The 72,089-nt window shown below is 39.2% G+C and overlaps 2 protein-coding genes and 1 long non-coding RNA gene across 3 annotated transcripts; 1 reads left to right on the forward strand and 2 right to left on the reverse strand.

The window, feature by feature from the left end:
• Positions 1-5,447: 5,447 nt before the first annotated feature.
• On the forward strand, positions 5,448-7,519 carry LOC122406211 (uncharacterized). The gene is made up of 4 exons (XR_006259934.1): positions 5,448-5,516; positions 5,659-5,954; positions 6,050-6,295; positions 6,421-7,519. It is a non-coding gene; the product is annotated as an uncharacterized lncRNA (long non-coding RNA).
• A 28,572-nt stretch (positions 7,520-36,091) lies between these two features.
• Positions 36,092-38,482, reverse strand: LOC122406585 (uncharacterized). The gene is made up of 2 exons (XM_043412117.1): positions 38,197-38,482; positions 36,092-37,972 (listed from the first exon to the last, which is right to left on the reverse strand). The coding sequence occupies exon 2, from the start codon at positions 37,969-37,971 to the stop codon at positions 36,148-36,150; it is 1,824 nt and encodes a 607-aa protein (XP_043268052.1). The 5' UTR covers position 37,972; positions 38,197-38,482; the 3' UTR covers positions 36,092-36,147.
• An 8,640-nt stretch (positions 38,483-47,122) lies between these two features.
• Positions 47,123-57,554, reverse strand: LOC122406671 (uncharacterized). The gene is made up of 13 exons (XM_043412259.1): positions 57,287-57,554; positions 56,850-56,958; positions 56,507-56,722; positions 55,630-55,965; positions 55,414-55,541; positions 55,101-55,302; positions 54,633-55,011; positions 50,489-50,873; positions 50,167-50,319; positions 49,901-50,077; positions 49,486-49,699; positions 48,800-48,997; positions 47,123-48,169 (listed from the first exon to the last, which is right to left on the reverse strand). Exons 2-9 carry the CDS (start codon positions 56,955-56,957, stop codon positions 50,301-50,303), a joined length of 1,773 nt encoding a protein of 590 aa, XP_043268194.1. The 5' UTR covers position 56,958; positions 57,287-57,554; the 3' UTR covers positions 47,123-48,169; positions 48,800-48,997; positions 49,486-49,699; positions 49,901-50,077; positions 50,167-50,300.
• Between the last annotated feature and the right edge of the window lie 14,535 nt (positions 57,555-72,089).

Raw genomic sequence — 72,089 nt, forward strand, 5'->3', positions numbered from 1 at the left:
TTGAATAAATATGGAAGTTTATTCGCTATCATGTGGCAGATCAACATTCACATAACTTTTGTTCATCAACAACTAAAAACATGTTTCAAATCACCTTTCGCTGAGTTATTTCAGTTACCTCGTTTGTTTATTTCAACTGAACGTAGCCGCAATAGAGTAGTATAGATTTCGTTAGATTTGAAATGATTGGTTTGATACAAAAAAATGATTGTTAAACCGAGCAATTTTATATAGCTCAAGAGATAAGACAGCGCATCATTTTATTTGCAAATCATGATATACGTACGTCGTAATCAACAAAACTAAGTTCTAATTTCAACTAAAATGAAACCGCGGTTCATCGTTTGAATTCATCGAATTTATCTTATGGTAAAAGATGTATTTGATGTCGAAGAGTCTGGTAAGATTTTTGTAAATGAGCATTTACCGCCTCATCTCTATAAGTTAAAGAAAGTGGCAAAATCTTATGCAAAAAGACATGGCTATAAATTTGTCTGGACTAGAGCCGGTAAAGTTTGGATAAAAAAAGTCGAATGATAGTGAACCGATTGCAATTTATTCAGAGTCTGACTTAGATAAGCTGGGTTGACTAGCAGTATTACCTTCATCGGATTTTTCAACTGTACACTTGCCTACAAAATTGATAAGTAACTGTGCAAACTCTTTGTCGATTTTTCTGTTCAATGCGAACTCGCTACTGAGTCATTTTGATCTTTTAACTGAACGGCTTGTGTCCCAATCGTATCATATCATTGCGGTTACCGAAACATGGCTTCAGGATATGTCTCCCGACGACCTTGTACGTCTTCAAAATTATTCTCTTATTAGAAATGATCGTAAAGTGAGTCGTGGAGGCGGAGTAGCTTGTTATGTTCACAATTCATTTAAATTCAAAATACTCGAGCTTTCTAGTGGTATTACTCTTAATTGTCCAGAGTTTATTATCCTGGAGCTTTCCGCTGGAAATGAGTCACTCTTATTTACCACCATGTATCGTCGCCCTAAGGGCCACTTATTTAACGAATTTGCTGATATTTTTAATCGTCACGCCTTTGCGTATAAAAACATTGTAATATGTGGCGATTTAAATTGTAATTTGTTGCGTGATAGTTTTGAATCTACTTTTCTGCGCGAATTTGTTGCCTCGCAATCTTTACATTGCATTGAAACGCAGGCTACTCATCATTCTTCTACAATTGACTCTATTCTTGATATTTTTATTGTGGATAGTCTTGATAATGTTCTGTCAATCAGTAAATCCGATGTGCCGTTCATAGCCGGGCATGATTTTTTGGAGCTCAGATACAATTTTGCTTCTCCTCCAATTACCGAGAGGAAATTATCACGCAGATCTCTAAAACGTTTCAATTGTGAGGCTTTTCAACGCACTCTGATAAGTGAACTGCATTCTCTATCGTATGAATTTGCTAGTGTCGTCAATCCTGAGGAATTGACAATTTTAATTCAGCTCTCGGTTACCAACGCTTTCGATTCTCATGCTCCGATGTGTACTTTTTTACAGTGCGTCGCCCGACAATGCCTTGGCTTTCGAATTCACTGAAAACTAAGTTAAGGATTAAGAATACTTTATACAAGCGTGCCAGACGTTCTGGTTCTTTAGATGACATGAATGAATATAGGAGGTTCAGAAACTGTGTGACCGCCGAGATGAGGGCAGCTAAAAATGTATATTTACTAAATAGATTTTCAAATAGCACTGATTCTTCAACCTTGTGGAGAGAACTTGCACTCTATGGATTAACTAAGCCCAAGTCTCAGTCACCATTTACTTATTTTAGTCCAAATCAACTGAACTCTTATTTTGCTTCTATTTCTAATGTTAGTCCTAGATGCGATTGGGCTCGTTTCCTCAGAGAGATGGAAAACATTCCGGTGGGTCGATGCGAATTTTACTTCTCCGCGGTAACATCAGAGATGGTGAAGTCGCTCATTTTAGCTTCAAAACCCTCTTTGGGCGAAGGCCCTGATGGTTTATCATCGTTTATGTTGCATAATTCCGCACCGGTGTTGTTGAATCAGATAACAGATCTTTTTAATATGAGTTTCAGTGAGTCCTGCTTTCCCTTGTCATGGAAGAGAGCTTTTATTAGACCTCTGTTAAAAACAAATCCTCCTCTATCTGAGTCCGATTGCCGGCCTGTTGCCAATCTGTGCGAACTTTCGAAAATTTTAGAGAGACTTACTTTGAAACAGATGTGGAGTTACATTGCATCTCATGATTTATTGAGCGTTTATCAGTCAGCTTATCGCGAAGGTTACAGCACTCAAACTGCTTTGCTGAAAATTTGTCATGATGTTCGCCTTGCAGTTGACAATCGTGAACTTACCATAATGGTTTTATTTCACTTCAGTAAGGCATTTGATGTTGTTCCGCACGCAAAATTGTTGATTAAACTTCGCAGATTGGGTCTCTCTTTGCAGACCCTGACATGGATATTCTCGTATTTGACTGATCGCAAGCAAGCTGTAATAGATCTTAACAATGTGTGCTCTGACTGGTTGCATACTACGGCGGGAGTACCGCAGGGTTCGGTGCTTGGACCATTGCTTTTTTCATTATTTATTAATGATATTGGAAATGATCTTATCTACTCCAAGCACATGATCTTTGCGGATGATACTCAAATATATCTCCACTGCTCGCCGAGTGATGTTCTGTCAGGGTTGGAAAAGATTGCCTATGATGCTCAAGTTATAGCTAAATACGCGAGAGACAACGATCTTAAACTCAATCTGAATAAAACTAAAATCATGATACTAGGCAGTAGTGCGTACATTAATCGGTTGCATTTAAATTCTCTCCCTCAAATTATTGTGGATGGTACTATACTACCTTATGTCTCCCAAGCGAGGAATCTTGGAGTCGTTATGTCGTCAAACTTATCTTGGCATAATCACATTATTCAGTTATCTAGGAAATGTAATTTTACGCTGTTTAAACTAAAATTCCATAGCAACTCTCTTTCGCAGGAATTAAAAATTTCCCTAATTACCTCTCTTATTTTTCCTATTCTAGACTACTGCTGCCTGGTCTATAATGATCTGACAAAAGAACAGAATCTGCTGCTTGAAAGGTTGATCAACTCGTGCATTAGGTTTATTTTTAGACTAAGAAGAGATGTGCATGTAACACCATATCGTAGGCGTCTGGGTTGGTTAACGGTAGCTGCAAGACGACGTTATTTTATGGGAGTTTTGGTTTTTAAGATTTTGAAGGGTATCGCACCCAGGTACCTGCTTGACCTCTTTCCACGTGTGCGGCCCACACTCCGCCCTCTTCGAACTGATATGGCTCAGCAGGTTTTCACTGTTCCATTGCATCGCACGGCGACCTATCGTAATTCTTTTCACCTCGAGGCAGTGTATTTTTGGCACTCTCTTCCGCGCTCTATTTCTTCTATAACGTCCTTGCCTGTTTTCAAGGCTAGACTATTTGAGTTCTTGTTCATGTCTGAAGATCCGCAATTCGATCGAACCTCTTCTATCAATAATCAACTGTAATGGCATCTATACTTTAAGAATAGTGCGTATAATATTTAATTATCTTTGCTCCGATCTCATTATTTTATTTTTGTGGGCGCTGTTGCTATAATATTTAGTATAAGTGCGTATGTTAGGATAACATTGTGTATAACATGATTATTATTTTTGATTCTTATTGTTATCTCATCACTCTATTTTAGTTGGCGCTGCTGTTATTATATTAGTATTACTACTATTCTAATTCTCACATTGTTACTTTGCTTCATGCGTTTCTTATTCTTGCTAGTATGATTGTAGAAGGATTATCTTAAGTTGCATGAAATTGTTATTCGCTTTTCTATTGCCTCATAGACAATGTCTAAGGCATAATAAACTAATCAATCAATCAATCAATCAATCAATCAATTTTTTACGCTCACCGATTGGTCCGAAGGCGTATCCGTGCGCATGTGCAAACCTAATCTCAAATGGTAGCATACACGTTCATGCAGGTTACCGAAAAAGTAACAAATTCTCAGTTGAAGTGTTTCGTTCGAAAGAAAGGGTCGTGCGTGAACTTGAAATAATTTTGCGTTTCGTCTTCAACAAAAGATAAAATGGCAGAATGTGTGCGGACTTGGGCGATGCCGGAAGCAGAAGAACGGTTAATCGTTAAAATACTGGAAGGTACGTTTGATATTTTTTTGTATTTTATCGTCTCTCAAATGTTCAAATCCGGAACGCTTCGTTATGTATATCAGTCGTAGAGCAAAATCAGATTCATTACAAAATTTTCTTCTCTTTTAAACTCTGTTTTTCTTAATCCTATCGAATATAATCAAAAATGTTTTACATTTTCCGTAAACCTAATGATTTTTCAATCCGCTGAGAGTTTTCCGTAAATTGAGGGAATACATTGATCTATCGTTTTTGTGGACTGCTTCGTTGTATAGAATTTCTTTCGGCTTAACATAAAAAATAAATAAAAAAAATTACATTAGGCAAAACAGGTTGGAAACCTGTGTACCTGCACCAGCAAAGAAAGCTGTTATATAGTCTTAGATCGAAAAAATATCCACATAACGTTTCGCATCGTTTTCGAATAGTTATTCTTGGTGCTGTCTAAAATGCTTAAAAAAGTTTTGCAATTTTTGTTTCATCAATATTTTCTCTAATACTCGGATAGTTTTTCAATGCAAGATTAAAAACTTTGGATATCCACTAAAAAAAAATAAGAACGAACCAGAACAAAGTGATGTAGTAGCTTGTATGAATGTGTGTGGGAGAAAGAGAGAGAAATAATCTTCGTTTGAAAACATCTAACCTTTGTTGCGTGAGCCTCACGATTCTGCAGCAAGGTTCGGCAGCATGGATAACAATCCATGTTGTCGAACGCGTCGCTACATCTCTCTCTCTCTCTCTCTTTCTTCCTTTCTTTCTCTCAGTGGTCAACAAAGACATATCGCAGCCTTTGTTTTTTTTTTTTTGACAACGTAGTCGGGTCGGCAGTTTTATTTAAGATTTATGAAGATGAACTAACGATTTTATCAGTAATAACAAATATAATTTTGGTTAAAGAAACTGCATTTTAATGATGAAAATCAATGAATGCGAGGTAAAAGAAATAAATTTCGATGAAAAGATTGAATATTTTGTTGGAAATATCGAATATTTGTTGAATATGGCGAACAAAATATTATCGGATTATTGTAAATTTTTTTCTATTTGAGCAACTTCAACAGACTACTAACAAAACATACTGTTAAAATGCGAAAAATTTTGATTCAATACGAATAGTTTTTTGTTCGCCGTACTCGACAAGATAATCAGCTTTTTCGACGCAAATATCATCCTCAGTACATCAAAACATAGTTAATTTTCCCACATTATCGTAATTTGCAGACAATCTTATAACAGCTGAAATTTTAGCCGAGCTAACACCTGCATTAATTCAAGAAATGATTCCGCAAATTGGGTTGCGCGCGGTTTTTTTAAAAAAATGGAAAGTCGCTTTTGGCAAAGAATCAGTTACAGTTAGTATTCAAGTTTATTATAGTTCTTATACATCGGTTTGAACCGATTTCGAAGAAAATTATTTAGAAGAAATTATTTTATTTAGAAGAAAAAACCATTATTTGAAAATAAAATACTTGTGTTACTATCTCAACTATACAGCCAACTGATACAATCTCGCCTCCATCGACCTCTGACCTTTTTGAGGCATCAACATCCACATCGTCCGTACCTCCTGAGTTCGAGAGCACTCTTCAATTGAAACGACAGAATACGTTTTTGGGGCAATTGTCATATGCTTTAAAAACGCGCACGATAAAACTGCAAGACGTTCTTGAAAAAGACTGTAATGGAAGAGGAATAATCAAGACGTATAAAAAAGCAAAATCACTTACAAGACAATTTCGAATGACAATAGTTGATATTGTTTTAACATAATTATTGAATGAAGTGAACCGGTAAATTTATTTAATATTTTATTCATACACACAAGATTTTAAGTCTTTTATAAATCATGATGGATATTATTATGTATATTAATATTTATTTTTAGATTGACAAATGAGGATCTGGAGTACCTCGCGCAAGAGATCGTGAAAGTTTTCCCTACCGAGCGGACAGCAACGTATTTCGTTCCCGCAGTGAAAAAAAAACCAATCGCTACATGATAAATGCTCTATAGCACGAGGAAAATTGGTGGATAAATACCAGAATAAAATTCGCATACTAAAAGTCATCAACGAGTTCTCAAGTTCCAAAGAATCCCGAAAGAATCAAACAAGTATCGCTGTCGATGAAGGTATAAATATAGTAATTTATTTTTATTGTATGCACTTCTACATAGGTATTCTAACAATAAGCTTATTAGATTATAACTTCAATATTGATTTGATTGCTTTCTAATTTTTTTATCCTTTCCAAAAGCTGTTCTTGAGGCTGTGAAGTGGCTGAAAAATCATGTAGTGCCTTGGGAAATCGTAGTCTCTAACTGGAAACTGACGTCTAAGTATCGCCGCGAGTCCATCAAATAAAGCGATGACAATAAACTATGCTCGATTTTCGAAAACTGGCCAATATTGAAGCTTCCTCAGGCGTATTCGTTGATCGAACAAGACTACATCGACCTTCAACTTACAGAAAAACAAGTGTCAATCGGAATTTGGCGAGGATTCTTTGAGAGACTATTAGCTTGCAGACCACCGAAAAAAGACGACGACAACGCTAAAGCTTTAAGAGAATGTCTTGAACATGGACAGGTTAACGAAGATGCAAAAGTCGTCCTACAATTAAAACATATCGCTCATCTTGTGCCTCCGAGAGGCTTATTACGTTTACGAAAAAAAAAAACAGTGGAAACCATCGATTGTCGAATGCAAGGACAGCATTGTAACGTTCGTCACTTCGGTGGCTGACATTACGAAAATTCAAGAAGACCGGAGAAAAGTGGCTAGCGATCTCGGCATCACAATCCAACCTTTCATTATTGCTGTCGGTGCTTCATATTCAGAAGTAACCGACTGCTTCGTAAGTGTTGACCACATATTATACAAAGTTCCTTCTGCGCTCAAAGCGATAGACCTGTGCTTTCAAGTATTTCACGTTTTTGACCTTGTAATGAGGAGAAATTGTAGGAGAAACCCCCCACCCCCTACTCCATGCCAAATTTCGCTAGACCGTGTGGAAGGGAGTGGGTGAATTGAGCCAGAGTTCTAAAGTCAGTTAGGAAGCGGCCGCCCATGCGCTAGTAGATCACGGAGTTACAATCCAGAAGTAGTACAATAAAATATCCAGTGGATCGTCGAACGAATGGCGGAACACGCACAGGACACCTCCATCATCTATACCGTGGTTACTCTACCTCAAGTCAGCATTCTGGTGAAAAGGGAGGATCGCCGTGCTTCTTCCGTTGATTCGTATACTATACTATATATACAGGGTGTCCCATTTTAATCTTACACCTGACTTTTCTCGGAAAATATTGCTCGGATCAAATATTGTGTGGAACAAAACTTTTAGGGGTTGAAGGGGGACGTATGATAAAAATTAGTTTGTGGATCCAAAATTCAAAATGGCGGCGTTAGAATGGCCGACATGTTTTTTTCGAATGGAAACATAACTTTTTTTCATCACCAAAAAATTTTTCAGCGCAAAACCAAAAACTTTTGTTGAAAAATTTTTTTGATTAAGTTTATATTTTTCAAGTAAGAAGATCATTTTCAACTATTTTAGAGGTATCCAGGATGTACCGCGAAGAGATCTTTAACGTACCAAGTGCAAGTGCGTTTGCGTGTAAGGAGCATATCAACGATTTCGTTGGGACTGAAATCAGCCATTGTTGCCAATTTTCAGAATTTTCCTCTAATTTAAGAACTTTTAAAAATTTCGAGAATCAAGAATTTTTCTCTGATTTCAGAACCTTTACAAATTTTCGATTTCGTCTCTTGATAATGGCTGCGGAGTCAGAAGATAAACGTTTCAATTAATTTTTCATCCGTGGGCGATCACAATGACTTCTAAAATAAAAAATTCTTCTCTGATTTAAAACTTTAAAGTAAGAGAACTACGCAAAGTCAGACTACGTCAGTACTACCAATGATGTTTTCTTTAATCTCTTACAAAGTGAACTTACCTGTAATCGTAAGCGAGACTTACGCTTAAAGATAAGTACACGCAAGCGAGGCTTACGCCTACTTTTGAGTTGCAAATCAGAGAAGAATTTTTTATTTTAGCATAACAGCATTAAAAGACTAGGAGAACGAATACATGTCTCAAACGCTAAAGTTGATGTCTACTCAGGCAGATGAATCTGATTCTTCAAGAATGTAACAACCAGGTGACCAGGTGTCACGAATTTAATAAACAATATTGAAGAATTACTGATTGAACTTACTGATTGAACTGTTTTGGTGAAAAATAGTAAAATAGGTAAAGTTTTATTCAGTAATGTTTTGGGCTATGCAATTTTTATAGGATGTGCAGCCATTGCTGTTAATGGATTATTTACTCCAGTATCGCCATTCATCATAACAGCAGCAGCATTATCGGCAACTGGAGTAGATAACTAACTTACTTATTACTGCATCATGTAAAGCTGTTAAGTTTTTGAAGAGAGATTTTTTAGAGCTGGAAATGCTTACATTAAAACACAAGATTTATTACGTAATGAGTTGCGACACGCGTTGAACCTGTAAATGATAAGAAAAGTCAAAAATTGGTATATATTGTAACGGTACGTTCGTGCTTGTGCACACCGTCACGCCAAGATTCGAGCAATTCGATAATAAAGAAGAGCGGGCATGAAGGAAAAACAAAAGTAAAATGAAATTAGATTGAAATGACAAATGTTTTATTCAATTTTTAATTGTTTTAAACCAAATTACAAAAATAAAGGCTTTTTATTTGAAATCGAGTTTTTCCGCTTTATTTTAATTGCATGTAAAATTTTATTTCCGGTATTTTTCTCCACACAAAAAGAAAATAATTTTCGCAGAATTAATTATGATGAATTTCGCAATGAATTTAAGCTCGCTTTTATTTGAATAATGATAGTTTCGCTTGCAATAATAATTTTTCAATAATCCTCGCCAACGCTGGTCTTGATAAATTTTTAATTAATTTTGTTTGATAATTCGATCATTTGATAATTTGATAATTGAGCCATAATTCTTAGAAACTCACTTTTTGACTCTATACAATACAAATTGATTGTTCGAGTGGATTTTTGTGGTTGATCTCACTCTTTTGACTCGATATAATTCAAATTATGATTTTTTTAGTGAGATATTTCGCTTTTTGAAATAATTTAATTGGCTCTAAATGACTCGCAATTGTCTCGTTATGAGAATAAAGAAACTTGGTCGGTTTTAATAATTTTTAATGAATTTAATTAATTGAATTGCCACTCAGAAAACAATGATTCGTTGGAAAAGAATCCACCCAGAGATCTTGAGACAGAACGAAGCCGAACTGTCCCGGCCCCTCTAGCGTGGAAAGGTAGGAGTCCTACCCAAGAATCTTGTGACCGAACGAAATCGAACGGCCACGGCCCTCTTGGATAGAAAAAGGATTGGAAATCTACCAGGAATCTTGAGACAGAACGGAATCGAACTGTCCCGGCCCTCCTGGATAGATCGGAAACTCTCACCTAAGAATCTTGAGTTCAAACGAAATCGAATGAACCCGGCCCTCTTAGCATGAGAGAGGAAAGGTGTTATTCTATTTGAATTCTGAGTGGGATAATAGCGATGTTATTTTGCTCTTTGTTTTTATGAGCGATTTTGAAAATAAGCGAGAATTTGATGTTTCTTTATTCTTTAAATTTGGGCGAGTTCACGCGGCGAGATCCGGAGGCAAGACTGGCTTTTGGTTATGGCATGCGAGTCGAGCTCTCAGGGATTCGAGACGTGACTGGCTCCTAGCGTGGCGAGATTCGAGACGAGACTAGCTCCTAGCGTGGCGAGATTCGATATGAGACTAGCTACCGGAGCCTCTGCGCGGTGGTTTTTATACCCTCTCAAACAAAGGAAATAATAATAATAATAATGCGCTTGGACTTTGTCCCTCACTCTAATTCGCTGCGCGACTTAATCTCGAACCAGGGACTCCCACTCTAAATTCTCTGATTGGTGCGCTAACTCCCCCGCGTGGGTCCCAATTGGCCGAGTCGAGCTGCAGTCACACTGCGCATGTGCGAGAATTTAATGAAATTTAATAAACTCAATTTTTATTGTTTTTATGCACAATTCGTATCTTTTTCAATTATTTTGCTATGATTTCTAACAAATTTCTAAACAATAACATTTTTATTTCATTTTAATTAATTATTTGCTCGTGACTGCCTCTATTGCACGTGCCTGTGAAAGTAGGTCATCGCGCATGCGCATTGTGCACGCTCGATCTTTCAAAGAAAAGTTTTCTTAAAAAATTAAATAATTTTAATCTGAAATTTTCACCAAATTGCCCACAATACGTTTCTTTAACGATCCGCATCATTATTTTCAATAAGAAAGAGTTTGTTTAATTGAAATTGAATAAAATAAAGAATTTCACGAATCTAGGGAATTTTGTGGAATCGAAATTGAGTTGGCAGCGCTGAGCGCCTCGCTTCCCGAGCGCCGCTTCGCGAAGTGACAGTTTTTCAACATGGCCGCCGGTGTAAACACTCGTGCGTACCATGTCGTTGAAATAAAGTTCTCGAGTCGGTGTTTCGCTTCAATATATGATTAAAATACTTACCGATGCCGTTGTTTTATTGATTCCTCTCTAGAGAAATGTATTAAACCTGGAAATTATTAAAAAAATTTGATATTGGTAAGAAAAAAATAAATAAATAAATAAATAAATAAATAAATAAATAAATAAATAAATGCCGATATAAAGGCTAGTGACATAAAATGTAAGGACGAGCCATTCTTGGTAATGAATTTAAGCGACATTTGTTAAGATTATTGTATTTAGATTTATGGTAGGACGAGACCCTTCGAGGGGTGGAGTCATCAGTATGTATGGACGGATGATGCGATTGTGTGTGATTAGTGAGCAAGGTATTTTGGTCCACAACGATTCTTGATGCCCAAAATAAGGGGGATAGTGTAATGAGGAGAAATTGTAGGAGAAACCCCCCCCCCCCTACTCCATGCCAAATTTCGCTAGACCGTGTGGAAGGGAGTGGGTGAATTGAGCCAGAGTTCTAAAGTCAGTTAGGAAGCGGCCGCCCATGCGCTAGTAGATCACGGAGTTACAATCCAGAAGTAGTACAATAAAATATCCAGTGGATCGTCGAACGAATGGCGGAACACGCACAGGACACCTCCATCATCTATACCGTGGTTACTCTACCTCTAGTCAGCATTCTGGTGAAAAGGGAGGATCGCCGTGCTTCTTCCGTTGATTCGTATACTATACTATATATATATATTTATCTATAAAAAATTATGACGACGTGTATCAGGGGATGTTGAGGTTGTATTTTACCCTTGTTACTTATTGTGTATTTCGTTTCGGGCTCGTGTATGACACGAGATATAAGTAAAGACGGGCGGGCTGCTCTGTGTGTGTGTATGAGTACGTGATGATCGTTCGATTCTGTATTTTTGGAACGCATTGTTTTTTATTCACGAATACTAAAAGTTATGTACGGCAAAATGAATATAAACGTATCTCTCGCCATTTAAGCGGACTAAATGAATTCGTTGCGCATTATTATACTTCATTATTTCAGTCATAAAATGCCGTACCACGTGTGCATTCGCGTTCCTATTATTGCGGTCGTCACCCTTTTAGTGGCGATTGTTATCTACGTCAAATTAGCCATGAGTTTTATTCTTCAAGTATTTTTCGAAATACGTCATTGTTAATACATACGCTGCTCACAATATCATCATTCTTCTCATTCTTTTCTCTGCTATATTTCGGGCGAGGCAATCTCGAATATTTCCGACGTAAAATTGTCAGAGTAGCGAACAAATAACAAACAAAATCATTACAACCTGGAATACCCAGTTGCAAGCAAGTATATTTGGCTTTTTTTTCAAATATTTTTATATAAGTATGAAAGTAGTCACGACAAAATGACTGCCCTTGTCTCGGAAACTTTAACCGACATGGGAAAGAATGATAAGATCTAACATGATATCAAAAAGGTATTCTTTTTTTACTGAAGAAGTTTTTCCGTTTATTTTCAAGTTACAAACAACGTTACTTTGAAAAACTTGATGTGAGGCTATTTATGGCTAAATTATGTGAGGCAGATCAGAAAAATGCTTTCGTTACTTTTTGTTTTTCATGAATTTTCATTTTCATGACCGATTGATTTTGTTGTGACGTTTGAAGTTTCACTCACAAAAAACATTTTATTTATTTGATTTTGTTATTTTATTTTAATTTGATTTCCAAACTGCGCCTTGAATAGTTATGTCTATTTTCCTTCCATTCGCCCACTCATTGAAGAAAAAGTTGCATACGGAATTTTGAATACCGACAAAAAATCCAATATTATTAATCATTTTACAACTTTCGTTTATTTTTAAAATTATGCTGCAACTTAGATTTTAAGTTTTCTTCTTATGCAAGTGTTCATTTTCGTACCTCGATTTAAAAAAATCGCACCAAACATGATTCCCTGTCCATTTTGCCAATCGAAACTGGGTTGCCGATTTGATTTACAAAGACATGTCAGAATACGTCATAAGACCTTAATGTCAGGAACGTGTCGATGTCGGGTTGATGGATGTTCAAGGAGTTATAATAATTTTTATTCCTACAAACAACATTACTTTCGCAAACATTATATTTGCCCTGCATTATCGGATAATTCCAATGATTCTAATATAATTTTCCCAGATAATAGTCAAATCGAGATTATTGATAATCGTGAACCTGTTTCTTCAGCAAATTTGAATGATGGTATTCCGCATTCTCCGGATGTTGTAATGTCCTCCTCAGACGAACAAAGTTGTTCCGAAGAGGGTACAGATTTTACAGCTGCAGCATTTCAATCTTTGATCGAACAAGAGATGTCGCACTTTGTTTCTGACCTTTTAGCAGAGTCTAATATTCCGAGATCGTTCGTGCAAAAGTTGATAAAATATTGCAGTATTTATACGGCTTGAAATTGATACCAAGTTTGAAGAAAAAATGTACCACGACGTCAAATCCCAAACGAGCCCTTTCAGAATTGAACAAAATGTTAACAATCTTGCAACAGAGTTTCGATAACTTCAATTCAAATTATCAAAGTTTTCAATACTTCAAAGCAGAAGACACGCTTATAAAGCCGCAATCCGTGATAATTAATTCGACAATAAATTCAAAATTAGTCGGAAGGAAGCGCAAGGCTGTAATTTCAAACGCAGAAATTCAAGTTATTCCGCTGAAACGAGTTCTCCAAAGATTTTTAGAAATACCGAGAGTTCTCTCAACTATGTTAGACCACATCATGAAATGCAAATCGAGCGAAACAATAATCTCAAGTATTCAATGCGAATTATGGAAAAGAATCGACTTAATATATCCACAGATAAACTTTTCTTCACATTGATATTATACTTTGATGACTTTAAAGTAAATAATCCCCTCGGATCGCACGCTGTCATACGAAAACTCGGTGCCGTGTATTTTTCGTTAGCGTGTATCCCATATGAGTTCAGCAGTATATTAGAAAATATTTTTCTAGCGCAACTTCATCAGACCAAAGACCATAAGACCGCCGGAAATACAAGAACATTCGCTAACATTATCGATCAAATAAAAGAACTTCAGAAGAACGGGTTAACGATAACACTAGAGGGTCAACAAAAAACCATTTACTTTCCTTTACTAACAATAATTGGCGATAACTTGGGAATGAACGAAATGGGCGGCTTCACAACAAGCTTTAATTCCGAACACTATTGTCGGATATATACAGTTGAAAAATCGGAAGCTCGTCAACAAGTCCGTGAAAATATCGAGTCTTTGAGGTCAAAAAGAAATTACGAAGAAGCTTGCAAAAACAATTCGTTCGGCGTAAAATCGGAGTGCGTTTTCAATGAAATTCCAACATTTCATGTGATAGAAAATGCGAGTCTCGATCCAATGCATGATTTCTTCGAAGGAATATGCCGATACGAACTTCCAAAAATTTTGAACATTTTAATAAACGAAGCACATTTTTTCACTCTTGAAACTTTCAATGCCCGCTTACATCATTTTGACACGAAGCAAGAATTTAGTAAAAATAAACCTCTTTCAATATCTGAAAACGCACTCAAAAAACAATATTTGGTAACTACAGCATCAGAAATGGATTTTCTGATTGAAAATTTAGGCATCCTGATTGGTGATCCAGTGAAAGAAAATCATGAGGCTTGGGAATTATATTTGTTGTTGCAAAACATTATCAGTATAGTAATGAACCCGTCATTTACAAATGCGACAATAGACCTCCTTGAAACCTTAATTGAAGAACATCACTTGTTATACATGAAAATTTTTGCAGAGCCACTCAAGCCGAAACATCACTTTCTTATTCATTACCCCCGATTATTGAGAAGACTAGGACCATTGAAACATTTATCTTGCTTCCGTTTCGAAGCTAAGCATAAACAGTTGAAGGATTATGCCCGGGCTATGAGATCTTGCCAAAATTGTCCTTACACTTTGGCATTGAAGCATCAGCTTGTATTGTCGAATAGATTTTTCAGTGGGAGAGGATTCCCCAAAAGATTAAGTTTAGGGCCCACACGTCGCCAAGAATTAACTGGCCGACCGAACTATCTAAATTTCAAAGACACACTTCCTGCGGACATCCATCCTGAGTACATGCTTGACACCTGGGTTAAGTTGAACGGTATTACATATAACAGAAATATGGCTGTAGCAATGTATGTGGATGATAATTGTATCATTTTTGGTGCTATTCGGTATATGTTAGTCGAAAGTCAGAGTCAAATATCATTTGTTTGTAATAAGTATCATACAAAAAAATTTAACAGACACTATTGCGCATATGAAGTAATCGAGTTGCCCGATTGGACATGTCTTAGATTAAGAGATTTGTTAAGCAACATTCCTCAAAATATCAACATAATGAGCGATGGTCATTTATATATTACATCGACAAATTGTTGACCATATTATTTTATGAGCGATAAAAACTGTTCGGTAAATTATATAATTATTAAAATAAATATTTCAAAATTATACATGTATTCTATGCTTCTTATTGAACCACAGAGTCCTCTCAACCTATTGTACATTTTACTTTAACCATCTACTTATTATTGGTAAGGAAATTCTCATCGCAAATCTTCAAATAAAATTTTAGGTGTTCATACTAAATATTACGTGATGCCAGCAGATTTCACGTTGTTTTTAAATGCAGTCTTTGCAGATCCAAGGATAACGTTATTTGAGTTATAATCAATAATTTGATTTATATGTATAAATTCTCAGCTCTGCTCATTGAACATTTTTTTTATTCGATGAACTGATTGTTTGTTCAGAATAATTTTATAGTTTATGCTCCTAAATCTATTGCTGTAGGCATCCATGCATTGTAATCGCCTGAGAAAATTTTAGTTGCTCCAACAGAAATCTAAACGTCCCTCAACAAAACGTATTGTTCAACGAAGTACATCATGTATTGTCGGAATAAAATGTTTTCCATAGACAACAATGTGTTTGAACGTCTCAATCACGGAAAATATTCAACGGACGACATCAATGAGTATACAATATTAGAAATCGGTTTGTTTAACGAAATTTTCATTGGAATCAAAGGATTTTTTTGTTATTTTTACTTCCACTTTTGATACCGGGTCTCATGTAACTTTGGCCAGAAATGAATTTTGGATTTATTTACTAAATGAGTCTACAATCAAAGAAATACTTTGCCATAAAAATTAAATATTTTGTTTGATGAACAATAATTCCTTTGACTCCACTGTAGTTTTGTTGAGATGAATAACGATTTGTTTGACCCATTTACAAATTATTTTGTTTAAAATATTGAATATTTAGTTGAACGTATTCAACTAAATAATTTGGTTGAGTGAAACAAAATTTGTTTCGGTCAACGAAATTTTTTTCTCAGTGTGTGATCTTAAAGACTTCTTTCTGGTTTTGGAATCGATGGTCAGAAGCCAATTGATCAAAATACTTTTTAGCTTATCTCTGTCGTTTTTCTGAAAAAGTAGGATCAACATTGTGTTTTTTCGCCATTGCATTTAAATAACTCGAAGTTATTTCTATACTTTTTCAACTTTTCTGTGGTTTCGTCTAAAGCTCTACTTGCCTCGTCTAAGACGATATCGCGTTTTTGCAAAATTTTGGAAACATAATTGATGTCGTTCAATATGCAGTGCATGAATTCGCAAAGAAATACAAACTCAAAATTGAGCATATTTCATTTTATAATTCCTGCTTCACTATGTTCGTCTTTACTTGAACTCTTCAGCGTTATCTCAGTCAATGCTTTCACAATATCGAAAAAATGAAGTTTAACTGCACATATTGTATTCAACCTACTAGACCATCTTGTCGAATTCAACTTTTTCAAAGTTATTTCTGATTCTCCAGTGAATATTGATAACAGGTCCCAGCGCTTAATACTGTTTCCGAAAAAGTTGTACGAGTCTTGCATTATTGTGAAGAATTTTTGGATTTCGACTGAACCCCGAACGGCATCGTTTATTACCAAATTCAAATGACTGGCGCAATGTATGTACTCGACGTTTGGCTGAATATCTTTAATTTGTTTCTGTACACCATTATACGCATCACTCATAACACTTGCTCCATCATAACCTTGACCCACACACTTTTTGAAATCAATACCTTTTTCGGCGAACAATATAGTCACTTGATTGACCAAATCTGCAGCGATGTGTTGAGTGACTACATGGAAACCTAGAAAAACTTCTCTCACTTCGATATCGACGGGTTGTCCATTTTCCGATCTGGATATCACTGCATATCTTACAACAATGCTCAGCTGATCCACCTTTGATATGTCCTGCGTCGTATCCATGATGATGGTGAAAAACGGCGACGCTCTAATTTGATCCAACAAATGATTTTCAAGTTTAATGCTCAAACACTCGATCATTTCATTTTGAATTGTGGGGCTCAGGTATCTTGTTGACCCTAAAAAAATATATTTGCAAAAATTAAAATAGATATAAAGTAAAATAAGATCTAAAATTGATAATAAAATCATTACTTACCTTTGGACATATCCAAAACTTAAAGCAAGATGTGATCGTATTTGGCGACAAGTTGTACAATTGACAGAAAATTTCCGTGGTTTCCTTCCTCACTCAAATCCTCTCGATGTCCTCTCAAAGCCAAAGAATTCTTCGCAAGAGTTATTACAATATCAAACAATTTTCCAAGAACCTGTCTCGAAAAAGATGTTTCTTTGCGAATTCGACCATTTTCAAGTTCCTTGTCAACGGTCGAATTTTTCTGCCACGTTTCGTATATAGCACATGCCTCCGTATGAGCTTTCGAGGAACTATGTTGTTTCACTCTATCTGACAAATGCCTCCAGTCCCGAATGCCCGTAGACCATACACTTGTTTGCGAAGCAAACAACCAACAGGGTTGACAATAGGCAGCATCAAGAATTTTTCAATAGCATATCTAAAACCGATTAACTGGTCCATATTTGGATAGAAAAACATAATATGTTTCTGAAAAGCTTCTGTTATTCTGGCGGGGGTCTTTTGGAAAAGGTCCTGGAGGTTTTAATGGTCCCATATCAAGGATGAGACGTTTTTCGTTGTCGTTTAATTTTTTGTTTATGAAGTTTCCCAAATCATTTGAAGCTTCCAGAAGTTTAACACTATCACCAGATAAACACTTTCCGCACTTATCACTTTTGACAGATATTACTGTAAGGGAAGGAACTGTAGCTGTAGCTGTTGAAGGTTTCGTGAAAAAACTGTCCAACTTGGGCAACTTTTTTTTACTTTCTTCCCTTGCCTGTCGTTGTTTTCGCTTGAAAGCACCGCTCAGTTCCTTTTTTTTTATCCATAATTTCGAATTTATAATTATCGAAATTTCGAAAATACTAGAATACTGACTAAAAGTAAATTTTCTAAAATGTTCTTTACCTTCCAATAGAGTTGATATTTGTTACATTGTTGTGCTATAATCTGTTTCGTACTTGTTTTTATTGTCAGCAAAGTCTTTAGTAAAAATGAAATTCTAGCAGAATACGGTGTCAGATGGATTGATATTCGGAATAGGGTAAGTGGTGAAAATTAAAAAAAATTTGGTAGGAAATTACGGCATTTGGAGTTCGGAGACACTCCTTGACCTTGAATGGATATCATATTATAAATCCATAATCAACCCATAACCAAGAACCCATAGAAAGTAAAAACAAACACAAGCTTAACGAAGACAATTGTGCATGGAGATGGAGATTCTTGTTTGTACAACCAAATTGATATAAACCTAGCGTACAGTAAACCGTACGAGAGAAACCTTGAGATTAAAACAATATATATTTGTTGAGTGTCCTATTAGAGTTAATATATGTGCCCAGGGTGCGTAGCGGTTGTGAGAAAGCCAGAAATGCTTCAGAGTTCTGCGCCACCTAGCGGTCCCGTACTCAGTCATTCAGTGGGCATACGACTCGATTCGAGAGAGGTTTGTTAGGTTTTGAGGAATTTTAGAGGCACAAGATACTGAATCAAAATATCAAAAAAGTCTATGTCCGAGAAACAAGAATGCTAGCTGCCATACAGACAGAAAAAAATTGGAACATGTCAAACGGATGATATTGAAGTTTGCATTGTTGGAACGCAACGAAAATTATTTTTTTAAACCATGATTTGATGATGATGATTTATTTTGATTTTCCAAGTTACCTGGATACCTCATTTTTTTCTAGCAAATTAAGTTTTTAGGACACAAGCAACGATCGTCTAAATATCCTAGCTAAACACTGCACACAAATGTCGGGCTAGAAAAGAATTTCATTGCATTCCATTCCAACGATGCAAATCTAGACATCAATATACTTTCAATGCTTGTCAGTTTTCTTCTAAAAATCCCCAAGTATCCTTACTTACTCTTTATAACGCGAACATAATAATTTCAATGTGCCAATGTCACTATCGTTTGTATTATTATAAATATTTAAGAATATGAATAGATTTTATCGAAGGAGTTAGATACTCAAATAATCAAGTTTTTTTAAATAATTGAGTAGAATCGATCATTCCCATACCTTATCACATGAAAGAAAAAAATGATAATTATAACAATCTCATAATAATACTATATTTGTTATAAAGATTACAGAAACTCAAGAATTGGCATACTATGAATAACTTATATTCGATATCTTGAAAAAAAAGATTTTTCTGAAGGGGACGTAAACTCCCGACTATCAGGCTGTGAGCCAAACACCGATCTGCTTGGCTCACAAACGCGTCCTACAAACATGCTAAGATAGAAATTAATAGAAATATCAAGAGACTCGGTAGAGTCTCGGGACAAGTACATTGACAACCCTGTCGTCTGCTGGCCCGAGACTCTCGCCGAGACTATACTTTCTCTGAATAAAACGATTCGCCGTGGTGGGGGTAAAATTGGCATGTGACTTTATTGAATTACGAAGCTCAGGAGCCATTTTGCAACTTGAAAATTGAAGTTTAAGCCAATTGAGTAATTCTCTTTCGTTTCCGCCCTAAATCAGCATGATCGGTGTTGTAATTGCTGAGAAAAAACTTTGCACGGGCTCAAGATTATGCAAAAGTTACCAACACATTCAAGAATTTATACGTCTGTATTTATAAACACCATCAAAGGCACTTTGATGCTCTCGAGTTTCTGATTCGTTGGATCTGACGACATCCATTTTTAGACGTTGTGATTGGTTGTTGAAATTAGTTGTTGATGATTGGAAATCTGACGTCAACTTCAGAACGTAGCACACGGCGCAGCACAGCTGGTAACAGCAGTCATAAATTCGACCGATATACATATATATATGTACAAACCATGTGTCAGTTTTTGATCGTATGAACAGAGTTTCGACATTGTTACGTCCCAGGAGGGAGGATTAGTTGGGGGCGCACAGTCGCCGAGTTAGAGAAGTAGAGTGTACGTTGAGTACCTCTGCCAGTGAGTCTTCTTTGGGACTTGTGCGAGGCCCGAGAACATATACTATATTTTCAGGTATACGTGACCTTTTTATTGAGGTTGTGCCCGCGAATTGGAAGGATTTTCCAATTGTTGAGCGGTGTCGAAGGCTTCGCGAAATAAGTGTATGCGATGATATTTTGTTCACTACAAAATATATTGATGAATTTATTGATTGACTATTACACTTATTTACACTTTGAAATTGAAATGTTTTTCTATGTACTTTTGAGTTACCGATTATGACAGAGTTCTCCCAAGTGATTTGGATTAGAGAGGGAGAGTTCTCCGATCTTAATTGTTTCGAGGTTCGCTGCTAACTGACTAACAACTAAGATTCTTAGCCTAGTTAGAGTTCGAGAGGAGGATGTGTTTTTTGGGGGTAGGATGCTGTAGAGGGGGTTTGTTCTCTGTGGTTTTTTAGTTTGGATTGGGTAAAAAGTATCGTCTGATTTGATGATTGGATTTGAATATGGGGGAGACTTTTCCGGAGATATGATTGGAGGAAAAGTCGCTCGAGATTTCTTAGAATTAGGGAAAGTGTGCTGAGCAGAGTTCTGAGATGTGCACGTGTTGCACTTGAGATAAGAGCATCTGTTTTCGGGACTCGTGGGAAACGCGAGTTTCGGAACGCGTCTCTGGAATTTTGTGTGGATTTAGGAAATGCTGCATTGATAATAAATTCAAGGATAGGAAATCGGTCTTGGACTGTTTATTTCTGGTTTTCCGTGCTCGTCTTGTAGGATTATTTATGGCGCCGGAACGTCGGGGAGAGTCTAGGGCACGCGTTGTGAGTGTTTAAAGAATGGACAGTTGAGGAAAAAAATATGTGCGAGCGCCGAGTGTCTCGCAGGATGTATTTGTTATGGATGGTCTGGATACGCTCTGTGTTTATATATATTCTTAGATACGAACTATGTATCGACAAATGATGATAAAGGTTAGAAATATACTCGTGATAGCGTTTGAGTTGAAGAGAAAAAGTGAGGGGCGTTTAGCGTAATGCTAGGACGTAACACCTCCCTCCTTTAGATTGAGCGTCTCGCTCAATTAGATTAATCAAAATTTAATCGTGAGATTTTATGAAGGATTGGTAATCATCGTTTGTCGATTTACATTGGAGTTAGATTTATTGAGCTAAATTCTTAAATCTTAAGATTACAATGTTGTTATGACATTTATTTTATTGTCGTTTTACGTTCTTACTAATAGGCGTTTGAAGAATATTTGTTTGTTATTATTTATTTCCTATATGTAGTGATTAAGATATTCGTTGAGTTTCGACCAGTTGTTCTGGCTAATTTTCATTTGATGTGTTGTAAAATGGCGAATTAAGGTATGTATTGTGTTACAATATATGTTACTATATCTTAATCAATAATTTTGAGGTATTGTTTATTATTACATAGATTTTGTGTCTTCAAGATTATTGTTAATTATTTTTATTGTTCTTATATGAAATGTATATATATATATTGTGACCGATATTTTCGTATTTTCAAACTTTGTCACAAAACTCTCCGTTTCTCTCTCTCGTCGATTTTTGTTTCGGGAAAAATCCCGTGGGCGCCAGTCGCTGAGCGACTCGACGAAAAAGAGAAAGAGAAAATGTTGACCGGCTTGGCTGGCAGCGGGATGGGGGTGGGCGAAAGGAAGAATAACTTGGAATCTCAACTCACAATTTGATGTTACAATTTAAAGATTAGTTGAACACTTCATTTATTCGTATATTTGATTAACAAATTTTTATATCGCTGGTGAGAATTTTAACGGGACTACCACGCAATTCGGGGGAAAACGTCGCGAACCACATTCACACACGATCGGGATCCTACACACTTTATAATTTAATATCGAGCTCGTTTCGTCCTGTCACAGAACTACTTGTGGTCAGGGAATTCTCAGATGGAAAATTACGATGCACCAATTATTTACGGGATCAAAAGAAATCACCGAGCCCCCGCTGATCGGTTACTCGGCCGAGCTGTTTCCCGTCGCAATCGTACGCGAATCCGATCCACTCACTCTCTCTCACTCACACTTACTCAAATATTCCCGACTTTTTCCCCACGAATCCTCGCACAATTATCACGACACGGAGATTTTCGAGCACGGCCACGCAAGCTACATTTACTTTACTTTTAATTTTGTCGGAAAAACCCCGCTCCACTAGCTGGGAACGCGGGTACGAACAGAAAAAGAACAAACTCTAAGCTTGAACAAAAGTCGCGAGGCGAAACCGTCACCGTGACCGTATTTCTTGAGAGGTTTTGGCTCTTTTGACGGGATTAATTGAATTTAACTATCCGATACGACGAGTATACAATTCGCCGCGAAGACAATAATGTTCGGATAAATTCTTCGAGAGGTCATCGATTACAGATCAATGAAAGAAAGCGGGAACTTACAGTCACACTCAACTCTCGAGATCTCCACGTCTGGCTCGCTCGATACTTCACGAAAATCTAACGAGATCGATCCTCGTTACGCAGCGTGTCACCATCCCTCTTTCTCCTTTCGTTCGATTTTCGCTCAACTGTTAGCAGGTGCGTCGCGTCAATTTTCTATAATGTGCGTTAGACAGGGCCCCGAATTTTCACGGGAGTAATTATTAATTCAACAGCGTTTATAATAACCCCTAGCCCGAATATGAAATACGACGTAAACTAACGACGGGAAAAGAAATTTGCCGATGTTTAATTCCCATCTCAATTGACGATTCTGGAACTCCGAAAAAGGTTTGACGCCCCTCTAGACAGGACTCCCCTGAGATGTCGATGACTTCAGAATTTGAAATTTCAATCGTCCAGAATCTTCGGGAATGTTCTGTAACGGGCGGCCTGTAATTGTGTGTTTCGATGTGACAAGAATGTGTTTTGCGTACGAGCCCTGCTCGAAGTACGCCGATGTTGTGATCCTTCCGGGAAATAACCAAGTGTATGAGCTCCACTCGAAATACACTGATACAACGATGACTGGTTTTCCTCTCTGAATTATCGAGATCTTAGTTTTCGGGACGGCTCGCATGAAAAATAATAAAAATAAATCACGGGGTATAAATTCATTATTCTTAAAATCCTTATTCTACAAAAGGTTTGCGTGGTCGTGCGTGGTCGAAGCAACGAGCGAGAGACGGGAGACTGCGAAAGACATCTTTTCATGTCATATTTCCGTTTGTGACAATCGCCAAAAATAAAATTGTCACAATATATATATTCTAGTTTAACATTGGTATAATTTTCTGAGTTTCAGAGTTCGATGGGGGTATTCGAGGTGGGGTAGCTTTTCGTTTCATTACAGCGTAGGAGTGGGATGTGGGACTAAGGGTTTGTCTTTAGTGATGGTGGGGACTAGGGGTACGACTACGTTTTTGGTGTCTTGACCAATAAGCGATGGCGATAGTTTGAGTCTAAGGGTGGGTGTTACTTATTGTGCTTATTTAAAGCGTGGTTCGAGTAATTTTCCACACAATTCTTCGAACTCTGACCGAGAGCTCTATTCTCAAAACTTCGACAAGGTTCCGAGTCTAAGGATTTCTCGAAACAAGACAAAAAAAACGAGAGAAAAAGAAAAAAAAACATGGCTTGCAAGAGGAAATTTTTTGAGATGGTTAAGGTACGTAAATTTAGTTTGAACCTTTTTTATTTATTTTTTTTTTTTAATTTTTTTCATTTTTTGTTTCTTTATTATTTGTACTAATTCTCGTTGTTTGTTCTTTGTTATTTTTTTTTAGGAGTCTGGCATCCTCTTCGTCGAGGACATTAAGAGGCGATGAATGGAGAAAATGGAGGTTCGGAGGATGAACCGTCTATTCGAGAAATCCGGAGGCTTCGACGTTTTCGGCATAAGGTGGTTGATGGAGGGTCGTCTGGGGTCAGTCCATCCAGAGGAGGATTGGGACCACCCTGCGTGGTCATCACCTCGTGGCATTTACGCCGCTTATGACGATGATTGAGGAGGGGAATTTATATTGTTTTTATGTTTATTTTGATATTTATATTTGAGTTAATGTAATGAGGAGCTTGGTGTCTTTCCTTCTCTTAATGGGAAGGGAGGAATAAATTTTGAAAGATAACTTTGTTTTTTTTTTTAAAAAAAAAAGAATTTCCTGTTCCCACTATTTTAAGTTCTTGTCGTTTACTCGTCGTCTGGTTTTTGTCGTTTGTCATCGTTGGGTTTTCGTTGATATTGTCGTTCGTTTTTGGTTATTTGTCGTGTATCGTCGTTGGATTTCGTCGATATAGTCTTCGTTTTTCGCTCATCGTTGGGTTTGTCTGCTGACGAAGGAGGACGAGCTAGAGAGAAAGAGAAGAAAAAGAGAGAAAAAGAAGAGAGAGTATGTTTCTGTTAACTGATTCATCCTACTTTGGAATAGAATTAAAAAAGGTAATTTCTCCTTGTTAAATATAGTAATAGGGGACAAAAGAAATTTGGGGATAGAGAGTCAAAAGTTAGAATTTATTTGAAATGTTTAGTTTAGCTAAAGTATTTGATTATTATTATTATTATTATTTTTTTTTTAAATGTTTTAACTGGGTTATTTTCATAATAATTAAAAAAAATGTTAAATTAGTATATTCACGTTTCTGTTTGCTCGCGTTATACTTGTTCGTTACCCTGCTTTATGCTGGGGTGGGTGCGCGGCTGCCAGATTGGCGTTGCCGTGTTTTTCGCATGGGGTGGGGGACAGGTAGGGTATACCTGCGGCTTTTGGGCTTTCGCTGGTTCGTTTGGTGCTGCGGCACTGATACTCTCTAAGGGTACCTCTCCATTTCCATCCTCTTCTAGCTCGTTGTTTTCTTTTTTTATGTTTTCAGGTTTCCTGGCTAGGTGGAGGAGGAGGTTAGTAACCGAGTCCCAAATCGAGCCTATGAGCCATACGCTCCAACCGTATATGGAATGGAGTGCGTAACCGTGCACTAGTGTGTCGATTACAAATTTTATGATTTTCAGAGTGACCCACATGCCAAGCAGTGTTGCACTGAATGTGCCCACCGTATTAAAAAACGAATAGGCTTTTCCCCAAGCTCGTTCAACTGACTCCTGGATGAATTTGTCGTTTATCCAGTGGGTTATTGTAATGCCCTGGTCGGCTGCGGCTCGACCTGTCGCACCACGAGCTAATGTGTTCAATACGGCATTGCGTTCGACTGGAAACATTATGCTGGTTCGCAGGTTGTCGAGGTCGCGGGGTGAATAGATTCCGCTCTCTGCGAGGTGTGCGGGGGTAATGAAGGTCCATGACGGTTGCGTCATAGCCGTGATTTCTTCCGGCGCTGCGGCCGGTGCCAATTGGGGTAGGGATTGGTACCAATTATTATTAATGCGGTACATAGGTGAAAGAAAAGAATTACATTCGATTTGATGTCCCGTTTTTGTGATAATTCGAGTTCTGGGCATCATAAACAGAGATTCATTTCCTCTTTTGATAGGGAGTTCTTGATGAGATGCGAAGCCTAACGTATTACGCAAGACTCGTTTTTCTATTTCGCACTCCTGCCTGATGACGTTATTATAAAGGCTAGTTATTTGGCTACCGAAGTGCTTTACGACGTATACGAATTTTGAGTTCATGTAAGCGAAAATGTCCATGTTCATTACCGATATATGTTTGGTTGTGAAAACGTCGCCGTTTACTTGTTCGAGTATGAAAAGTTTGGGGTGTCCGGTTCTGATGAGTTTATAGCCACAGACGGAAGTTTGCCCTTTTATTGCCAATGCGAATGTTATGTCGGTAGAAGTGATCGAAAAGATTTCTTCTCCACTCGGGGAGCCTTTGGTATCTTTTATTCTTTCGGCTTTACCTTCGTAAATTATTTCATAGTTTTTAAATCCGCAATGTTCGTTTGGTAAGGGGTCCCAATGAGTATAACCGCCTTCCCAGTCGAGGCATCTTCCCGACGTGTGTTTACAGCGATTACCCGATCGTAAAATAATTTCGTTCAGATCGAGGCTCACTTCGGCTGTGTATTCGTGAATACCTATATATATCTGGCCTGTGACGACTACGTTTTCCCAGGTACCGTAAGGGTCTGAGTATGACGTTCCTTGGCAAGACCCGTGTCTGTCGACGCTACCTGCCATTGTAACTGACCTAGGGTTGGTGGAGTTCATTGCCAAGTTGCCAAACACGACATTGTACGCTTGATACGTGTTCGATCTGTGAATGCTAAGGCATTCTTCCGATGAAGTTTCTTTTATGAACTTTACTATTCCGTATTCTACGTCTGAGCTATGTGAAAATGCACCACAATGCCTTACTGTTCTATGAATTTCTATTTTGCATTGTCGAACTTTAATTTGCGAGAACTGAACTCTCTGTAGAAGCTGAATTTTTGATGTCGTGATTATCGGTTTATGAATCGGAATATCGCATTCCTTGATGTCCAAGAGAGACAGTGTTGTTATGTTCATGGCCGGTGCTCCGCAATCGTATGCGATTAGGGCGTGACCCGCTTGCCATGAGGTTGTTAGAAGAGCGATGGTCAAAAACATCCTGAACGCGGTGTCCATGATCCTGAAAAGGTTCCGATTTTATGAGTCCTGAGCAGTTTCGAACGATTCTTAATGTGCTATTTTTGCTCTATCGCAATGAATGATTTTCCTCTTTTTATTTTCGAGTTCGATTTCGATATCATTCTGTTCTGGGAAGGTGCGTGTTATTAGATAAGGACTTTTATAGTTGTCATCGAATTTTCCGATCTTTGGATTCTTTACTAAATAAATTTTTTCGCCGACATTAAATTTTACTTGATGGATATTTCTATCGTAATAGGTTTTCGATTTTTGTTTTGCGGCTTCTAGATTGTTTCGCGCTAATTTTCGTACTTCTTGTAATTGAGTCGCGAGGTTTTTCACGTGATCATCGAACGTGATGAAATCGTCCATTTGTGTGAATTGAGATGGAAGACGAGGTTCTTTGCCAAAGACTAGACGGTATGGCGAGAATTTTGTGCCTTCGTGTATGGTCGCGTTGTATGAAAGTGTGGCTGGCTTAAGCCATTTATGCCAGTCTTTTTTGTTGGTATAGTGCTTCAGGTAATCTGTGAGTACCTGATGGCTTCGTTCAAGGGACCCGTTTGACTGTGGGTGAAAGGCTGTAGTTTTGATTTGTTTAATTTTGAAGATTTTTGTTAACTGTTTCATGACGCGGCCAATAAACGCTGCTCCTTGATCTATCAAAATTATTTTTGGACAAGTGAAAACACATATGAATTCTGTTACCAGTGCGTCTGCGATTTCGTTTGCTGTCGCGCTCATGAGCGGAATTGCGAAGGAGAATTTCGAGAGATTATCTTGAATGGTGAGGATAAAACGATGACCTAGGGTTGATACCGGTGTTATCGGTCCGACTATGTCCATTGCGATCTTATCGAATACGTCGATCGGGGTGTCGGTAATGACCATAGGTTGTTTCGTTTTTATTCGAACCAATTTTCTCCTTTGACAACTTTCGCATTGCCTGACGTAGTCTTCTACTTGTTTTTTTAGATTGTCCCAAAAATATCTTTGACGGATTCTATTATATGTCTTGGTGACGCCTTTGTGGCCTGCTACCGGGGAGTCGTGGCACTCTCTTATTATTTCTAATCTGTGCTCTTGAGGTGGAGTTGTAATCTCGTCTTTACATATTCTTATCTGGATTTTTGAATGTGCGAAAATTTCGCGTATGAGATTTTTTATTTTGATCCAAATTGAAGGGTCGAAATTATTTCTTTTTTGAGAAATTGCTGCTGAATTCAACTTTAATTCTTCCATCTTGATTCTGAGATTTTTTAATGATTTTGTGAAATTTTCTAGAGTGATGGGTGATGAATCGTTTTCTTGAATGACTAAGCCAAATGTCTTTTTATTTTTAGAGCCTGAAACTAGTACTTGACCTACTTCCAGTTTGTTCGAGGGGGATAAGGTGAGGAAGCCTAGTTCGATTAGTCTCTTGCCAATCTCGCTTGACACCGTACCGTCTGCTGAGATGAAACATATATAGTTGTCTTTGACCATTTCTAAATTGTCATTTGTTTCGATAATATTGACGGTGTCGATTTCTGTGCCGCTATCGTTCACGATATTTGGGGTGCCTCCCGCTGGAGGGGGAGTTTCACTCGGAGGTTGTGTGACGATATTTACGGTCGGTGTAAGGGGTTCGTGCCTCTGGGGGTTTGTCGGTACTTCGTCCTCGTGCAATACTTCAAAATTGTTTTCATTGTGGAGGCTTAGCGGCCTTTCGTTTTCGGACGACGCTTCTTTGTCGTTTTCGTTTTCCGGGGATATGCAAATTTCGTCTTCGATGACTGTGTCATTTCGTTTAAGAATTTTATGAATTTTATCCGTGCGTTTTTGTTTTTAGGAGAGTTTGCTGGAATGCTCGTTGTTGATACGACTGTAGGCATTATTCTTTGGGGTGGGCTAAGCCCGGTTTTGTTTGAATCTTGGATTTGTTTGGTGTAGTTTTTATATTCATGCGTGTGTTGTCCCGCTTGTGAACAATATGTGCATTGCTTTGGTTTTCTTTCTCTTGACGATCTACGAGTCGGTAACAATGGTGGTTTTTTCATTCTTTGCTTCTTGAAGGGCTTGGGAAATTTCCACTGATCGTTGTGAACCGTATTTGCCATTACTACGGGGTCTTTACTGTCTTTTGGGGATTTAATGTGTGTTAAAATGGTATTTTCTTTATTTTCTATGGCGTTAGGCTTTTCGTTCGAGAGCGTTGTGCATATTAAATTTGTGTCAGGTACCGTTTTTTCGTTAGGGGCTATTTCTTTCCCGTTTAGATCACTTGGTGTTTCCTGGCTGTTTTCGGGGTTCTGTGTATCGCATGTTTGAGACTGAGTTTCGCTCTTTTGGGTTTCCCTATCTAGATTACTCCCTGATTCGAGAGAGCTTGTGGTGCTGTGCGATTTTCTTTTCGTACGTTTACTAGGGGGCGGTGTGAATTCTGCCGTTTTTTGTGTACGTTTTTCTAAAGGTTTTTGTGGGATCTCAGTTATTCTTGGTGACATGTGGTCACTGAGAATTGGAGGGGTTTGAGGAGTAAAGTACAGGGATTTTTCGTCGGATTCTGTGCTGGTTTCGGCCGAAGGTGTGTTTGGACAATGTGGTGATGTGACCTCCATTGATTCAGCAGGGTTAGAGTTTTCGGAATGTATATTTTCGAGGGTTATGAAGGATTTGTCCTGTTCCTCAGAAATTTTCTGATCCGAGGATGGGCAAATCTCTTGGTCTGTTGCAATTGAAGAGACCGCGTCGACTGTATTGTCTTCGCATTCTTCTGAAGAAGAGGGAGATCGATTTTTATGAGTGCTGTAGGATTTGTGTCGTTTATCGCGATCTTTCTTCTTCATTAGGATTTTCCTTTTACATCTATCGTATTCCGAATAGAGTTCTTGGTTTTCTGAATTGTTACTTTGAGATTTTTGTTTTTTGATTGAATTAAGAGACAAATTCGCGTCGCGTTTTGAATTGGTTGATTTGGACGAATTTGTTTTTAGATTTTTTGATAAATTCGTGTGATGCTCTGAGTTTGAAGATTTAGACGAATTTATTTTTAAATTTTTTGATGAATTCGTATGATGCTCGGAATTTGAAGATTTAGACGAATTCTTTTTTCTTTGCAAACTTGTATGAGGGTTAGAGTTAATTGATTTAGACAAGTTTGCTTTTTGATTTTGTAACGAGTTCGTATGATGCTCTGCGCTACTAGATTTAGACGAACTTGTTTTTTCTTTTTGCTCTCGTAAATTCGTATGATGCTCGGAATTAAAAGATTTAGACGAATTTATTTCTTCGAGCTCTGGATTTAGGATGCTCCCATTATTGAGGCATATATCAGACGATTGATCAGATCCCTGATGATTTAGGATTTCGTTTGTTTCTTCACCAACTTGATTAACGTACGTTTCTCTAGGAACTTCCGTATCCGTGTAATCAGTTAGTTCCGAAACAGGGTTTGATGTGGAGGGATCTTTTTGATCACCTTCCGAATTAGAGAAAGAAACTTTGGGTCTCTTTAAGTTTTTGTCTGAATTTGAAACAGACGAGTATGTTCTGGCGATACCTGGGTTCAAGCTTAATAGCTTTCCACCTGTAGGTGTCTGACTGATTCGCCATTTGAGTTTTATCGGGAGAGTTATTGGATTACGCGATAGTGCGTCAGCGTTTGTGTTTATTTTTCCCGGTTTGTATTCGATTTTATATTCGAACTCTTTTAATCTTTCTCTTCATCTCAGTACACGCGACGTCGGGTCACTCATTGAGTCGATCCAAGCAAGTGGTCGGTGATCCGTTAGAAGTAAGAATTCCCTGCCATAAAGGTAGGGTCTGAAGGTTTTTATTGCAAAGAGCACTGCGACCATCTCTTTTTCGGTGGTGGAGTAATTCCGTTCCGCTTTGTTTAGGACCCTTGAGGCAGCAGCCACCATAGGATCTTGACCGACTTTGCCTTGTGAAAGAATTGCACCGACCGCATAATTAGATGCGTCGGTTGTCACGATGAAGGGTTCGGACAAATTTGGGTATTGAAGGATTTTGAGCAGAGCACAGCTTATCGCGTAGCGTTTCGAATGCTAATTGATGTTCTGAATTCCAGTGGAATTCGATATTTTTGCTGGTTAGATCTGATAATGGTTTTGCTATTGCTGCGAAATTTTTTATGAAACGCCGGTAGTAACCTGCAAGTCCTAAAAATTCTTTAACGTTTTTTGGGGTCTTTGGTACGTTAAATTTTTGAACCGCTTCGATGTTTTTAGGGTCGCGTTTTACGCCATCAGCTGATATAAGGTGACCTAGATACCGTACTTCCGTTCTTAGAAATTCGCACTTGTCGGTTTGAAGAGTGACATTAGCATTTCGTAGACGTTCGGCCAATTTTTTGAATTTACTATTGTGTTCGTCTAAGGAACAAGCGTAGATGACTATGTCATCCAGGTATACGAACAGTTCATTGCCCTGAAGACCTTTAAGTACGAGGTCCATTAGGCGCTGAAAGGTTGCTGGTGCATTCTTTAGACCGAATGGCATTCTGTTAAACTCGTAGTGACCGTGGGGGGTTGTAAAAGCCGTTTTATGTTTATCTGCTGGATCCATCTGTATTTGGTGGAATCCAGATGCTAAATCGAAAATTGAAAAGTATTTTGCTCCGCCGAGTTGATCAAGGATATCGGTTATTAAGGGTAAAGGATAAGCGTCTCCTATCGTGACTTCGTTGAGTTTTCTAAAATCGATCACAAGTCTCCATCTTTTATTGCCTTTTGAGTCTGCTTTTTTCGGAACTATCCACACCGGTGAATTGTACGGAGATTTAGATGGTTCGATTATATTGAGTTCTAATAAATCGTTAATTTGTTTTTCGATCTCTGGTCTTTGAAAGGGTGGATGTCGGTATTGTCTCGTGTTGACAGGTCTGTCGTTCACTGTTAAGATTCGATGCTTGCATTCGCTAGTTGATTTCAGAGGGTCGCCCGGTAAATGAAAGAGGTCTGCGTTTTCTGCAACGAGTGCATTTACCGCATCTCGCTCTTCGACATTAAGGTGGTCGAGGCGCAAAAGGTTTATCACGTTTTCTACACGATTTTCTCGCGTCCGAGAAGGGATACTATGTATTTTAGCTTTGCCAATTGCGGAATCTTCGTTCTGTTCCTCGTTTTCATCCGTACTCATATCAAAAAGATAGAGGGATATAACGGGAACGTCCACTTTAACGTCTTTGTCAAGGGTATTGATAGCGTAAAGGTAAGCTTTGCCGTCGGTGTTTTTCACCAATGCTTCGCCTGCGTAAACGCCTTCTGGAAATCTTATGCGGGGTACGTAGCCTGTCTCTAGAGTATTTCCCACTCGAACAAACATGACCATTTTCTGTCTGGCCCGCAGAAGAAATGATTCGGTGTTTGTAAATGGTACTTTTACATCTTTGATTTGCACGCACCTCTCCATCCAGTCAATTTTACCGTTGCTATTACCGAGGGTCTCATGACCAAGTATTGCATCAAATTCTACAGGAAAATCGTCGCCTACAACATGAAACATTTCCGGTTTTCCATGAATAGCGATGTTAATTTGACCGAGAGTTTTAGGTCTATCGGAACTTGAGATTCCGTATAGTTCGTAAATGATCGATTCGTTTATTGAATTTTTATCTGCGATGTTTTGAATTTTGATTAGATTTAGTTGCGATCCCGAGTCAGCGAGGAATAGGGTTTGTTCTTTGATTAAGTCCCGTGACTCTAATACGATGGTTGGCGCGTTATAGTTATGAGAAGACGCGCTGAGATTGCAATTAGCCCGAAGGATATTTCGTTTTATTTCTTCGGGTCTTTCGGATTTTGGTGCCTCTACTGATTCTGTCCCGTCGAGGCACCTGGCCGAGGGGTCGTTGACTCGTTTCCCGGCTGGTTACCTGCATTCGCCGCAGCCTTTTTGCCGTTATTGTACGCTCTCCTACGACAGTCGTTTATTACGTGTCCCGGTTTTTTGCAATAGTTGCAAGATACGCTACTTTTGTTTTCAGTCGTTTGTTGTTGCTGTAATTGTTGAGGTTTTTGTTGTTGTTCTTGTTGTTTGTTTTGTTTTGCAAGAGCGTAACAGTCGTCCGTAACGTGATTTGTTTTCTTGCAAAATTTACAAAGTTTACCGGTCGTGTTTGCGTTTTGCATTGATTTATTATTTGAGTTTTTGTTATCTTGCGAACTAATAGGGAGGCAGGTTGATTGATTTTTGTTATTTCTTTCTATTGGTCCTACTAGTTTTTCGATTTCGATTGTCTGTTGATAAATACTTTCGAGGGTAGCGAAGACTGTCATAGGTATGTGAGCGCTGTAAGCTGGGTTTACGCCTCTACGGAATTGATTTATTGCCATGTCTCGAGCGTAATTTTTTGCTCCTTCCGGGTCTTGCAATTTTGACAAGCCGATGGCCTGTTGAGTTTGAGTAAGATGCAAGTTGATTCGACTATAGAAAGCGAGCAATGTTTCTTTATCTTTTTGTTCGAAAGTGTTTAATTCCTCGAGCCACGCGAACAAGGGTTTCGATGTAATGAATCTACTTCTCAAAATGTTGATGAGGTCATCGATTGTTGAAATTGTGAAACTTTCTAGACTTTCGCATGCAACGCCTTTGCATTTACTTCTCAGTAATGCGACTACTGGTCTTTCGCCAATCGCTTGAGTGTATTCTCTTGCGGATTCACAATAATTAATAAAAGTATTGAGGGAACACGTTTTTGTTGTACCATCGAACTCTGGTACATACCTAGTGAAATCTTTATAATTCGCATGTATGGGGTATGGTGTGTTTTCTGGTGCTCGATTAGCATTGACATGTTGGGGAGCTTGACGTTGAATATTATCTGCAATATATCTACTGAGTACGTCTATATCTACATTAACTTGTAGAGGGTTGGGATTTGGTCCAAATTCGTTCTGTGAATTCGGTTGACCTGCGTTATCTTGATTTGGCGGTCCGCCCTGTCCGTAGACGTTCATGGGGTTCCGGTCTTCGTTGGACATTGTGAGTTTTATGACTTACGTTACGAAGATCTTGTAGTCGGGTGACGCGTGCTGATGAACCTGTTGTTGAGTTGTATGCTGCTAGTGGTCTACCGCTGCTGGTGTTTTTGACCTGCTCTTCGATGATGCCGATGGTTTATGGCTGTGTCCCTCCGATGGCTTGGAGTACTCGTACGTGTTGGAGGAGATTTCTGGAGTTCGTTGATACTTGTTGATGTTTATTTTCGATGTTGTCCTTCGGTGTGAATTCCGTTGACACCAATTTTAAATATAAAATTAAAAGTGGTGGGTTTTTGTTGTTGTTTTCCGATACCTCCAATTTGGAGATAAAATTGAAGAATTGGTGTTTGCTGATTTTTGTTGTTTTCCGTTGCCACCAGTTTTGAAGATAAAATTAAAAAATGGTGTTTTTTGTTTTTTCTTTGGTTTCCGCTGCCACCAGTTTTTAATATAGTAATATGTTACGTCCCAGGAGGGAGGATTAGTTGGGGGCGCACAGTCGCCGATTTAGAGAAGCAGAGTGTACGTTGAGTACCTCTGCCAGTGAGTCTTCTTTGGGACTTGTGCGAGGCCCGAGAACATATACTATATTTTCAGGTATACGTGACCTTTTTATTGAGGTTGTGCCCGCGAATTGGAAGGATTTTCCAATTGTTGAGCGGTGTCGAAGGCTTTGCGAAATAAGTGTATGCGATGATATTTTGTTCACTACAAAATATATTGATGAATTTATTGATTGACTATTACACTTATTTACACTTTGAAATTGAAATGTTTTTCTATGTACTTTTGAGTTAGCGATTATGACAGAGTTCTCCCAAGTGATTTGGATTAGAGAGGGAGAGTTCTCCGATCTTAATTGTTTCGAGGTTCGCTGCTAACTGACTAACAACCAAGATTCTTAGCCTAGTTAGAGTTCGAGAGGAGGATGTGTTTTTTGGGGGTAGGATGCTGTAGAGGGGGTTTGTTCTCTGTGGTTTTTTAGTTTGGATTGGGTAAAAAGTATCGTCTGATTTGATGATTGGATTTGAATATGGGGGAGACTTTTCCGGAGATATGATTGGAGGAAAAGTCGCTCGAGATTTCTTAGAATTAGGGAAAGTGTGCTGAGCGGAGTTCTGAGATGTGCACGTGTTGCACTTGAGATAAGAGCATCTGTTTTCGGGACTCGTGGGAAACGCGAGTTTCGGAACGCGTCTCTGGAATTTTGTGTGGATTTAGGAAATGCTGCATTGATAATAAATTCAAGGATAGGAAATCGGTCTTGGACTGTTTATTTCTGGTTTTCCGTGCTCGTCTTGTGGGATTATTTATGGCGCCGGAACGTCGGGGAGAGTCTAGGGCACGCGTTGTGAGTGTTTAAAGAATGGACAGTTGAGGAAAAAAATATGTGCGAGCGCCGAGTGTCTCGCAGGATGTATTTGTTATGGATGGTCTGGATACGCTCTGTGTTTATATACATTCTTAGATACGAACTATGTATTGACAAATGATGATAAAGGTTAGAAATATACTCGTGATAGCGTTTGAGTTGAAGAGAAAAAGTGAGGGGCGTTTAGCGTAATGCTAGGACGTAACAACATTACGAATAGTGCGTGCGGGATCAATAAAAAAATAATTTTCGTCATCTAAAGAAGTGCATATTACTATTTATTTTGTTATTTGTGATATATTAAACCGGTATCAAAGCGGCCGCGTAAATGTAGTCTGTGATGTGTGTGTGAAAAAGAATATAAAAAATGCGCGATGCATATATGTCAACGAAACTTTTCAAGATTTCATTATTTCGTTCGATTGGAAATAAGTGTTAACTGAAATAATCCTTCAATTAAACCAGAGTACGAGAAATATTGTCCAGTGCGAATAAATTGTCAGTGGCGTGGTTATATATCATGTGTACATAGGTTATATATACGAATAAATAGAACAAAAATACACGCAACTGTTAGAATGATAATAGAAACTTTAATTGAATAAATATTTTCTAATTTATTTCTTGTATCGTGATTATTTTTAACCCGCTTACGGCACACTTCATTTTTGTATCCACTCCAAGCACACTGGTGCCAAATCGGCACCGCGCACTTTCAAAATCTTATAACTCATGACAGATTCGGTCAAATTAATTCAAATTAACGCCAAATTGCAGGGAATTTAATCGCAAATATGGTAGGCACATTGTTTTTGATGTTTATTATTTTTATATTATAGAAATTTTTAAAAAACTAAACAAATTTCTTCGAAAAAAACTAGTTTTGTTTTTCGCGTGCCATTTTTCAACTAATCATGATAATTTCAAAATTCTTGATCGTAGTTATTCTGTATGAAGTAAAGTAAAAGCCTGTTAAGGTCATTGAGAGAAAAAAAGGATTTTAGTATTTTTTAAGGGAGGTCGAAAGTGCGTGATTTTTCGACTTAGAAATAAACGACTCTCGTGCGTTTTCACGCAAAAATCATTGTTTTTAGTAAATTTTAATCACCAAATCGATTCGTTACAGTCTCTTATTCTATTCTAATCGTCGCCAATAGCACAAGAGGTACAAATACCTGCACGGTGTTCATCGCATATTCGACGCATACATTTTCCGCATCGCGTACGCGTTTTTCCGGTTTTTTCATTGGAGCAAAGGGCACACCTGCCTCGACTTTCGTCTCGGAAGAGATTTGGGACATCTGTCGTAGGTATATCTATTTTCAAAACTTTCGAGATAATGTTTTTGACGGAAATTCGAAGGGTAGGCGAATTTAATCGCATTTGCGCATGTGGCGTAATCAAAGCGTACGCTAAATTTTTGAGGAACTTTGAACGGCTGAGTTTTTCATTGCTCACTTTTAAATTGTACAAAATTTGTGCATTGATCGTCGCCTGATTAATCATGTTAAAAAAAAATTTTAACGGCCACCTGCGAGTTCTGCGCGCTACGTTAAACGTATGACAGTGTTGGTCAAAAGTGTCGATTCCTCCTTTGTGAGCGTTGTAGTACATTATCATCTCGGGTTTTCCTGTCGTTCGATTAATCGAAGCATCGTGATGAATCGACGATAATACGAGTACAATTTTGTTCGCTTTCGGCGTGTAAGCAACCAAAGTTAAAGTTGGTGTGTAAACAAATTTCGACGTACCAACATTACCAGAAGTTTTCATTTGTATAGGAATCTCGGTCCTGTTTTTTTGAATAGTTCCTACCGCTCGCAACTGATATTTTTCGCGCAACATTTCGAAAAGAGGAACCGAAGTGAACCACCTATCCATCGTTATATGCCGCCAAGTACCTGGAATCGAAGTACAATCGAGTAGTTTTCGAACGAAATAAGTTGGAACTGAATCACCGCGTTCAGGGGTAACTTTCCCTACGTAAGGAATGGCTGAAATCATGTAAGAAGTTTGAGCGTCATTACACATGAGCACTTTGAGGCCGTATTTATCCGGTTTACTTTTCATGTAAATTCTAAAACAACATCTGCCCCTGAAACCGATGAGTTGCTCGTCAATCGTAATATCGGTTGACGGTTCATATGAATCGGTACAATTTTTTATGAACATGTCCCAAATCTCACGTATTGGAGCTAATTTATCACGAGCCCGTCGCTCTTCCCTCGTAGATTTGTCATCGAATCGCACCATGTAATTCAAAAATTGAAATCTGTGCTCAGAAAATGCCGCGCGACAGAAACCTGACCCATGATGCTCAGAAAATATATCATCCAAGCTCAGTTTGTTTTGATGAAAAACCGCACCAAAAATCAGTACACCGATGTACGCGTTAATTTCATCGCTTGTCGTGTGCGAGTGATAAGATTGAACGACTAGATTATCTTTTCTAAGACGCGCGACTTCCCGATCAATTTCTTCGTTTGTATGTAGTACAATTATATCGATAATCTCTTTTGAAAATAAAATCTGAAAAGCATCTAACGGTGAGTCAATTTCGAGAGCAGCGTTGGCTGGGGACGGTTCGAACGTCTGATGAGCGCTGGAACGCCTACCGTGCCGGACAGGTACAATTTCTGACCATTTTATTCCGCACTTCGCAGGTATACTTTTTCGGGGCCGACCACGTTTGCGTATCCGCTCAGCTGCTTCGGAGACACGCTTTCTCTTTGTTGCTCTCTCACTCTCCTTCTCTAGATCGGAATCCGACTCTTGCTCATTGTTTCCTTCATCTTCATTTTCCTCGTCATCTGACTGCTCGCTATCTCTGTCTCCAGTATCTGAAGGTACAAATACCTCATCGTCAGAATCCACGTTTTCACGGAGATCATCGTCGGATTCAGAAAACGTCTGAACAACCGCTCGAATGGAGCGAAGATTGTACTTCCGACCTTCCGCAGCCATCCTAAAAAATTAAAGTTGAATGAATTTCAATAAAAAGAAATTAAATACAAATTCAAATATTATATTTTGTTGATTGTATTATCTAATATGTATTTTGTTTGTAAAACATAATCATACAATCGATTGTCTCGTGCTTTGAAGCGTCGGCGCGCGCGATCTTAATTTTTCATTAATAATATGAAAAAAAAATTTTTATATTACAAATTGTGCTCAAAACATACTCACTTGCATAGAAAATATCCCTTGGAGTTGAACAAAATGCCTACACAAATTTCACTCAGACACCGAATGCGCAACGCTCAACGGCACACTGGTGCCAGATAGGCACTACGGCAAGTTTGACGTGCGCTCAAACCGGCTGCTTACAAGCCACTGACGCGGCATAGGTACAGGCATTTAGGGGACCCTTCGGTAGAGTTTGTCGAACAAAAGAAATCTCCCGAAAGCGAAAGGTCTAGAAGTTACCGTTAAGTAAAGAAAACGCCGGTGCCAATTTGGCACCAGTGTGCCGTAAGCGGGTTAAACATCCCCATATTTTGCTTGATATTCTGTTTGGCTCTGCCCTCTCCGATCCTTGTTTTCACCCGCTCAGTTTGCAGCGGATCGATTCATATTATTAATTCGTTCCCTAATATGTGTTCTATGATTTTCTACTCCTTCATGATGATTGTCGTAACATGATTCGAGAGGTTTCTAACCATGATCTTAAATTGCACATTTTGTGAATCAGATTTTCAAAAAAAAATCTGGTCTTGGTATAGTGTGTAGTTATTCTTTTCCCATTAGGTCTGTCGAGTGATAAATTTGGAAACTTTTTCAGAAAGCCTTTGGATGCTTTTTTTGCTAATGATATGAAAAGTCGTATCTTAGAAATGCGGTATGCAAACACAAATTTTGATAACAAAACTTATAGAATGACATGTATGTTGAGTATTTCCACTTTACAAACTACAAATATGGAATTATTATAAAAAAAATTCATTCCAATAAGTCTACTGTTGCTCAGTTTTGGATGCGATCAAATATGATGCCTACCAACATCCCCAGAAACTTACAGAATTGCTGAATGCAATGTGCGCTATGTCATTTTAATGTAACATCATGACTTTTGACAACATTTCATTATAATGCTGTAGATTCGGATCATTAAAATACTGCAAAAATCTGCATTCTATACAATTTAAATACTGTGCCATTCATTTTACATTTTGACTCTAACTGTAATATCTATATGAAGTAAAAAATTGATTATAAAAGTCTTCAGTTGCTCATTTATGGATAGATTTGAAATTGCTGTCTTCGAAGCTCATTGCGCAGATACATTGAACCGCAGCAGATACCTGCGAACTCTGAAATTTCTGTGGATAAATATATATGCGACGGATCACCCCTTATCTTTGATTATGGTAATATGTAATGGAACTTGGTTCGGCATGTTTTTAAGTGTTCCTTTTCAAATAGTATTGCAGTTTGTATGACTGATATACAGCGAATACTTCCAAACTTTGATATTTCTGTGTTCCAGCATGTGTGCCAATCATTCAAATCATTTCCTCCAACCGTATCATGTAATCTAGAAAATTCATCACAAAAGTCTTCCGCATTTCTAGATACTTTAATTTTCCTTTTTCTACTCCATTGTGAGTTTTCGAATTTCTAAATTAATTTCTGAATTGTCCTGAAATGGTTTTTCTCCAAAACCAATGCAGGTACCTTAAACGTCTTTGAATTCTGTTGCTTTGTTGAATTAAGTTCGCTTAGTTTTTTTTGCTGCTTTGAGTTCTGGCATAGTAAATGTTAGAAGTTTTCGGGTACTTTATTTCAGCAACTATCAAACTGTGGATAATTAGACCTCAGCGGCCACTTACAAACTTTGGAAATATATTTCATTGAGGGCACGTTTTGGATGAAATGAAATCTCTAGATTCAGAATGCAAAAGCGACATTTAAAGTGGGCAAATCTGTTGGATTTTTCGTGTCTTGAATTTGATCTATCTTTAACAAGAGCGATTCGAAGGAAAATTATTTCCTCGGGAATTACTGTTCCTTAATATTAACACATGCATTAACTTTGTTTTTGATTTGTTTTCGAATGAGCAATTTGAATAAAAAGTGATGGGCCGGACAAGTACGTTTAAGACGTATTTGAACATAATTTGTACCGATCCAATCGAAGTTGAATGTTGTGAATAATTCCAGGGGATCCTGAAAATCGGAGGGGAATCGATTCTTTAAAGTGTGTACCTTGTTGAAGTAACGAATGACTTTCATGTGAATTTTTAATGATTTCATTTCCATTAATTTTTTAGTAATTTTGATAAAACGTTGTGAGCCCGACAAGGATTCTCAACGCTCATTTGTCGCCGGAGATTATATTTCGAATAACCGATAAATACTTGATCTCGAATTGATATAATACATTTTAGTACTGCACGTAACTTCCGTTATGACTTTTTTTTCATTAACTTTTTTCTTGAAAATAATTATCATGAGTTTCAATTAAAGTTTCCGATTTATTCAATAAATATTCCAAATTATCAATAAAAACTTGGCCTCTAATTGATATCATACATTTTTATACTGCATGTAACTTGGATAGTACATTTTTCAATTTGTTCAATATTTATGAATTTTTTTGAAAATTTTTATTTTTCTTAACAGAATTTTTTTCGATTGTTTTTTATTGTTGAATTTTTTTGAACTTTTCAATTTTTGGTTTATTATTTCTATAGAATTTTTTTCCTCGTTCTGAATCTTTTTTCTATCTTTTTTCTATCTCATCCAGAAACAAGGGACCATCAATGTACTTGTCCCAACCTTTTTTTCCCAAGGGGAAGTTTATGGTTTAGTTCTATCTAATAAGGAACCGTTGTTGCTGATTGAAATTTTTTGTTTTTGTGTGCCATAATATTATAATTTATTTGGAACGATCCCAAAAAAAATGCTTGCGAACAGGCTCAGGGTTTCCTTAGGAGCTCGTTGCCCCCCTCGATCGACGTATGTTCTGTTACCTCTCTTGCGATATTCTATGGTAAATTACGTTATTCTCCGTCGTCGATCGTAATTTCGCCTATCTTTTGCCTTTCGCGTTGCGTCATGTATTGTTTCGAATCGCGGGCTCTTACGTCTCGTGATTTCTGTCGCCGTGTGGTAGGTTAACTCGCGGATGAATTATTGGGTAGGAAATTACCAGGTGTCGATTACCTTTTGCCTTTGCGCTACCTACGACACCCGCGTAATCTACCTGGGATTGTCTCACCGTGATCACTTTGTTGCCTACCCTGCCGTGGTGATCAAGGTTTTCCTTGATCACCACATTCATCCTATACCGATATAAGGGTACATGGCCGACTTTGCAGGCGGCCGCGTCACGTAGCAGCTCCGGCAATATATGCACTCTTGGAGGATAATGCGCGTACGGGAAACGCTTCTTCCCTGCGCAACGCTGCGGTCGAAGCGAGAAGCTTCAACGCCTCCGGTCGGGCGCGCGGTAGTAGCGAGAATGGTGGGGGTCGTACGGCTGCCGCAGGAAGGCGAATAGTACAAGTGTGCTGAGCGCCTTCCCCACGTCTGCTGTTCCACCCGCACCGACCACTTCCGCGCGCTCGGTCATTTTCGCTCATGTCTGAACTCTTCTTCTACTTTCTACACCATACTACAGTATGGTATGAAAAAATGATGACTGCAATTACGAAAAAATCAAAAGTCCGACAACGTCTGGGTTGTACACACAGGGTTTACACTAGGGTGATGCAAAAAATACCGATATTTTTTTTTCTTGGAGCTCCATCGGAAATCGTTGGTGCATAAAAAAAAAAAAAATTCCCAAAATTTTTAATTAAAAAAAAATTTTTTATATCATGCTCAAGGCACTTTTTGATATTTTCCTGTTTTTTTTCTGAAAAATTGCGAAGTAAAAATTTTTTTTTTGCTTTCACAATAGAAAGTATGAAGTATAAGTAGAAAGTATAAGTGTTCCACGGAATCATAGTTCTAATAAAATTTCGTCACTTTTGACTGCAATTACGAAAAAATCAGTTTCCGATAACGTCTACGTTTTACACACACCCAGAAAGAAATTTGTGCAGTCCAAAAACGAGTAACCCCACGGTGTCACATGGTGCGAGTATAGATGTTGCTGATACTATGCACAGTACCGGCACGGTGTGTGCATTCGGTGGGGTCGAAAGCTGCAACGCTGAGCCTAGTCGGTGCTGTTACCGCCCATCGTCTAATGCACTGCAGCAAGCGCTTCGCTGTCTGCAGGGTGGTTGAACGGTAGAAATCTGTTTTAAAGTCTTCATTCTCCATACGAGTCCAAGGATAAAAGTTTTAAATAAATCTATTCGATTATAATTTTTATTAAATAGTATTGATTGTTCATTTATTTATTGCAAAAAGAAAATAAAAATTCGTTCTCTGCAGCTGTATACTGCAACACCATTTTTAGTGCAGAGGTTTGAATGTATTTTTATTAATCGTTTTAGGTCTCGATGCTATTTAAAAATTATTTTTTGCGGTCGGTTGATCAAACTTTTTGAGAACTAATAGATAATTCACTAATTTTTTCGAATGAATGAGGAATGTAAAGCCGTAACCGACAACAGAAGTAGTGCCAGACAGCTCTGTCGCTTAATAACCAAGTCAATCTGTTTATCGTGGGAAAATTCGCTCTTGCTCTAACAATCAGCTACCTTCAAAACGAATGCCTTTTGTATGACGTTTTATTTCTGAATCAATTAACGCTAAATATTTATACATTCTATTAACCATTACAGCCTCGATAAAAAAAAAAAATTAGACTCCTAGCAATTGATTGGTTAAAAATCGAAACAACATTGAACAAAACACGATTTCAAAACTGAGAAATTCAGCATACTTATACTTACGTGATTTATTAGTTTTTCTTTCCATCAGGCGATCAGTTTAAATGATAGCCGTTACTGATCATTTTTTTGGTCGAATCACAAATTGAATTGAAATGTTTGATCTGGTGGAAGATTTATTATAATATGTTCAGTAGATTTCAACTAAAAAAAGCAAATATTTTTTTGGGATCCGGTTCATATTCGTAAAGATAGAGGGGATGAACAAAAAAGTTTTCTCGATTTTTTTGACTCACTTTCGATTTTAGATTTGAATTTCCAGTTTTGTTTTGATTGAAATTATTTTGAAATCAGAACGTCATAATCTCTGACCAAGGACTATTTATAGTTAAGAATGAATTGCGCTAACAATTGGTTTTGTTCTTCCTTCCAGCCTGCTGCAGTGGTATGTAATATGAGATTTTTCCGTAAGCTTTGGACGGGTCGAAGTTTTTTTAAACCAATTAGAGAAGGTTGATAGCATCGATTGAAAATGCCTATTCGTAACGACCTATTCCGGGGCTGGTAATGTCGCCCGGTCAGCCGGTCGTTGAGACTAAAAAAATTCTTCGAATTCAATTTCAAACGAATAACAATGATTTCTTGAACGACTTCTTTCTTGGAGGTTAGCGTACAAACTGTCATTAAAGCGGTCACTTCTCTCAATGTTTTCTTTTTTCGTAACTTTTCATTATTTATGAGAAAGGCTTGTTCTTTTCCTCATTGCTTTGAGCCATGGGGAGATGTTAAATTTCCAATAAGTTTACTTTATCATGTTCCATTCTCAAAGTCGTTGACGAAAAATATTTTAAATTGTAAAATGTTGTCGTATACTCTGACAAGCTCCAATTTGTTCAATGGTTCTGAATAACGACTTAAGGATGTTTGGTACAAAAGTCTAAATAATTAGAAATTGATCAAATTTGGTGATAATGTTCTTCAACATCAAATACGAAAACACAATTTTTTTCAAAATTTTCTTCTGCTTAGTTATCGAGTAATTACGCATTAAAGCAGATTTCTGATGCCCGGAATGTATACCTATATGTATATGGAAACGCTATTCTTGTACACGTGAACGTTAGTGACCGTGTGACACTCATGTACTTCAAACCACAAATGTACGATGATTTATAAGAAGTTGTTCGATCTATTCTCTCGAAACTTGCTTCAAATGAGCAATTCATTACTAAAGGTCATAAATAAACCATTTCAAACGTAATTAATAAAAAAATTTGAATCTGCTAGATCTTGGTAATGTATGAAAAACGTTTGGTGTTCAAATGAACAAAACGTTGTCAAATAAATGCAAAAGTGACGAGTACATCGGATGACGAATGAAAACAATTAAAAACATAATGGTATGTAAAAAAAATTACGAAACCGACTGTAAATAATTTCAACAACACAATTAAGAAAAGCTTTCACAAATAGTGAAAAAAACATTATATTTAGAAGAAATACAAATCCGTAATTATATTGTAAAGGAAAAAAAAAATCAAATAGAACGTGAGAAATTCATTCCTACGGGAAGCATCCGGAACTTGAAAAAGTTCTAGTGAATCAAAAAGTTACCAAAAAATCGCATCAAAGGTAAAAGTCATTTGTTACTCTATGGTGACAGATACTAAGTATATTCCTCCATGGTTTTCGATGTCCAGGTATATTGCTCCATGGTTTTCGATGTCCAAGCATATTGCTCCATGGTTTTCGATGTCCAAGTATATTCCTTCATGGTTTTCGATGTCCAGGCACATTGCTCCATGGTTTTCGATGTCTAAGTATATTTCTCTATGGTTGTCGATGCCCAAGCATATTGCTCCATGGTTTTCGATGTCTAGGTATACTTCGTCGTGGTTTTCGATGTCCAGACATATTTCTCCGTGGTTTTCGAAGTATAGGTCGACGGGTCCATGGTTTCCGATGTCTAGGTCGAAGGATCCATGGTTTTCGATGTCTAGGTATATTTCATCATGATTTTCGATGTCTAGGTATATTTCTTCATGGTTTTCGATGTCTCGGTATACTTCTCCATGGTTTTCGATGTCCAGGAATATTACTTTATGGTTTTCGATGTCTAGGTATAGTTTTCCATGGTTTTTAATGTCTCGGTGTATATCTCCCTGGTTCTCGACTTCTAGGTATATTTATTCATGGTTTTACATGTCTCGGTGGACGGCTTCATGGTTTTCAATGTCTAGGTATACTTTTTTATCGAAAACCATGAAAAACTTTGCCAAGACATCGAAAACCATGGAGGAATATACCTAGACATCGAAAACCATCGAGAAATATACTTAGACACCGAAAACCATGGATCTGTCGACCTAGACATCGAAAACCATGGCGCCGTCGACATAGAGATCGAAAATCATGGAATCTTCGACCTAGACATTGAAAACCATGGAGTCATCGACCTAGATATTGAAAACCATGGCGTCGTCGACCTAGACATCATAAACCATGGCACCGTCGACCTAGACATCGAAAACCATGGAGCCGGCGACCTAGACATCGAAAACCATGGCGCCGTAAACCTGGACATCGAAAACCATGGACCCGTCGAGCTAGATATAGAAAACCATCGAGCCGTCGACCTAAGCGTCGAAGAAGATGCTCACGGATGTATCGCATTCTATGTATGCGTAAATCAGGCCCTGGTATCGCCCGGATCGCCAATGGATGATCTACCAATTGGCCAAACATTTTTCTAGAATTTAATTTTATATGGTTAATTGACAGAACGCTTTGGATCAATTGAAAAATTTTCAATTGGCAATATCTCCTCCATTCAATGGATATTGGTTGGTCAATTGGCAATATCTCCTCCACCAATTGGAAATTTTTCGTCAATTGGTAATATCTCCTCCATCAATTGGAAATTGGTCTGTCAATTGACAATATCTTCTCAATCAATTGGAAATTTTTCGTCAATTGGTAATATCTTCTCCATTAATTAGAAATTGGTTAATCAATTGACAATGTAATTTGTAATAATTAATGATTTTTAATCAATTGATAATAATAATTTTTGCAATGTGCTTTTTTGATCAATTTAAAAATGAAAAATGAAAAATTTTTTTTTGCCGATACACCGGCTCGAGAACTTTATTTTATTTGAAATCGACGACATGGCACGCACGAGTGTTTACATCGGCGGCCATGTTGGAAAACTGTCACTTCGCGAAGCGGCGCTCGGGAAGCGAGGCGCTCAGCCAGGGAGACTAGAGGGAAGGAGTGGACACAGCGTGCTTTAGAAATGTACACGAAATCCGGGCCAAAGTAGATGGCGTTATGATCTGAAAGATCCTAGTTATATCTGTTTTCGATCAGACACCCTGCCGTTACTACTTATTCCCTAACCTCAATATGTCAAAATTCGTGCAGTGCCGTTTACGTTTACAAAACTTTTTTCTCTCATTAATGTACAATATTAATGAATTTATCTACTAGCTAAAATAATTTTATTCTATTTAGTTGAATAAAAATCAGTTCATTCATTCGGAATCTTTCTAATATAATTTTTTTTCTGAAATAAATGTTGCGAAGTCCGCGACATTATTTTCATAAATTTTCGAAAACAATTGGAAACGCTATCGCTCCTGTAAAGACTCTCTGGCAGCGACTCGTTATAACATAAATGTACTTGTCTCAGAGTCGCTGCCGCGACTCTAGATTATAGAAATTAAGCTTCATTCGAAATTGAAAAAAGTGATGTGTTCATTCAAACTCCAATTGATTAAGCCATGAGTGAAATGAAAGTGTATAATGCTGTATCGTGAACGCTTTATCAATAATTATACGCGATATCAATAATTTTAATGCAAAGAAAAAAACATCGTAAAATTAGAAATTGTGCTGTGGAGGACCCAAATAGTTCACAACTTGTTCTTAAGGAATGAAAAACAATATGAAAAATTGTGATAAAATTTGAGAATAAAACTTTGCTAAATAAATTAAGCAATGTATGGTTTTCCCTACCCCAATTTTTTTTATGTACAAAATGTAGCGATGCCTTATGTAAATTTTCATGATAGATTTCTACATATTTTTTTTCAATATCGAATAAATATAAAACCTTAAGAGTGATCTTCGCTCTGGTGAAGTCTCATTTTTTAGAATTAAATAATTATCCGGTCTTGTTAAAAATTAATAATCAGCAATAAGTAATTATAAAAAAATAAATACTGAATGGAAGTTCAGTTATGATCTTTAGTTTCATCAAGATGTAAATCGGCGCGAATGAAAGGGTTCTTCATCAATAAGTTCGGCTTATAACTGTTATGAATAATAAATATACGTTTATTCAGTTTATGTGTCGAAATATGTTTATTCCACTTATGCCAAACGACTCATTAATTTTAGCATTAACAGTTGAGAGTAGCTAAACAAAAAGCGAGATTGAGTTATTTTGCGATTAAGATTAAATATATGTACAAAGTTTTCTGAATAATGAAATTACCTAAGTAATTAGGTTAAACATAAAAATCGATTAATCTTTGAGTACAGACGATGTACTACAATTTGGCATTTTTGCGGAGTCGTTTCGTTCTTGTACGGCTTTCATTTTGATTAGCGTTGTACGACTTGGTTAAGAAATTAGCTCTCATAATTATATAAAAGTCTATTATCTTTCTTGTGCAATTCATGTAGTGATTGGCGCAACCAACCATTGGCAAGTTTTTAATTTCCGATGCTCTTTCGAGAATAGTATGGATCGTATCAACGTGAATGCCGAATTTTCCAGTCACGTCTAATACAGTTGATTCCAGGCATTCGGTCAACCGGAATAAAGACTCACTGGGCCGAATCAATCCACCAAACTTCTCCAGGAGATCTACAGCCGCATGTGTCGGATCATTCACTTGTATTTCTCTAGACTTCAAGGAATTTAGGCAGTCGTTGCATTGCAGTTTTTTCATCATTGTCCGGACAACGTATCCAGCAATGTAACATTGTACTTCTGCGCTTGTACGTGTGACATCATACGTATGATCGTGCGTACTGTCTTTCCACGTACTGAAGTCCATCGACAGTGTAACCTCATAATTGTGATCCCGTTGGTGCGTTTCCGTGGGTGATTGCTCGATACGTCCTTGTTCTTCCAACATATTGTCGATGGTTTGCAACCATGCAGTGCGAGGCTGTGATGCAGCAGCCAAAGAATCCGTGGTCTGCATTAATGTTTCGAGCAGCTCGTGTCCTTCGACGTTACTCCCTTTCGGGGACTTCACTAACGAGTAGCAGCACAATAATCGAAATAGTTGAGCAAAAAACAATGGGTCAGGATGATCGTTACTACCACCAGCTCTGCGCATCATACCGAAAAATCTCTGAAACAATAGTGGAATTATAAATTTTACAGAATAATTTCATACATACTGGAATTATAAAATTTACAGAAAATTTTCACGCATAGTGAAATGCACAAGCAAATCTCAAAAAACTACTTACAAATGTCGGAAAAAGAAAGGAGAGCATACATGACATTGCATTCTGGATTTTTAAAACGGGGTCGAAAACGACTTCAATTTTTTGTAGTGAAAAATTGTTTCTGCCGTTTCTTGAAAACCCTATTCCATTGAATAGCATTTTTATCATTGGAATTCTGTTCCATACGCTATTACTTTTTGTCAATGGAAACTGAAGAGTTTGGAGTACAATAAAACGTTTACTGTCACATATGAGGAGCAGATCTGGAAATGCAGTAGGGTCTTGACGTTAAGTATTGAAAATATAGTTTTAAAATCACGAAGTCAAGACGTTCAGGGTATATATATATATATATATTCGAGATTGGGCGATTCTTTTTTTTTCAGAGAAAATTGAGATCGTTTTCGACTGCTTTGTGAGATCCATGTTTGGAAAATTAGATGATATGGCATGAAATTATAATTGTAGCTATAAAATACAAGGTTTCTATAAATGAAGTGTGCGGAATTTCAAAAAAACATGTCACGTACTTCTAAAGCGTCTTGGTTCAGTCGTGACGTCATAAGGTATTCAAAATTGGCTCGTGATTGCAACATGTCCAGAATTTCGAGGGTGGCTCCTAGAGTTACTTTCAAACCTTTCAGGGTACTTGATGATATTGGTAAGTCTTTCAACGAAGAAACTGACGACTCCCACTCTTTCAAGTACGCAAGGAAGCTTGAAATTGCCTGGTTAGGATAGCAAGAAAGTATGGAAAAGTGATTATTAAGAGGAAGCATCGGAAATCAGTTTCATTAACATATCAAAAATATATAAACATGAAAGAAACATTGCAATAATGTAGTCAGGTGACTTTTTCCGCAATGAAATAGGTGGTGATTGCACAGAGATGCATGAATAAAATTTCAGTACAAATTCGATTCAACACTTCCACAACAAAAGAAAAGCATTTTCCACAAACGATGCAATTGATCCCGGAACACAAAAGATAAAAAACATATGGTCAAAAAGATGGACGAGAAATAGGCAACACCAAAATCAATGTTATGCTCTCTGAGCAAAAAAAAATATGAGGACCACACGGTAGGGTTACTTCAACCAGGTTTTCGGATTAAACAGTCGTTCATGCAAAAAAACAAGGTCAGGCTGCCAGTTCAGGATCAGGGATAATGCCATGTTAACATAAATGATACGAGCCGTCCGGAGGAATCATTACCAGTCTGAAACGTCAAGACAGCGAACAGCAATCCTCCATGAAAGGAATAAGATCCGAACGATAGTTATAGAACATTATGTTCTAAAATTGAACAGCATCGACAAAATTTCCGCACTGTCTCTCCGTCACAATAGAACCTATGAAAAACGGCGACGGAAAATGCAAGTTCAATATCCAATTTCGTGTTGGGGTCTACAAGCGAACCTGCTAAAAGCTGAAAATAGGTAAATGTAAATAGGTATTAATAGTACTCATCTGCTATTGCAAGAGTCTATTTCGTAGATATTTATGTATTTCAACATCATTTATAATTCGAGCCCCGTGACTCGATGGAAATGAGTTATGTTAATGTAAATCGTTAGGTGATTAAACGATATATTTGACTAACAACGATAGTACAAAATTTATGACATACCTTTTTCTGTTGACAGGATTCCGAAGGACGAAGCGCATTTTGAGGCGTTCTGGACATCATTGCTGCGATTACATTGTCAACGCGTTCACAAAAATCGCGTGTTGGCTTTGAATCTTTTAATTGTGGACAAGTGCTTTCATAAATTTCCATAGCAGCGCGAATTTGTTGCGAGAACAACTGAAATAATTCCATGGATAGTTATCACTGTATGTTGATATGAAAAAATGCATTGTGAAAAATGAAAAATGCAGTACAATACAGCCTACCTCAAAAGCCAGAGGCACGTTCATTTTTTGATACCCCACAGGATTCAAATGTGCAGGCGTTAATTTATATGCCAGTTTCAGATTTGGCCTTGAGAAACTTTCGCACTGTAATAACGCTTCGAAATGCTCTTTCTTCACAATTCCACTTGGTGTCTGCAAACAGAAAAATATTAATTCTTAGATGAAATTTTTTGGGCAATAATTTGTAGTGTACCGTTAAGCGATAATGTAAGCGTAAATTCTATACCACGAAAGAACGACGATTCATGCAACCGTTGCGGAACATTTAATCAAATGTGGAAAATCGGAGATCATCCATAACCTTTCATTCTCGTCACAAGGATGTAGACAACTTAAATTGTTCTCGTCGATACCAAATATGTTCCAAACACCTCTATTCCATTGAGCTCCGTCGGTAGTTACAGCATCGACATGGAAACCCGAATTGCCCAGCAGAATCACGCATTCCAAAATCAATTTATGTAAAACTGCACTCGAAACTGAATCTTTGCTGAGGAAGCAGCCAAGGGCTTGTACCCATCTACCTCGAAAAGGTTGGAACATAAAGACCAACGCATGGTCGGCTCTTGTTGCTTTTTGATTTTCGGGTGTATATTTTCCAAGATCGACGAAACCTCCGAACTTCATTGTTTTCCGATCAAATGAAATTGCCTCACTCAACTTCATTTCATCGATTAGAAGGACACCTATATAATAGTTGCAGTGTTGCCAGTGTCAGTACAAATGTATTAGATTCAGTACTATTGCTCATTTTTTAGTACGCACGTACGACGGAAACGAAACTAGTACGACTTTTTTTTTCTGTCGGTACGTTCGATTTACCGACCGACTGGTGAAATTTGCTGCCTGCCCTCTATCTCATAACACGAAAATCTTATGTACAGCGTCATTTTTAACGGTTTTCTCGTTCCCGCCTGAACGTGTTTTTGTTTTGTGTTCATTTTCTTTCCATCTTCTGCCGATTCTCAAATCTTTTGGTTTATATAACTCCTGTACCTGTATAAGCATTTCATGAGTCATGAATAAAATTTAGCAAATGAAATATTAAAATAAGTGTGGAACTTCATCGTCGATATTCTATAGGATATACGTATCATCGGATTGTTTCACCTTAACCTAGCATCCTGCTTCCTGCTTTGTTGTTCTTTCAGAGTCCTAAAGGTAAATATGAGATGACAAGTTCGAGCAAGTTTTTGGTAGTCTTTTTTAATTTAAAATATAAGAAATATAATACAGTGCATAGCCCTAGTATTTATATTCAGATAAATCGATGAAGGTTAGAGCGGCACCTGATATGAGACTGACAATTTTCTACATACACTACTCCGTGTTTTTTTTCTCACTCAAGGGCTGATGAAAAGAGATAAAAAAACGCTCTATTAAAGACGATCAAATGAGTAATGAGACACTATTCAACAGATGTCACGTTTGAGTATGTAACAGTAGTAGGGGATTTGTCGGTGAAAGCCCACGCTTATCAATTTCAGATTCCCTTTTCACGATTTACGAAGACTACGATGGATCCGATTGTTCGAAAACGTTTAAGGGATAAGTCATGCTCAGATTCTTCGATCACCGATGACGAAGATACATCGCGGCAGAAAAAAAAATCCTCACGGTACCAATTACACCGAATTCCGAATCATATCGCAAACATTAATGCAGTGACATGATTTTTAGAGCACTCCAAAAATTTTTTCTTCTAGCTCGGTCAAAGTCTACAAACAGAAATTTAAAGAAGAGTGGCGGCAATCATTCGGGAAATGGCTGATTTGTACAGAAGATAAGAAACCTCGATGTACTGCGTGCAATAAAAATTTAGAGGGTGGATATTCCCATATTAAGCGTCATGCTGAAACGCAATTCCATATAAGGGAATTAGAAGTGGCTAGACAGACCCCTAAGCTTGATGTTATCTTTAAAAAGACAACTCAAAATGATCAAATGAAACAGAAGGCGAAGGATGCAGAGTTAAAAATGGTTATGTTTTTACACGAACATAATCTACCGTTTTTGCTCATGGAACATCTACCCTCTTTTGTAAAAAGCGTGTGCCCGGATTCAAAAATCGCTGAAAACGTTAAATGTTCCCGCACAAAAGCCACTGCCATCACGAAAGACTGCCTGGCGCCGGAAGCAAAAGAGGATATCTGTCGGCGTTTAAAAAACTCAGTCTACTCACTCATAATCGATGAAACGACTGATGTCGGAACAAAAAAATCCCTTGCCATAATCATTCGCTTTTTCGATGAGATGAAAATGAGTGTAGTCGATAGATTTCTTGGATTGGTTCAAATCGAAAGTGCTACTGCCGAATCTATATTTTCAACAATATTGAAATGTTTGAAAGAAGTGGGAATCCCTTTCGCCAACATGATCGGCTTCGCTGCTGATAATGCTTCAACCATGATGGGCAAAACGAATGGAGTGCAAGCACGATTTCGGCAAATTCTTCCACATATATTCGTCCTTGGATGTGTATGCCACTCCTGCCATCTCTGTGCATCTGCAGCAGCGAATAAACTGCCTAAATCGATCGAGGATTTTGCGAGGAGTGTCTACAATCATTTTTCCAATAGTAGCAAGAGGACAGGAGAGTTGGCAGAGTATCAAACATTTGTGGATCTCAAGCCTCAAAAAATGCTTAGACCAAGCCAGACTAGATGGCTGTCGCTTCAGGTAATTTTATTTTTTATTTAACTTAATTTTGTTGAAATTTTGATGTTTTATTACTTCAAAAACTATTTCGATTTTGAACTTCTATAATTAACCTTATCATAATTCGTATTTTCGTAATAATGAATTTGAAATGAAAAATTATTTTTCTTATAAAAAATATAGAATAATTGTGATGTATGATGATGTATCTGAATCGTGTATTTGTAACTGAATCGCAGGCTGCTGTTGATCGGATTCTCCACCATTGGGATGCGCTGACGCTCTATTTTACAAATGCAGTTTTCGAAGACAATCTGCATTCAACAGAATCGATACTCAATTGCTTGAAAACTCCGGTGTACAAACTGTATCTCACCTTTTTATCATACACGTTGGAAAGTGTAAACAAATTGAACCTCGAGTTCCAGAGCGAAAAGCCAAAGATCCAGTCTTTGAATAAATCCGTCTCTGAGCTTTTCAAATCTATGCTCAAGAATTTTATGCAGCCATCATATGTCGATAAGACACCACTGGAGAAAGTGCTAATCAGAAATCCACACAATTTTTTACCGCTCAACGAAATATATTTCGGTGCGAAAGCTGAAATATTAATTTCCAAAGGAGCCATTGAAGCTGTTGAACTTCAGAGGTTCAGGACCCGAGCACTGGATTTTTATCTCGAGCTATGCTCGCAAATACAAAATAGATTTCGTTTCAACGATCCGATGTTGAAATATGTCGAAATCTTCTCACCGGAGACTGCATTAAATGGATCGATCCGAAGTATCATTGTTTCAACCACACTCAACTTTCCGAAGTTGTTTAACGAAAACAACCTTGAAGGATTGGATGCCGAATGGCGACTGTTGCCTAATGTGCAAGACATTAAGAAATTTGAAAATTTCGATTTCGTAGAATTCTGGATGAAGATAGCGTGTTTGAAAAACTCTCTGGATGAGATGATGTTTCCGAATCTAACAAAATTAATCAAAGCCATTTTATCTTTGCCTCATTCATCAGCTGCAGCCGAACGGACGTTTTCACAACTAAATTTGATGAAAACGAAAAGCAGAAATCGACTAGATGTCGATACCTGTGAGGCAATTTTGCATTCTAAAGCACTATTAAACGAGTCAACGTGCTATAACTGGCAACCTTCATCAACGTTGCAAGCAAAAAAACCAAAAATTTGATTTGAAGTCATTTTTATCTTCTCCTTTCTACTACTTAGTTTTTAAATCCTTATGGAACAAAAACGCGTGAAACGTGAAATATAAATTTATGAATTATCGGAAGTTGTTTGATGTATAGTGGGCTCATAGTCATAAGATAAGGTGATCCACATATATATGATAAAACATGTGTAATATGTTATGTAACATGTTCTGTGATCTCAACTCCCTCGGGAAAAAGAAATGAATATATTTGATATTTGATACTTCTAATACAATTTAAAAAAAACTATAAAACGTTTCATTCCTACATTATTAAATTTATTATCATACATTACCAATAGCTTTTTGTATGGATACTACGGAATATTTTTTACCACGTGGGTAATAAACACAAGAATTCCCTTTAGTACGGAACGCTTCCCCTCTAGTACGATTTGTAAATGGCGCTAGTACGCAATGAGATTTCAGACTGGCAACACTGAATAGTTGAATCGTGTTTAATGACATGACAAAGTGTTACGTCTTACAATTAGTTTATGTTACAAGATACAGTTGTGCAGGTAAATATATTTTGATTGATTCGAAATTTTGTTTTAATATTAGTAATGATACCTCTTTTAGATGATTTGTCCATCTGCGATCCTTTCCGCCGTAGGCCTTCAAACACAGCGTCGTGAAACCCATACGTCGAGGAGCTGATTTTTTGAATATATCTATTCAACGTTTTGCGGCAAGGTAGGGGCAAAATTTGTCGATCTCTCAAATGTTCGTAGAGAGCCGAGTTTTTTATTCGCATCAGCAAACATTCATAGATCCACTTGACTGTATATCTCCGCCTGTACGAAGATTTTATTTTGGAAGCCTCAAAACATGCTCTAATAGCTTCTTGCTGTGCATCGGGAAAAATGGAAATTTTTTCTTCCAGTATACTACTATTTACTGCCGCACACTCCGCTTGTAGCCGATCTATGTTTGCTTTCATCACCCTCATCTTTCAATAAATCCAAATTATATTGAAGAATGTGCCCATTGCTCATTTCATTCCTTACAGATATATAGAAATATTCATTTTTATATTACTTTTTGTAGCAAACGGAGATTCTTCCGTCGTTCCAATTGCGCAGCCTTTTTCGACTCCTCGTATTTTTTTTTTAAGTCAATCTTTTTTTTCCGTTTCAGTAGCTTTTTCCGAAGCCGTCGACAACGGACACACCGCGGACGCTGTACCACATTTTTGTATGATTCCGTGTCATCGAGAACTCCCGTACATAGACGATCCCGCCTGAGGACAGGAAAGTATAAAAATTATGAAAATCATTAATCATCACATATTTAGTCGAAGGTTTTTACCACATCGGAGACTACTAACATTATTTATGATAAGTAACGATACCTTTCATTTTCGATATCCGTACCCTTGCAAACTGTCAAGTTTTCCATCGTTTTCATATAGCTGAGAATTTCGGCCGTAGATTTTACAGTATCTTTTAAGTCGATCATTGTGTTCGAAATACTCCGAATCTGCTAAATAAATGGCATTGTGAATCAAATATCTGCGATGACGAACAGAATTTAAAATCGAATCTGAGAATAGCGTAAATATGATTACATGAATAGAGAGATCCTGATGAACAACGAGGTGTAACCGTACAGAGAAGTCTAATCGGTCTAAATAGGTGAATATAATGTCTGAGCCTTCCTGATTCCAAGCCCAAAATTCCGGCAATAAAAGCAATCTCAAATTACACTTCAAATCGTCAATCGAGTAAGGTGGAGTGTCGTGTACAGTGATATTCTCGGCAATGTCGTCACATTCCATCTGCAAACTATCAGTAGCAGAAGTAGCAACGAGATCAAGTGACAAGCTTTTCTCCTGAAGTTGACCAAGTGATTCGACGGTGCTGCCATACTCCATGATACTGTCCATAGTAGAAACGTTATTATTCTGAAATATTGCATTGCTTGTTAATTTATTAACGCCACATTAATTACTGCTTTAATCTATAATTTTTCAAACTATTGTTTCAACCGTCTCAAAATATTTAAGGAATTACGTGATCTTAGAAGAAAAAAAAAATCGAAATGTCAGAAAAAAAAATTTTTTCAATTCTTTTTACTAGAAATTATTTGGAGCCCATCTTGCGCAATAAGGTTCAAAAATGTTGATTTTTAACACAGAATTTTGTGAATTTTTTTGAAACGAATCGAAAGTGTCCCATTGAACGAAAAACTATTTTTTTGACTAAAAATAGCCGAAAAAGCAATAAAAAAATTATTTTTCCGTTTTTTAATTTTTATTTAGAAAGAGGGCTGAAAATTAAAAAAAATGATCCGTAATTAGTGACATTATGATAATTATATTCAGGATATACATTTTTTAAGCAAAAATCGATGACTCCGCAATGTGGTTGAATTGACATGGAATGACCCATATACTTTTTGCAATCTGCTTTAGGCTATGGAAATAGAAAAGGCTGAGTACTTACTTTGTCTTGGTCCGAAGGCTGATCCAGGAGCAATGGTACAGCATCATTATGTAAACGCCAATGGTCACGCGGTATAAGACTAATCGTGCCATCAGGTAATTTGAAGATATCATCTTTTTGAATGGATTCATCGGGAAAGTGCAGCTGACAAATATAATGTGTTTTCTTGAGATTATATTTCAAAGCATTTTTCCATACTTTGAAACGATCCTCACTCTGCAAATGATCAAAGATAGTTAACAGAGGTATATTTCATTTTACGTTCCTTAATGGAACTATGGTTTACATTCTTTAATGGAAATTGAAATATTTATGTAGAGAGTTATAAAATTCAACTTATTACCTTAGGTACAGCAAACAAAGAAATGGGCCGCAAACCCAATTCCTTTCGACGCCTGTCATCTTCATATTTTCCACTGACGCAACCTGGTACACCACAAATTTTTGGCATTCTAGGAAAAGGAAAATCAAATTTCAAGTCAGTAAAATATGAAACTAATATACAGCCAATAAAGAAAATAAGTTAAGAATGAAAAATTATATGTAGACTGCTAGACATAATTTCCCTTATTATTTCTAATCTTTCTTTTTATGCTTATAACAAGCTTGTTCACGAAGTAAAAAAGAAATTGTGCATTTTTTTTCATAAACAGATGAAAAGAATGCGGTAATTACATATAAATTTAACCGGTGCTTTCTGATCTAGAGCTCACACGTGCTCCGTTTCTTAACCTACGATCAGAAGATAATAATAAAAGAATGTACAATGTACAGAATTACCTTATTCGTAGAGAAGAACGCTGAATGGCACTATGATACACAAAAACATAAAATTCTTCTTTTTTTACATAAAAAGCATCGCACTAAAAATACGGCGTATCGGAAAAAATTGTCTCATTAACCTTAAATACAGGCTTAAATATATGAAACTTTCCTTTAGATTGCACATGCGCTGTAGCACGGTCACTTTCATGATGTGGACTAATGTTATTACTATAACTACGATCTTTCTGATCCATGCGATACTAGTGGCAGAACGCTCAACTAATACAAAACGAAATTTTAGGGACGCCGTTACTACTTATTTTCCTATGCTGTGTCCACTCCTTCCCTCTAGTCTCCCTGCGCTCAGCGCTGATAACTCAATTTCGCTTCACCAAGATTCCCTAGACTCGCAAAATTCTTGATTTAATTCAATTTTAAATAAATAATATTATTCTTGTTCAGAAAATTAATGCGGATCATTAGAAAAACATATTTGGAACAAATGGGTGAAGATTTCAGATTAAAATTATTTAAAAATTTAAGAAAACTTTTCTTTGAAAGATCGAGCGTGCACAGTGCGCATGCGCGATGACCTACATTCAACAGGCACGTGCAAGAACGTGACTTTCTGCAAATTTGTGAATGAAATCAAATAAAAATAATCTTATGGACAGAATTGATAGAAAATAACACAAAATAATGGAGAAAGTCATAAAATGAATTAAAATGGATCAAAAAACTGTTTTATTGAATTATATTAAATTCTTGCACATGCGCAGTGTGACTACAGCTCGACTCGTGTTTTGTTCAATGTTTTTTCGATTTTTAACCAATCAATTGCTAGGAGTCTAATTTTTTTTTTTATCGAGGCTGTAATGGTTAATAGAATGTATAAATATTTAGCGTTAATTGATTCAGAAATAAAACGTCATACAAAAGGCATTCGTTTTGAAGGTAGCTGATTGTTAGAGCAAGAGCGAATTTTCCCACGATAAACAGATTGACTTAATTATTAGGCGACAGAGCTGTCTGGCACTACTTCTGTTGTCGGTTACGGCTTTACATTCCTCATTCATTCGAAAAAATTAGTGAATTATCTATCAGTTCTCAAAAAGTTTGATCAACCGATCGCAAAAAATAATTTTTAAATAGCATCGAGACCTAAAACGATTAATAAAAATACATTCAAACCTCTGCACTAAAAATGGTGTTGCAGTATACAGCTGCAGAGAACGAATTTTTATTTTCTTTTTGCAATAAATAAATGAACAATCAATACTATTTAATAAAAATTATAATCGAATAGATTTATTTAAAACTTTTATCCTTTGACTCGTATGGAGAATGGAGACTTTAAAACAGATTTCTACCGTTCAACCATCCTGCAGACAGCGAAGCGCTTTGCTGCACTGCATTAGACGATGGGCGGTAACAGCACCGACTAGGCTCAGCGTTGCAGCTTTCGACCCCACCGAATGCACACACCGTGCCGGTACTGTGCATAGTATCAGCAAAATCTATACTCGCATTATGTGACACCGTGGGATTACTCGTTTTTGGACTGCACAAATTTCTTTCTGGGTGTATGTAAAACGTAGACGTTATCGGAAACTGATTTTTTCGTAATTGCAGTCAAAAGTGACGAAATTTTATTAGAACTATGATTCCGTGGAACACTTATACTTTCTAATGTGAAAGCAAAAAAAAATTTTTACTTTGCAATTTTTCAGAAAAAAACAGGAAAATATTAAAAAGTGCCTTGAGCATGATCTAAAAAATTTTTTTTTAATTAAAAATTTTGGGAATTTTTTTTTTTTTATGCACCAACGATTTCCGTTGGAGCTCCGAGAAAAAAAAATATCGGTATTTTTTGCATCACCCTAGTGTAAACCCTGTGTGTACAACCCAGACGTTGTCGGACTTCTGATTTTTTCGTAATTGCAGTCATCATTTTTTCATACCATACTGTAGTATGGTGTAGAAAGTAGAAGAAGAGTTCAGACATGAGCGAAGATGACCGAGCGCGCGGAAGTGGTCGGTGCGGGTGGAACAGCAGACGTGGGGAAGGCGCTCAGCACACTTGTACTACTGAATATTCGCCTTCCCGCGGCAGCCGTACGACCCCCACCATTCTCGCTACTACCGCGCGTCCGGCCGGAGGCGTTGAAGCTTCTCGCTTCGACCGCAGCGTTGCGCAGGGAAGAAGCGTTTCCCGTACGCGCATTATCCTCCGAGAGTGCATATATTGCCGGAGCTGCTACGTGACGCGGCCGCCTGCAAAGTCGGCCATGTACCCTTATATCGGTATAGGATGAATGTGTTGTACCACACCATTCCCCATGCCTGGTATATAATGCGCAAGTCTCTTCGATTTGCCAACTTTTGAAAATTAACAATTTTCGTGTATCTCGGAAAAATTTTTTTTCGAGAAACTGATGGAAAAATCCAAAATGTGTTTGATTTAAAAAAAATTTCCATAATTTCCTAATGTAAAATTTTTTATATTTTCGAGTAACAAAATTTATCGCATAATCAAACAAGCAATTATCATAATTTCGATCACAATGAATATTAACATCAAATAATAAGTTGTTGGTTAATCAATAAATAAACAAATACTTATCTGTAACGGCACAGTCTAGACCACCCTTCTATTATTAGGTATTACACCCACGTAATGCTGGTAGAAGAAACTCTACATATTATTGAAATCTCATATTAAAACAAAAAGCTAAATGTTGTTTAAATCTCACGCTAGAATGATGTTTCAATTATACCGTTATAACACAAACAACCGTTATAATGCTGTTGAGACCTAACGTCAAAAAACCGTCAAAACGTAACGTTATAATACTGCTCAACTGTAACGCTAGATTGACGCCACGAGCTAACGCTAGAATGCTGTTGGAATCCCAACGCCACGTTTGCGTTAGAAACGCGACACGCTGTAGAGTTACTCCCTAACGCCAAACGAATATGAAAATGGCGAAGTAGATGGCGCACTAGTCGCGTTACAGCGTAACGCCATACGCCATAGGCTAACGCGTTTCTGGCGTTCATCTGACGTTACTTGGTTATAGGGGTATGAAACTAAGTTCAAACATTGTATTTGCATAACCTAGAACCCACGTGTTATCCTACAATGAACGTACACTGGATTTATTCAGAAAACTATCATATAAAAATGAACCTGAATGATTTCACATGAACAGACGGGATTCCATAATGACTAGGATTGAACATTTTTTCTTACTGGAATATCAATAATTTACCTTTATTTTGTCTAGTGACACCACAAACAAGTCGATTTGAAAAAAAAACTTCTGTGTCAAGCAACGGTTGCGGCCATATGGGGTAACTGGTTACCCCACGCCGAGAAAACGAACTCTCACAGCGCCGCCACGTGTTTTTTCAGCTTCCTATGTAATGGAGTCACATCTCACATTTGTCTAATACCGACAGATGACGTTACTTGTATCAATTTCAAACGTTTTAGACCTTTATTTTCACTTTTTCGGAGCCTGGGGTAACTGGGTACCCTATGTGGCCCTAGAATATTTTCGGATTGTTTTTTATTTTTGGTTTTCTATTTATATAAACTTTTTCCTGGTTTTGAATTTTTTTCTAATTATTATTCTGTCCACTGAAATATACGAAGTAGCTCAATGCCAACTATTAAAAGAAAAAGCTTCTGCAAGCCCCTGACTCGTTTAAAAATCACATTGAGAGACGCTTACCTCTTTCCATTCAGCAACATTGCCTTGATTCTGACCGACATTGTTCAAATCTTTCACTAAACACTCCCAGGCTCTATCCAATAGAAGGTCTTCCTTATCGTTGTTGACGTTGAACAAGATGATAGACCGATACCATTCGGCATGCTCTAAAATAATATTCCAGTGCTGGGAAGACCCAGCAAGCGTCCAGTCGCTATCATATGCTTCGTGCCTGATACCTGATACATATAGATTAATTGCTCATATATGTTTGATAATACTTACAGGAATAAGGTCTGACCCAGTGTCTATCATAAATTTCCACTCCGAATGATCGTGCAAAACATTCATGTTTTCGAGCGGCGTAAAGGAATATAGGGACGTCGCAATCCCGGCAACGATACATCTGCAAAGAAAAATTTATCAGTATTCTAATAAAATGGTTTCTGCAATCGTTACATATGTTAAATTTAGTTTTTTTTCAACATACTTTAGGTTTATGCATATCGATGATTAAGAATCTCTCGAGAAACTTGTACCACCGCTTTGTGGAGAACGAATAAATCTGAAAACAGAAAATGAATTTCGAATAATATTAACGATTTTTCAAAGAAATAGAGCAAAATGAAAACAAATTAATAAGTAAATTTACTATAAATTGTACATACCTCTTTTACTCCGATAAATTATGTAAGAAGCAGAGACGAATACGATACTACTGGAGAGGAGCCTGAAGATGATGAGCTTGTGTTGCTGTTGTTATATTTCAGGTTTAGATTGTGCTCTCGTAGTCATAGTAACCGCTGCCGCCACGCGTGGGAACGTCGAAGGAATGGGGGGAACGCTTTTCATTCTGCGCTAAAAATTAAAACTCTTTTAAAACACTTTTTCCTAAAAATTCTACTCATGTAAGATGGAAAAATTATATTCATAGAGGGGCACCAAACAAAGATAGAACTCCGAACATCCTTTCATGCGGTTAGACAAAAAAATAAGATGCAGCTTGGGCAACATTAATGGAGCAATGATAATGGAATGATCCAAAGCTTTGCTGACCAATGACGATGAAAATTTTTCGTTTCATTATTTGTAACTATCTCTCGCATCGCAGTTGTTGTGAGAGATGCACCGGACCCGCTCTCTCTCAGCCATTTTTTGAATACTCAGAATATAATGCCAAACAGCCAATAAATCCTCCTTAAGATTTTTCTGTAATTGTTTTAACGCTAATCCAGATGACGCTTTAATCTAGATATCAAATCGGGGCTCAATTAGAGGGATTTGAAAAAATGAAATGGGTGATGACCAATTGGCGCAAAGGCCTCCACCCTGTTCTCTCTAGGAACATCTTGCAGCTCGCCGAATGCCTCCAGAGAGATATGTGGACAGAAGAACTGCAGTTTAAGCTTTTATTTGCTAATTCCGACAACGCAGCAACTATAATTGAAGAAACGAAACACGAAATCGAAGTGTTTGGTGTGCAAATTCGCACAGAGCGTTCCGATAATCCTAGAGAATTTGATGTCGAAGCAAACGTTGTCCTTGGGTGCCCAACATTAGCAAGGGAATTTGAAAATGTTGAGCATGCATTTATAGACTGCACCTTTGATATCGTGCCAAGCATCAAAGAAGCTCATCAATTTTTTACTCTGATGGTTGAACACGAGGGGCAGGTATTTACTATCATTGCGTATAATTTCTAATAAAAAATTTCTTGGTGCAAGTTTGTCGATAATCTCAAAATTATCTACTAATAGGACCAGGATGAAATTAAACGCAATAATAATATCATGTATTTTTTGGAATTTTTTTCAGTATTTTCGGATAGCGTTCTCCATCATGAGTAAAAAAACAGAAAGAACCTCCCATGTAGGAGACGCCAGACCTTACAACAGGGCCAATGCTTGGCCCATAAACGACTTACCAAGTATATTTTACCAAACCTGGCCCAACCTTGGTCGCTTATCAGATACCATAAGTATTTAAAAAACCTGTTCGCCAGTATCCAACCGACACTCGGGTCATGAGTGTTAGCCAATGATAGGTCAAGCAAATTTAATCACTCTTGGGCCATTACTGGTTGAAGACTGTATGCCACCTTTATTTTGTTACAATGTTTTCCGATAACAATCCAGCACTTGGCCCATGAGTGGTAGCCAATGAACGACGAATGATTGAATAAATGTTAACTCCGATTTGTTCATTATTTTTGCGTCGAACGTATCGCGAAATGAATCGTTAAATACAGTCTATTTACAGTATTGATGATACAATAAAACTGTCGTTTTATTCTTATTTATACACAGAATATATAATTGTAGAATCATAATATAATAACGCTAGCCATCGCACTCTGACCTTGAGCACCTCGTGAACAGTAAAGTTAGAGGATAGTCGATACGAAGACTGTATATAAACAGTCCCTCTTAAGAGGGAGAAAAATGGCGATCCATGGCAATGCTGGAAGAAGTGGGACGACGGAATCTCGGTTCTTTAGGAACGCGTGAAGAAGAGTTGAGTTATGAACATACATCCCTTCAGTCATGTCAAGGAAATATTATAGATTAAAAAAATATAGAGAATTAAAAAAAGAAGTAAATAATAAACTTATATGCGATAACCGTCAACACCATGACAATTCCGCCACTTCAAGTGATGCAGTCGGTAATAAAGATGACAGTGTATGCTCAATACTCAATCGTAACGAGCATAAAACCGATGTCAGTTTCAACAAAGATGCAACACTAACCGATGACTGTAAAATCAGTGGTAGTTTAAATTGCAGTGCAAATAGTGCCGAAAATAGTGTAAATAAGGGTTTAAGTGACGCCAGTGTGAATTCTAGTGTAATATCGCAATATTCCAAAAAATGATATGAGCTTGTTAGATAAATTGAAACAGTGGGGGCTTCATCACTTAGACACATTACGCTTAAATGTAGTGACTGATTTATTAACAGTACTTCAGAGTGAAGAATTTCCGAATTTACCAAAAACTACACAAACTTTATTCAGTACAAAACAACAAAGAATTTTACAACAAATGCAAAGTTCTAAAGGCACTACAGGCGAGTTCATTTACTTGGGAATTCAAAAAGTCCTGCAACGTGTGATTTCAAATGAATACATAGGAAATGAAATTGTTATTCAGGTACATATAGACCGTCAGAGTAATCCACAACAATTACGAGATAAAACCTTTCGTTACTGCAATTTTTTGTGGAGATTCTAAGCCACACGGTGCTTCAGAATATATGGAAAGTTTCATAAACGAAGCAAATTAATTGATCGATAATAGTTTGATTGTACACGGAAGAGAATATAAATTCAAGATTCTCGCTCTTATCGCGGACGCTCCTGCGGGAGCATTCGTGAAGTGCTGTAAAAATCCCGGAGGCTTTTTCGCCTGCAAGAGGTGCACAACTAAGGGTATGACAGTCCCAACAAATAATTTTCGCAAAAAAAGTAAAAACAATACCGTAACACACGTATACCCGGAGATGGATTGCGAGTTGAGAACCAAAGAATTGTCCATAGGAAAAACACAAATCGAATATCATAAACAGAATATTGAGTCACCACTGTTTCTTTTATCAAACTTCGATCCAGTTAAATCTGTTGTATTCGATTGTTTGCACCTTCTCTACATTGGGATTATGAAGTTTCTTATAGATAAATGGATTTCGAGGAACAGCCCTATTCGCCTGAGAATTTCAGATATTAAACGATTGAACGATCGAATGAAATTATTATCAAAAATGATTCCAAATGAATTTCAACGCAAAAAATTCGATCTTGATTTAATTGCGCAATGGAAAGCGACGCAATACCGTTTTTTTTGCTCTATTGTGGGTCTGTCGTCTTAAAAGATATTTTACCGGATGACCTGTACAAACATTTAATGCTTTTGTTTGTAGCATGCCGAATATTAAACAATGAAGATTTGATATTTTTCAGTCTATTGCCGTCGTTATACGGTAATTATTCCCAGGCGCTAAACATGCACAATCTCATCCATATCGCTGCGGACGTCGAACACACCGGACTTCTTCTATATAATATTTCGGCTTTTTGGGGCGAAAATTTCATTGGCGTATTTAAAAAACTTGTCAAATCTCTGAAAAAGCCTTTGACGCAAATTGTAAATCGATTAAGCGAACTCGAAAGCAGTGAGCGGTCAAAGATGAGGAAAATTCGCGATGTTAGTGAGTGCGTGATCAACCCAATAATTAAATTTTCAACATATGATCAAGTAACATTAATCAGCGTAACACGCGTAAAAATCAGAGCGTCGACATTTACACTGTTACGTCCCGAGAGGGAGGATTAGATGGGGACGTACAGTCGCCGATTTAGAGAGGCAGGGTGTACTTTTGAGTACCGCTGCCGGTGAGTCTTCCTTGGGACTAGTGCGGCGCCCGAGAACACACGTTATATTTTCAAATATGCGTGACCTTTGTGTTGAGGTTGTGCTCGCGAATTGGAAGGGTTTTCCAATTCTGAAGCGGTGTCGAAGGCTTCTCAAATAAGTGCTGGTCACAATATTTTGTTTACTACAAAATATACCGATTAGTTTATTGATAGACTTATACACTTATTTACACTGTTAGAGTTGGTAAAATTATTACTTGTATGAGTTAGCGATTTGACTGACGAATTTAAGTTTATGAGATTGGGCTTCAGTCTTAATGTTGTGAAGGTTCGCTGCTAACTGCGTTAAAACTAGAGTCTTTTTGACTTGGTCGGAGTTAGAGGATGAGATGCATCTTGGGGGTTGGATGCTGTAGAGGGGATTTTTTCTATAAGGTTTTTCAGTTTGCATTGGTTAATAGGTCATAAAGTAGGTGTTCTGACTTGGTGATTGGATTTGAATATGAGGGAAACTTTTCCGGAGATATGATTGGAGGAAAAGTCGCGCGAGATTTTCTCAGAATTAGGGAGAGTGTATTGAGCGGGGTTTCTAAGATCTGCACGTGTTCCACTTGAATATGGAGCGTACGTTTTCGGGACTCGTGAGAAACATAACTTTCGAAACGCAGATGTGAGTTTGGAAAATGTTAGGTAGGCGATACTTGGAGATAAGGACTGTTTATTATTTCCGGTACTGGTCCTGTAATTTTAGTGGCGACTGAGAGTCGCGGAGCGTCTGGGGTGCACATGCGTTTTGAAGGATTTGGGAAAATGGAAAGTTGAAGAAAAAAAAAGGGTATGCGAGAGCGTCCAGAGTCTTACAGGATGTATCGGTTTACGATCTATGTATTGTTCTGGGGTGGTTTAGATTCTTTGGAATATGTTTTGTGTCTAAATATACTATCGAATATAGACTATGTATCGACGAATGATGATGACGATTTGAAAATGTAAAACGAAAAAGTGAGGGGCGTCCAGTTTGATACTGGGACGTAACAACACCAACCTATCCAAATAATATTGTGCAATTGAAGAATAAAAAAATATTCACGATAAAGGAAATATATTTAAAACAAGAACGCGTTCAGAACAAAAGATATCGACTAGACGATTTATTTTTGTATAGTTATGAAGAAGCCAACGAGATTTTTTTTTGATTATCCTACTGCATCTGCAGACTTGGAAATTGTTTCAATTCGCAATTTCGAAGAACGTGAAAAATTTGTAGCAGCTAAATTGATACAGAATAAATGTGTTTTTTTTTCTCGCACGATGATAATCAACATAGCATTGCTGTTCCATTGCAGCACGTATAAATGGTTTATATTTCGTGCATCACCTCAATTTATGTTTTGTGTTTTGTGAGTGTTCGTGTTATTAGTATGGTTACAAAACCTTATGAAGAGCCGCGAACTACGATAGCCACGGAAAACATTGTTACACGCGTGCACCACGTGGGAAAATACGTACGAATAAACACTATGACGATAACTCCTTACCTGTCACTCGGGCGGAGGGGGGACTGCGAGGAGGGGGGGGGGGGGGGGGGGCAAAAATAAATGAAAGCGATGGTACACAAGAAATGAAGAAAGGAGAACAAAATGTGGCTTTATTTCGCGGAACAAGAATCACTGGGCGCCAGTTAATTTTTATATAAAAAAAGTAACAAAAAGTATAATTCGTAACAAGCTCTCGATTTTTATCGAAGAAGGTAACAAAGAAATAATATAATCCGTAACTATCTCTCCGAGAGAGACAAAAAAAAGAGAAAAACGAAAGGGGGGGGGGGGGGGGTCGGCTACGAGACTCGAAATCGTCGGGTCGATGGGCGCCTGTCGCTCAGGCGTCTTACAATACCCGTGAACTGCCGGAAACAATGGACACTCACGATAGCCCGCGCGGGGCTGATAACCCGGGGGGGGGGGGGGGGGGGGGGGGGAACGGGCCGCTGCCCACGCACGGTTCAATACACTAGTCTTCACCACCACAGCACTTTTCGGATCGCAACAGATAATCGGGCGAAACCGGGGCGAAGCGAATTGAATTGCGCTCAAACGAGCCCAGCGGCTCAGAGAATAATCCGGGGAAACAGGCTTTGGCGAGTGCGTAAAGAGCCGGGAGGAAAGATGGCCGTCGGCCACGTGCTCCTTTCGTCGCGGCTTCACAGAGAACGAAAACGACTTACTTGCGATGTTAATCTCCTCGTACGGAACAATACTCCGTGTCTCGCACTCTACTCAATAATCCCAAAATCGTGGAAAGTCCGGGGAAAGTCTTGGTCGTGGTAATGAGGATTCGCTGCTTATTAACTGGGTCGAATTGCCGGGTTAAGTCGCTCAGAGCCACGGTACGCACGCCAAGTCGTGAAGAAGTGAGGCCTCGTGCCGGCTTCCGCGATCTTCTTCCTGCTTGCGCAACATCGATCGATAATTGATCGATGCGCGCGTCGACGGGGGGTCCAATGGCGATGACTCATCTCGCGCACCTCGATGTGGTCGGCGGCGAGGGGGAGAGGCGGGGAGGTGAACAGGGCTGGGAAGTCGGGACTCGATTGGCTGCTGGCGTGTGACGTCACGATTCGTGATTGATTCTCGATCCTCGTGAGGCGCTCTATGACGAGTCGCTGAGGGCTAGCGCCGCCGTGGCCGATGATGTAACTCGGTCGTCAACTTCGGCTCGCGCTCTGTTTACGCCGTGAAATGTCCGACGAGGAAATACGGGCGACGTCAGTGTCCACGTAAAAGTGCATTCTCGGTGTTCGTGAGTGCGGGTGGGTGCCCAAACTTTCGAGGGCGAGCGAGCCTAGACGCCGGAGGCCCATAGAACCGGCGGAGAAGTGGACGACGCCGTGAAGACCTCGGTTGGCGTTGACAGTTGGAGGTTATGGGACCTCCGACTTGGCGATGTTGCTCTTCGTAGTGTCTTGACGGGGCTTCAGACTGGGTAAGGGGTTCGCCCCCTTACCCGAGGTGAGTTGTTTCAATTTCCCATTGTTTTTCGATGGCCAGCGAGGGGGTGCGTGATATCGCGAGGCGGGAAAGGACTGCTGGGAGCGGGGGCTGGGTCTGTGCGAGGGTCGGTTCAGGGATGGTAGTGAGGGGAGTTCTGGGGGCTGGTGTGGGAATGCTTCTGGGCCTGGGTTCTTGGTGCGGGGTTACCGTTGACTAGTGGCTCGGAGACTTATTTCCCTTGGTGTATCTGCAGGTGCTGCGTCATCTTACTCCGGGGGAGTGCTGTGCTGCTTCGAGGGCTTGGTGCGCTGGGCTCTTCTGGTGCTGGTGACGGTGTGCGCCGACTAGGGTTAAACTTAGGGCTACTGCGAGGACTCTTAAGGAGTCAGAAGACAAAAAACGGGGCCCGCTGGCCTAGGCTACGAGGGAGAGAAAAGTGCTGCGGTGGGACACCTCCACGACTGCGGTGACGGAGTGGCCACAACGTCACAACTCCTCCCGGATTGACTAAAGTACCGGGTGGACGGTCTTTACGTCACACAAATCGTAGGCGGTCGTGTTGGCTCTCTGCCCCTTCCGGGGTCGCAACTCGTACATCGTTAGCCAGGGGCAATATCGCGTTTCCAACAAGAAAGCATGGCGTTGCATGCCGTCAACCTTATTTTACTGACTCTTCGGCGCTGTCGCGCCGGTTAACATCGCAGACTTCACGTTACAATGATCACAGTCGGGGCTTACAGGGCTAGCTTAGGTCTACGGACTAGATTCGTTGGCGGGGCTGACGCTGTCGCTGGGTCTACGGTGCAACGTCGCTGGCTTCGGGTCTCGGATGTCTCGGTGGTTCTCGCCGGTGAAGCGGTGACTGCTTCCTGGCGTATCGGCTGGGACTCCAATACTGTCGTTGAGTGAATGTGCAATTACTGACGGCCCCGGGGGGCTCGGGAGGGGCTTGCCGTTCGGGTCTGGCGGTAGGGCTCAGGGCTTCACGCGGGGCTGACGAGGGAGGCTAGGAGCGGGCGTGAGGGGGGGGGGGGGGGGGGGGGAGAGGTGGTCCGGGGCTGGGGCGGGCCTCGCTGGGGTCTACGGCCGGCGCCGGTTCTCGATCCGGTAGCGACACTCGGACGTGTCATGCCCGTGCCGGTCGCAGCCCCAGCAGAAGGGCCTTGGGGCCGGGGGCGGAAGGGGGGCTGGGTTCAAGGGTGGCCGTGGGGGCGGGGACTGAGGGAACGGTCGGACGGGGTCTCGGAGCGGTCGAGGATAGCGGCCTGAGGCCGAGGGGGGGCGGTAAGAGGGATGGAAGGCGGTGGCGAGGGGACGCGGGGGGGGATAGGGTCGGCGGGGGCGGGGACTGAGGGAACGGTCGGACGGGGTCTCGGAGCGGTCGAGGATAGCGGCCTGAGGCCGAGGGGGGCGGGAAGAGGGATGGAAGGCGGCGGCGAGGGGACGCGGGGGGGGATAGGGTCGGCGGGGGCGGGACTCGGAGGCTCATCAGGGCTGGAATGGCTGGGGAAGCGGTCCCTGGTCGAGGGGGATCGGGTTGCGGGGTCTGAGGCCGTTGGAGGAGGGGCTGGAGAGAGGCGGACTGGACGGTCGCCAAGAGGGCGGCAGGGGAGGTGGGGAAGTCGGGGAAGGTGGCTGGGTCGAAGCGGCGGCGGAGTACCGTTCGCCGCGGGGGGGATGAGGGTTCGGAGGCGAGGAATGGGGCTGGTGGGGGCAGGGGTGGCCAGGCGGAGCTAGGGAACGGGGGTGGCGGTGACTGGGGTCTTCTGGACAGGTCGGGCTCCGGGGCCAACATCCGGGCGACAGCGGTCAATCGCCGCGTGACCTCCGCGGTGTCGGGCGGGTCGACCTCCATCGCGAAGGGCGAAGGCGATTGAGCGACCGTCGAGGGGGTGAGGGTCCCCGACTCGGAGGAGGAGGATTGGGGCTCAGGGATGGTACACCCCAGCGGGGCAAGGGAACCAGGAGGGGACTCGGGGCGGAGGGTCATGTGGACGGTGAACGGTGGCGGGTGGCGCGGGGCGCGCGGCGCGCAGGCCACGCAGTGGCACTCCTCGTCCCACGTGTGGAAGAACAGCGCCGGGGACTCGGTGCTGGGGTAGGGGAGAATGGAGAGCGGGACGGGGGCGAGGGGGTTCCGCCAAATGGCGTAGGGGTATGGGGTCGCGGTCCCGAACGGCAGCCTATAGGGCGGCCGGATGACGCGGCGTCTACGGGCCAAAAGCAAGCCGCTCATGCTGTGCAGGGAAAGAAATGAAAAAAGCAAACAAGCGTTGGTGAAAGCGTGCAGGCAAGCAGGGGTTGTGATAAGGGGGTCGTGTGCAGGGGTAAGAGAAAGTTTCCAAAACGGGGCTGTTGACGAAGGGAGTTGAACCGGTAGGCAATAAGGCCGTTGGGGGGGGGGGGGGGCGTTCCGGGGCTACGCGGCCGGTTTGCGGGACCGTAGTCCCGCGCGCCGCGGGGGGGCGGTCGGGGGCTGATCGGTGGTGGCGTTCGGTTGGGTGTAAATGACGTCGATTGTGGGCTCGCCGCCCGGCGCAGCCGGGCCGGTGATGATCACGTCGACGGCAGGCTCGCCGTCGTCTTCGACGGTGCAGGGGGGCTTGTAGGGTTTCAGGTCTTTGACGTGGACTCGGGGGTTCTTGCGGCTATTAGGGTCATCGATTTCGTAGACTACCGGGGAGAGGACTCTTAGGATCTTGTGGGGGCCTTCGAAACGGGGGGCTAACTTCGCGGCGAAGTTCTGCGCGCCGGAGGAGAGGACGCGGTGTCGCCGGAGAACCAGGTCGCCGACCTGGTACCGGACGTCCTTGCGCCCACGGTTGTAATACTTGGCCTGCCGCCGGGCGGCCATGCCCAGTTGCCTCTGTACGAAATCCTGCAGATGGGTCAGCCGGTTCATCCGGTTGCCCCACATGGCAGGATCTCCGGGGGTTCGGGGCTGATGGGGCGGGTTTTCGGCCTGGAGGGCGTTGATTGGGCGGGGGTGCCGGCCTGTGTTGAGGAAGAACGGGGTCATGGTGGTGGAGGAGTGCACGGCGGTGTTGAGGGCGAAACATAGGTCGCCGAGGTGCTTGTCCCAGTCGCGCTGGTCCAGGGGGACGTAGGAGCAGATCATGGTCTTTAGGGTGCGGTTGACTCTTTCCACGGGGTTAGCTTGGGGGTGGTACGGGGGAACGGTGGTCTGGCGGATCCCACTCTCACTCAGGTGTTGCGTGACGACGTGGTTGACGAACTCCGTCCCGTTGTCGGTCAGCAGGTACTTCGGGTTTCCCCAGTGGTTCTGTACGAGCGCGTGAAAGGCATCCATAATGGTTCGCCCCGTGGCGGCCCGCACGGCTTTAGCCACGACGAACTTGGTAAATAGGTCCTGAAAGACGATGATGTAGCGGTTCTGGGACCGGCTCGGGGGGAAGGGGCCCATGACATCGGCGGCCACGACGTCCCACGGCCTTTCGGTCGTGCGTTCTCGCATCAGACCACTGGGGGGACCTTGTCGGACCTTGTGGAGCTGGCATGTAGGGCAACGGGTAACGTACTGGGCCACGTCCTGATAGATGCCGGGTCAGTAGAAGTCTTGGGAGAGCCTGCGGTGAGTCTTCTCGACTCCCAGGTGGCCGGCTTGGGGACAATCGTGGGCTTGGTGCAGAGCTCGGGGGCGGGCTTCCAGGGGCAGGACTAGTTTCCATGAATCGAGGTCGGTTAGGGTGGACTCTATTAGGTGGTGGGGGCTGTGGTAGTA

Source organism: Venturia canescens, chromosome 2 (assembly GCF_019457755.1).
Source record: "Venturia canescens isolate UGA chromosome 2, ASM1945775v1, whole genome shotgun sequence".
Classification (NCBI taxonomy): Eukaryota; Metazoa; Arthropoda; class Insecta; order Hymenoptera; family Ichneumonidae; genus Venturia; species Venturia canescens.

Bases quoted from the DNA above. Each gene is read 5' to 3' on its own strand.
- LOC122406585 (XM_043412117.1), bottom strand. From the start codon at position 37,971: ATGGCTGCGGAAGGTCGGAAGTACAATCTTCGCTCCATTCGAGCGGTT.
- LOC122406671 (XM_043412259.1), bottom strand. From the start codon at position 56,957: ATGCCAAAAATTTGTGGTGTACCAGGTTGCGTCAGTGGAAAATATGAA. The intron at 55,966-56,506 runs GTAAGTACTCAG...GCAATATTTCAG, and splicing joins AGCCTTCGGACCAAGACAAA to AATAATAACGTTTCTACTAT. The intron at 55,542-55,629 runs GTAATCATATTT...TTTATTTAGCAG, and splicing joins ATCAGGATCTCTCTATTCAT to ATTCGGAGTATTTCGAACAC.